This window comes from Archocentrus centrarchus, chromosome 9, assembly GCF_007364275.1.
Source record: "Archocentrus centrarchus isolate MPI-CPG fArcCen1 chromosome 9, fArcCen1, whole genome shotgun sequence".
NCBI lineage: Eukaryota > Metazoa > Chordata > Actinopteri > Cichliformes > Cichlidae > Archocentrus > Archocentrus centrarchus.
This window is the reverse complement of record NC_044354.1, coordinates 15386264-15458352: the sequence shown is the minus strand read 5'-3', so window position 1 is coordinate 15458352 and position 72089 is coordinate 15386264. Positions and strand designations below refer to the sequence as shown.

The window sequence follows — 72089 nt, the reverse complement described above, 5'->3', positions numbered from 1 at the left end:
GCAGCTGTATACACACAGCAAAAATGTATCACTGCTCTGTTTCCTGTACACAAAGAGAGGTATTTGCTCTCCCTCTCTTGGCAAATATAGCCCCCTAGCTACAACCAACAGAGAGAAACTTTAGTTCAGTTGAGAGAAAAGAGAAAAAACTAACTAAAGGCAAAACTGAGGTACAGTGAAGAGCCAAAAGCAGAGGGCTGAAATGAAACAAACCTTGGCAGGCCAAGGTGTTTGTCACAAAACAAGCAAAGGAAACTGCCAACAGGAAGACGGTCAAGATACAAGGCAGCATCACATCAAACGGTACAAGTAGTTGTGTTTACACAGGAAGCAGTTTCACTTCTCAGCATCTACTGTTCCAAAAAAAAAAGGAGATGTGAAAAGGGGAAAAGGCAGAGGAAGGCATTATCTGTGGCTTATGGCAATTCGGTCGGAGAAAAATGGAATGAAGGGCTGCCAGAGATGTCCCAGTTGGGGGGAAAATATCCCCGCTGCTTGCTGCTGCTGACCACAGCAAAATTCCTGAGGGGAAGCTGAAAACAACGGGCATGTGTGATGTGCACACAGTTGGAGAGTAATTCTAATCATATGAGAGAACCAAAAATGTATTTTGTCAAGAGGAGTGTTCAGAATGTTTACAGGCAGCATTCACTTCAGCTAGTTTTACAAGTCAAGTTTCACAGGTAATCACCTGCCCCCACCGCTGCATCACAGCTACTGTCTCGTGACCCCGGCCGTCTGATGAGGTCGGCTCTGTTCACGTGAGTGGTGCTGGGTCACTACACGCCACTTCCTTCTTACCAGACTCTTATTTTTCACCACCCGAATGAAGGCAAGATAGTGAAGGTTTCTTTATCAGTGAGGATGCTTGCATCAAGTCACGCTCTATCCCTTTGACTCATGTACTCTGGCAAAGGTGCCTGTTCCATAACTGTGCTGCATACAGACACCAACATGGTTTCAGTCCTGCTCCTGCACTCACAGCCAACACTTACTTGTGGCATTCTGGACTGCACTCAACACTGAGCTACAGGCTTCAACCTGCCCTCCCCCTCATCACAACATGGCATACATCCCCGATCCCACAGAGAAATTACAAGTGAGCTGCTCCCATGCCGTGCTTCCTCCTGCCTTCAAATCTATCCCAAACAGCAGTCACCCTTTCCTTCAAGCCAAGGAGGAAATTAACAGACCACACACCAATTTGGGCCACTCTAAAGCTCAAGTGTGGCAAATATATTCACACACACAAAGTTAATTACAAGCACACACATAAATAGAGATGGTAAGTAAACGGGGTGTCTGTGACAGGGATTAGCACACCACCAGCACAGCAACACAAAACCGATCTTATTCTTTGCCCTTCATTTCCTCTTAATCCTACTCTGTTTCCATCCGTCCCATCCGTCTGTGAAAAGAGCAGGAAATAGAAGTCACCTCCTTTAGTTTAGGGATGTGCATATGTAATTAAATTCCTAGCCAGATCAGCTCAGCAATGGTGACCCACTGGTCAAAACGCAATCTGGTAGCTGGAGAAAACACGCTCGGCATGAAAGGAAACCCTCTCTAACTTACATGTGAACCACCACCCTGTCTTTTGAAAGTAATTCTGCAACGTCACTGTCTTCACACCTCTCATAAAAGCCACACAAACATACACAATTATTTTATTACCAATTTTTTAAAGAAGTGTCAACATGCAAAAGCCCACGTTTACATCTGTTCTAACCAATCAATAGTCCAATAGTCACTCTGCTATCACACAACACAAACAACACAAACTAACACCAACAAATACGTGGCTTTCCCACGTTCCCTAAAACAGGGAACAGTAATCAGAACTATTGTTTAGCTTTCAATCCACACAATATACAATCCAAAAGTAACAGTTTAGTCTGGAAATTCAAAACTGCACTTTATTTACAAAATATTACAAAATAAGCTACGTGTTCTTTAAAAGCAATTCAGCACATTTAAATCTGACCTGAAACGGAAGAGAAAACAAAACAAAAACAGACATTGTTTTTGTAGAGGGTGTACATCTATCTCTTTATTTTTCAGCTGAGCCCTTACAAGTTATAACAACTCACAATTGACTGGTGGAAGAAATTGCCTCATCATCAGACCCTCTATCTTTTTTTTTTTGTTTTGTTTTGTTTTCTTGGAGCTGAGGAGTAAGATGTGATTTAAAAAAAAAAAAACTGTGACTGTCCACTACTGAAAAACAAAGCGCTCATTTAATCACAGCCATGGCGCGTCTGGTAGTCTGCTGTCAGCCCCACAGTGTTTTACTGTCCCCATTAATAAATGTTTCTGAAGACATTTCAGTTCTAGGTCATGTGGCTTTGCCTCGCCTCGCTTTGTCTTCCAACGGCTTTACAGTGAAGTTATCCAATCTGCTCAATGAGCCGGGGGGTTATAATTCATTATTTCGCGCTGTTACCATATTATAAGGTAGCCAAGGGAAAAGGCTGACGGAAATGACCGAGGCACTCGGGACAGCAGCTGACGGTAAAGGAAAGGAAAACCGTCAACAAAAACGGAAAACGTTAAGGACGTCTCATTGTTGCGCTCCGTCACAGCGTTTCTAACCGACGAAGAGCAACAAAACACACAGCAGTAAAAGGCAGAGTCGTCTATTGTTCCTCACCTGCGAGATACAACATGGAGTGCACATTATGAGGGGACTCGATGAATAAAATCCGTCTGAGAGTGAGGCGAGCTCGGGGATTTCTTAGCCGCTTTCTTCTTCTTCCACATGAAATCAGCGACACACGGGAAACCAAAGCGCGTCCTCTCCTCCGTCCACCCAGCCCTCCAGCCTGCCTTCCTGCCGCTCTATTCCTCCCCCTTTTTCTCTCCTCCCACTGACTGCACATCATCGCCACCACCAACAAAAAGCTTAGCGCAAAGGTGCACTGGCTGTGCCACGGAGAGCATCAGGGAGCTGACTAAATAGGTTATATCAGTCTTTGATAAAAACGTGACATTTTCAAATTACAGCCTAGCTTTAACACAAAGCCACATGTCATACAAGTTAGACCCCTAGACTGCGTGTTTGATGATAAATGATATTATAAGAATTGACACTGAAAGATAAAAATACTAGGGGGTGGGTGCAGGATTAAAAGAGCCACAGACGGTACAGGATACAGGTTAATAACTGGTGGTATATTGCTTATAGTCACATTTAATTATTCAAATAAGGAGGAACCATGAAAGATAATTTGGTAGAGTCTGACATACACACAAAGGCTGAATCCCAACATAAAATACCACTTGAGATTTTTTAAAAATAATAGTTTATACAAAATAACTTAATATGAATACAATACACTTTAATATCAGACAATATAATACCTTATTTATCCTAGAATACAGTGAGAATATGCTCAGAAAGCAGTTTATAAAATAATAATAAAAGTAAAGAGCAGATGCCACACTGATGTACTGTACTATAATGAGCTACATTTTGTTGCATTTTATTTAAACAACAACAAAAAATCATCATAAAGTGAGCTATAACACAACACAAAGAGGATTTTATCTTGTCTTCATCATCCCACTGTACTTGTTCACATGGTTGCATCTTACTGACTCAGATTCATGGAACAGGAACTTAGTAAGTAAACCCTGTTCATGGTTTCTAACAGCATGTGGGCAACCGTGTGTCAAGCCCAGCTGTGGAGTCGGAGTTGTTTCACTGGCCAGTGAAGGGGCCTTGATAAGGCTGAGGTGATAAGGCTGCTACTGTAGCTCCCTTTGGCTTGTGTTGCTCTTTGCCAACGCTGTCATATGACCAGTTGACTCACACTTTTGTCAGTCACCGCTACCATCACAAGTCATTGTGTGCCTTCTCAGCACTGAATTGTGGGGCCTTTACAAATGGGCATGAATCACACAGGACTGCCTCTTTACGAAGAACACAAATCCACAGCTCTTCTCTTCAGAGGGAGGAAAAAGCACTTAGCATTAAGCAGAAAATCTGCAGCGGCCCTTGTAACAGAATAAGACATAGATTTGACTGAATATGAAGAGAATATCCATACTGGCCTACTCACATCTCTTCCTCCGTCTTCACTCTGATCTGATCGTGTTTGACAGAAAACCAAAAGGGCAGCAGAGCGCCTGCCAGAGCATCAGGGCCCTGACGTGTCAGACTGTACTGGACCAGCATAATATCAAAAAGAAAAGACGGGGGAGAAAATATACATTGTCAGGCATACATACGAGCACCTGGGGGCCTTACAAACTACTGAGTACCATTTTGAGTTGCTGCAATATTTAAAGTTCTATAAAATGGACTAGCCTGCCGCATCATTTTTTTCACTTTCTCAGGGTGCCTTTGAATTCAGCCCTCTGCAGGCTGAGTTTAATTTACATCAAACAATGTGGTGTCACCGTGTGTGCCCTAAAGCCGGTGTTCTTGTTTCAGGCCACCAGTCTCTCACTGAAACACTGAGCACAAGTAAAGTGAAATCAGTCTGTATTGTGCAGACTGCATGGGTATTACCAAGTGAACTCACAACCCTTGGGAAGATTTTGGTTGTCACTTTTTTGCCTTATGAATAGAACAGAATACCTTGATTGTCATTATACAGAATGTGCAATAAGCACACCTCAAAGCACAACAGGAAACTTCAACATGTGCATATGCACCTTTTATTGCTTTGACATACAAAATAATAATAAAAAATAACTTTACATGAAATAAATCATTACATGTTGGTTTGTTTTTCTTTTCAGCCACATAAACAGACGTATTCCTGCAGGCTGCCAGAGTCTAAGTATCAGTGAAGGACGACCAGAGCCAACAGACCTCTGCAGCAGATCAATCGCTGGCCATCTGGACACAGCAGCATCTTCAATATTTTAGAGATAACGATTCCCATACGCTGGCTACAACTTCTAAAATATCCTAAAGTCAACCACACATGAGACGGCCTCTGTTGGTTTTGGACTTTTATTCCAGTGGACAATCCTGAGAAACACAGGAAGCTGAGCCACGCAGTGGTGACCATCTGATTCACCCGGTCCCATCTGGTCAGAAGATGAGCTTCTTCTTCATTGCAGCTGAAAATGATAGAAAGAGTTTTACTGTAAACATCATTTAAACAAGGGTAAAAAGAATTTTTTTTTAAAGGGAACACTAGATTTACACAGATTTGTATGCTCTGTGCAGCCACACTGTGTATGTACATCACATGTGCAAAGCAAGCCTGTAATGAGCAACGTGCTACCGACAAGCAAATTTTCTGCTCTAAACATTTCAAAAGTCAAACCCAGATATTTTCCAAACCACAGACGAGCTGGAAAAGCTTTGAACCTCCCAGTAAAACTAAAAGGCTCTACTTCAGTAAAACATACCCTCCCCACTAGCCACTAAACTGTGGGCGCATGTTCGAATTCGAATTGTAACTGCAGCTAAATGTGCAGCCACCACCCACTGAATTGCTAGGTTAGATTTCTAACTGCAGTGAGAAGCAGACAAAAACTCACAGTATGCTATATAAAACTCAGGTCAGAGTGGGATGTTCTAAACCATTCAGCCCCTTTCAAATTTCGCCTCAGACGTGCGCTGCAGACACCTCCCATCTTTGCTGCTCAAACCACAATATAAACAGCTTTACTGAGAAAATATTGACCGGCTTTATTTGTCTGAGGCCAAACCAGCAAATCAGAGACAGGGTGGTCTTTTGTGAATTAAGGATAGACACAGTGGATTTGGGGCATATAGTGCAAATAGGTGCTAATATGTGGTCATTACTTGTCTCCAGGCCTTCTATTTTTCTCTTGTGCCCGACTGTCTCCTTCTCCCTCAAAGCCTCAGCTGAGCAGTTCGGCCGGGGGAGTTGGGGACCAGGAGTGGGGCCAGGCCGATTGCTGAAGTACCTCATCTTTAGAGCCTGGAGAATAAAGAAAAACACCAGAAACAGAGTTCATTTGATACATCTGTCATCAAACATCAGATCTGTGACAGAGCTGATATTATCAAAGATGCAAAAAAGCTGTAGGAAACAACTTTTTCCAAGCAGCCCTTTGTTTTCTTACTACTTAGAACAATAAAAAGAGAAAATGTAAGAAGAGTAATTAAAATAAACACATATAAGCAAAATCCATACTTATTTAAATTTGACTCATTACACCTTAAGGTTTTCTTCTTGCGCAGCCATGCCCCTCTATTATAAGTTATACATGTGTTTTGGGGACTTGGAGAAGGCATTTGACCGCTTTGTGGTCTCAGTCTCATCTCTGCTTTTTGCAGATGATGTGGTTCTGTTAGCTTCATCAGGTGGTGGCCTCCAGCTCACACTGAAGTGGTTCGCAGCTTAGTGTTAGGTGGCAGGTAAGAGAATTAGCACCTCTGAGTCTGAAGCCATGGTCCTCAGCTGGAAAAGGGTGGAGTTCCCACTCCTGGTCAGGGACGAGTTCCTGCCCCAAGTGGAGGAGTTTAAGTATTTCTGGGTCGTGTTCACGAGTGAGGGGAAAGGGGAACGGGAGATTGACAGATGGATTGGGGCAGCAGCTGCAGTGATGCGGACGCTGCACTGGTCCGTTGTGGTAGAGAGAGTTGAGCATAAAAGCAAAGTTGTTGATTTACTGGTCGATCTACATCCCTACCCTCACATATGGTCATGAGCTTTGCGTAGTAACCAAAAGAATGAGATTGTGGATACAAGTGGCAGAAATGAGCTCCCTCCAAAGGGTGGGTGGCCTCTCCCTTAGAGACAGGGTGAAGAGTGCAGTCATTCAGAAGCAGCTCAGAGTAAACCCACTACATTGAAAGGAGCCAGTTGAGGTGGCTCAGGTATCTAAGTGTTCCAGGGCAGACCCAGGACACCCTGGAGAGATTATATCTCTCAGCTGGCCTGGAAACGCCTTGATGTTCCCGTCAGACAAACTGGAGAAGGTGGCTGGGGAAAGGGAGGTCTGGGCACCTCTGCTTAGGCTGCTGCTCCCACGATGCAGCCCCAGATAAGTGGATGGATTGATTTTAAGTTATTAAGTGCCTTGAGGTGATTTGTGAATTGGTGCTATGTAAATAAAACCACAGATGTCAAACAGAGCACAAACATCAATTCCTGTGTAAAACTGACCATGTTTTCATTACCAGTGTCACAGGTGATGAAAACTGGGTCTCTCCTGGGATCAGAGAATAAACCAGTTTCCACTGGGAGAGCCCAGCTGTGCACAGTGTTCACTGCTCTGGATCAGAAAACAGTGAATTCTACGAGCGTACTGAGACTCCTGGGAGAGAACAAACAACCTCAACAGTGTGCCTTCACATCCCTGCTTACATGTACTGAAAACATTTTTTTTTTTTTTAACCAACACTAATGCAATTGCTGCTCATCAACACTTCTATCTGCTGGAGTTAAATCTATGACTTTTTTCCCCAAAATAATATTCAAGTTGCAAGTGCTAAATACACAACTTCAAAGGAGAAATTCCAACTACTGGGAGCACTGGGAGTTGGTGGAGGTGCACAAGAAGATGGCACTGAAGAGGGTAACCGCTACATTTAACTCGGGTATGGTTTTTGCCTTTTATAGGTGCAGTCACAGAACTTTGATCACAACTCTTTTTTTTTCACTCATTTTAATGACTTCATGATTTACGTGAAGAAGAAAGGGCTACTTTTTGTTTTGCAAGTCTTGTAAAGTGAAGTTTTACAAGTCTACTAGTGGTTTCTCTTTGCATTACATTCTTGGCAAAGGAGAATCTTCACCAGCTGATCGTGTAATTCTCGGGGAGCTACAGAGGAAACAACAGGGTTTCAGTGATGGAGCTGTTCCAGCAATCGTCATGGGGAATGGGGGGTGTTTGGACAATAATATGGATGGTGAGCTGATAAAGATCAGAGAACACAGTGGTACGCTTCATGGAGTGTTGGAGGGGAAACACATACATCTGGTTTACTCAAAAGGAAATATCAAATGATATAAATATTTATTTGTGGTTTAAAAGTTAAAAAAAAAAATTCATAGACAGAATTACTTCAATAATATAAAACTGGGAACTGCTACCATGCTTTAGCTTATTACCTGTGTAGCTGTGGTCCTCGTTGAAGGATTAAAGGTAAAGAGACCTTGTAGTAGCTCAAGTAAATCATCTCCAGCTGCACTAAATATATGTTCCAGCGGTGTGCCGGGAAATATTTTGAAGGACACAAAGTCTGGTAGACTACTCAAGCCCTACAGAGAGAGGTGACAATAAATGTAAGCAAGGATCCCCACATCTCATCAAAATGAGGACAAACTGTTAAAACAAACAAACAAACAGATACCAACAGGCCATGTTTCTTCTGTGGGTGTTCCCAGAGCCTCAAAGATCTTAGTCAGCTGGTCAAGATCTGAATCTCCCGCAAGAAATGGGACCTACAATACAGAGAGCGACATTAACACAAATATGAAAATAGCAGCATCCCCTGCGACTGCGTGATCATCTCTCTGAAGTAAGGTTTACATACCCGAAGTAGTAACTCTGCCAAGATGCATCCCACTGCCCACATGTCAACACCCACACCGTACATCCTGGCACCAAACAGGAGCTCAGGTGAGCGGTACCACCTAGGAAAGATCAATGAACAACAAACAGAGGCAGATTTTACAGACTGTGCAACCTTCGCTCTGCTTTACTGTAAGTACTGCAATTTTGTTGCATTTAACCAATCCTAAAGTCATCTCCTCATGAGAGACACTTAGTTTCACAACAACGAAAACATGACAATTGTGTTAACCAAATTATTTAAGCTTAGCTGCTCTGAAGAATTTCTAATAGAGTAACCCTGCAGAATGCAATGAAAGAGACTGATCTGACCTGGTAACGACCTGATGTGTGTAGACTCTGCTAGGGCTGCCAAAAGATTTGGCCAAGCCAAAATCAGCCAACTTCAACACCCCATTGCCATCTAACAACAGATTATTGGGCTTCAGATCCTGGAAAAAAAGGAAAGACCCAAAATATGCATTACAAATTAGGCATGCACATATTTATGTGAGTGCTGTGCGCAGGTTCTCTTACCCTGTGCAGGACCCAGTGCTGATGCATATACTCTAATCCCTGTAGAGTCATGAGGATGTAAGCTTTGATGTTGGCTGGAGTTAAGACTAGGCTAGTATCTTTGATGATAACCTTAAAACAATGAAACAGAGACCAAGAGTCAGAAGTAACACCAGATACTTCATTAGTAATAATATCCATACATTACTTCATGTTTTTATATAGCTCTAGGCCAAACACTCAAAATTAAATTACACTTTTTCTGAATGAATAAGAGAATCAAAAACATCTGGAATAGATCTGTCTGAAGAAATGGGCTACCAGATCCAAGATAGAGCAGTTCAACCTTCTTAACAAGAACCTTCATGGTTTATCATCCTTGAAAAGGGTACCCTGAGTACCTTGCCATGTAAAGTGATGGAGCAACAAAATAAATAAATAAATTTGAAAAAGATTCCAACAACTGTACCCGACAAACCATTATGACTGAAATCTAACCTTGCGGTCTAAAATTAGGCTTTTAGCACCGATAATAAGATAAGCATCCAGTTTCACCCTCATGTACATCCTGTTTGTTTCCTGTGTGCCGCTAATGGATTCAATTCACTGAGCAGCCAAAAGCAAAGTGATATTGATTATTTTTAAGTGCATTTATCTTATTTTGCATCACTCCATTAGTGTCTGAAATATTACTGTCGGGCGCCTATTTGGAGCCTTGTATGCTTAAATAATCCAGGGAGAACTATACCCCCCCAAACAACATAGAAATAAAAGCCTCAGTGACTTTGTAACACCTAGTTTAGCTGAGAACACTTGTGTTGCTTTGTCTGCCCTCTTGCTCTTGTTTTCGTGGATTCTCCGTTTTTTTTTTTTTTTTGGTGATTGGTACAAAATAAATCATTAAATTAAATAAATAATTAAAATACAATACTGCACCCTCTAGGCAACATTGTGCTGCAATATGTTTCTATAAATAAAACAAGTCAATTATTTGGAAATATAAGTACATGATCAAGTCTGTTAGTCACCTTAAGAGCTCCAAAAGTTATATTATTAATGTCTACAATATAATGCCACAGTTTGTCCACTATTCTGCAACTTCCCTGTTGGCAACACGTTTTTGGTATGCATTAAAAGTGCAAACACTGTGTATGAAATCCCTTCATATTCGTATTTACTCCTGACCATAGGGTCTCGACTCACCTCCAGGTCCGTTTCCATGAAATCAAACACCAGGCTTATGTTTGATTTATGCCCGAAAGCATCCAACAGCTGCAACACACAATAAACAGAAATGTTTAAGTAAAAATAAAAGATTCCTCACAATATATACAGATTATCATTTTCCCCTTTACGGTCAATGTACCAGTAACATAAGATTATGAAGATACGTGGTGAATGTTTAACTACCCCGATGATGTTTGGATGATGCAGCTCCTGCAGCAGTTTTATCTCTCTGAGAGCGGTCCGATTTATACCTATTTAGAAGAAATTATATTAGAAAGTGGATAAACATGAGCTGCAGTGCGTTGATTAAAATGTTACTGGTGGTAAGCCAGCACTTACCATCTTTAGCTTCAGTCCTGTGGCCAACCTTAATCTGACAAGATGATACGTGTTTATTGCGGAACATCAACATACCGTTTAAACAGTTTAAATAATCGGAAAATTGCTCCTTTCTTTTACCTTTTTAATGGCAACGATGGTGTCGGTCAGTTTGTCCCTGGCTTTGTACACTGTGGCAAACTGTAGAGAAGAAACAGCAATTAAAACACACACACACACACACACACACACACACACACACACACACACACACAAAGCTGCAAATATATTTTATTTATTATTTTATTGAACTCAGTGGCACAGGGAGCACAGCAGCATGGACCAGCGAGGCTTTGTTGACATTAGCAACCAGCTAACGCTTTGTTAGTTTGCCAACTTGCTTTCTACGCAATGCACAAAGCAGTCTAAGGCCGTGCGGAGACAGAAGCAAAGGCACAATTCTCTTAAATATTGCTCCACCTACCTGACCCTCTCCAAGGAAATCCAGTTTCTCGTATCGTTTGGCTCTACTTTTAACATCAAGCGCCATGATAGTTAATTGTCAGTGTCGTGCCGAGGCGCTTCCGGCTCTGTTAAAGGTCCGTGTGTACTCTTTCCGGGTGAGAAGAGACAGTAAATTGAACAACAGTGACACCTATCGATTTTATTTATCCAACACCACCGAGAACACAGCAAATGGACCTATTTTGGAGCCAAATAAATAACCAGGCTTTTTTTAAAATAACCTAGTCTGTATTATTTGTTTTAGTTTCGTTTCACTGCATTTTAAAGGTTTGTTAAATGATAATAATATCAATAAACCACTGCTTAACCACTACTAATACTTCTAATTCTAATAATAAATGAAGCAAAAAACCAAAACAAAAATCAGTTCCAATCTGATTTGCCTCTATCTTATCTAACATTTTGCAGTTATGATGCAACATGCAATATTGTTATGTTCCTTACAGTTTGTCTTTTTTTTCCCTTTATTTTTCTTTCACCAGTTAGGAGTTTGACACTGGTCTCCTGGGAGTCTCTTCTGTCAGTTAGGAAGGTTTTGTGATCCATGCACCACTGAGCACATCTCTACATCTCATCTCCATACACACTGAGATACCCTCACATCCCACAGGATTAGGCATGGCTCTTCTCCTTTGACCCTCCTTGTCTGCTGACGCACACACACACATACACACACACACACACACACACACACACACACACACACACACACACACACACTCGCCACTGACTTTCATTTTTATGTTAAGTTTGACAAGAGGGGTGTGAAGGATCAGCAGGCCTAATACACCCCTCATTCTCCTCTCAGATGTGTGCACATTCATCTGACAGCTCACAGATGTGAGTGACAGGACTGTATGTGCCCATGCAACCATGCAGAGACGAGAAGAGACGAGAAGAGAAGAGAAGAGAAGTCTTTACTGGCATCATATAAACATCAAACTTTAGGGACTCACGGTCGAGGCTTAATGTGGGACATTACTGTCCACTGGCAGATATAACTCAGATCCACTTACATCACTTGCTCTAAAAAAAATATGACATATTGATACCTACTAATTCTGCCATGATTTAAAGGCATTGTTGTGCTCATTCCCCTCAGTGTCTCAATGAGGCTGCAAATGAAGAGAGATATAAGTGATTCTGGTAGCGTTTGTATAGTTTGTCACAGTAAATCACATGACACCATGGGTAACATTATGCACAACAATAACTCACTCTGGTTATGTGTCACATTAGCAGATGGTGATGCTGTTGAGCGGCTGCGTGCGTGCATACATGTGTGTGTGTGTGTGTGTGTGTGTGTGTGTGTATACCTCTTGTTTGACGGGCAGGAGGAGAGTGAAACCACAAAGCTGTTTATCAAACTCATAGGAAGTGGGTGTTGTTAAGCGAGGACGTGTCGCGCCACCACATCCTGCTGCTGGAAAGCAGCTTCAGATGGGACAGTGTTCACACAATGTACAGTAAACAACAAATGGAGACCAAATGTCGTTTTTGTGTGTGTGTGCACGCGTGGGTATGTGTGGTATGTGGCCACCTAATTCTTCCTCAGAAACATTGTACACTGATTACACAGCTATGATGGTCTGATCAGTTGTCTATAAAAGAGTATGAAGAGGATGCAATTTGGGTGACCTGTGCAGAGATTTCTTCTTAAACATTTATGCCCCTTATTTAAAATTTGCATCTAACACACATGCTGTTACATACACTCACAAATGACTACAGATTTCTTTTAAGTCACCACCACCACCACCAGCAGCCATGCATGTCTCTTCAAAATGCAGAATACAAGCTCTATTGATGAAGTGAAATCTGAAGTGGAAAAGCAATTTGTCAGTAGGAGAGCACTGTCAAAAGCTCAAGTTTACCTCAAGAATATGCCCCAAAAATCAATTAGATCTTCTTTTTGTCTTTTTTTGTTGGTCATTGCTCCATTTCACATTTTAGTGATTTATGTGCACAGTATTGGGTCAATACTTCAGAAATTAAAGGTTAAAAAATACCCTTGATGGTGTCACTGAGTTGAATAGGGGATGAATGATTCAGCGCTATCGTAGCCAGTGCTGTATCACACACCTGCTGTAGGTTTCTGTCCTCATTTTGCTCATATAGTCTCTGGGGAAGTGGCTGCATTCTGTCACCTAGGGAGTTTTCCTTTTTCTTTCTTTCTTTATGTTTCTGACTCTTTCTCACAGGCACACACACACCCACATGCGCGTGCATACACGCACACGCACGCACGCACGCGCGCACACACACACAAGCACACACACATACACAAACGCAGCTGTATCTGACCACATGCACAGTTATAACACAACAGGATGTTGTAGGGTGGATGTTTGAGGTGTGAAGGTTCACACAAGCCGTGACAAACAATATCTGTTTCTCAGAACAAATTATTCATTATTTATGCATCTAATAGATCCTGACCTTCTTTTCACCTTTTTTTCTTTTTTCTTTTTTAGTGTGGCACATAAGCCAGCTTTTGGGCCATCTATTTTTTTTTTTTTAAACTACTGATTTAGTGCAAAGACATCAACTGCACACAGTCCACAAACATGCTTCACTTTGCCCCTTTCATTCTTTGCAGATGTCTGTAGTGACAAGACAATAAGAAAGCAGAAGGACAAACAGAAGGACAATCATTATCTTCCGTGCTGCCGTGTGTTTACAACCAACGCAGAGATTTGTCAAATTGGTGCTGTCAGTCCTGGGCTGCATTGTTAGATGCCTGAGCTGTCAGTCTGAATTAATATTAGGGCAGAAATGTTTTTGTTCACCACTGTCTTCCTCAGGCATCTGAAGCATCAGTGTACACTGGGGCTTGTGGACGACTTCAAGATGAGCCCACTTGATAGCTCAGCTCGTACAGAGCCAACATTATGATAATGTCCTTATAAGTAGCAGGGGGATGGGCGCAGTGTCACCTCTTCACATAGACAGAGCCAGCAGGGAGTCCGCAGTCAACTGCATTTAGGGCGTCTTTGTTGTTGTTGTAGCGCCCATCTGTATTGTTGTTTTGTTCCAGTCTGTGTCTTTTCTCAGACATCATTATCGCTCTCATTAGAAGAATCTCTATCTCAGCCTCAAATAGGGAACAAAGTCTTGCAGTGTTTCTTTTTCTTCCTTTGTTTGTGTGTGCGTATCTTGCCTTGAATATGTAAGTCTGGCTGTATTTGCAAACTACATGTGGCCACTTAAATCCTTCAAGGAGGCTGAACACTGTGTGCCGAGCTCCTCTGTCTTAATGCTGTACATACAGAAAATATTCCATTGTTTGCCTTACTCCTTATATAGGCTTATTTGTCTTCTAGTTTGCAGGAGGGCATTGTAATAGAACTTAGAAATGAAAAATATGTGAAATGCATCCTGGGATTAATTTTAAAACCCATGATGCCCATGAGCACAGCGAGGGCAGTCATAGTTGGGAGGCAAAGGAAGAAAAGGCCATTGCGATTTGTTTGTGCATATCAGGAGCTGGAGAGATGGCCCCAGTGGTGTGTTATCCAAGGAGCCATTTACTTCATTAACCCAGTCAGATCACTGAGGCCTCAGTAATCAACCTTGTCACACATCCCATTAACTTCTCGTTCTATCAGCACGGCCCTCGCATCTTCCGAGACACACAAACACGCTCATGTGTGCACAGATGCAGTTTAGTTATGCACGTCGGTATCTGTATCACACTCGACTGGGGTTTTCTCAGTGACTTGAACTCACACACACACACACACGCGTTTATATACACTCCTTCTCCCACTATCTCAGCTCACCCCATTACCTCTGTCGGTCCCAGGGGTCTCTGAGCTCTGATGAGCCCTCTACTGCCCTGCGAGATTAGTGGACTCCCTGAGAGAAGCCCCTCACTGATTGACTGTGAGTCTCGCCTGCTCACAATGTCAGCTCAAGGTTAGTTCACTCGCTTTCCTCAGCGCAGTCAAGCTGTGTAGCTTTGTTATGAATGTGTGAATGAATGCGTTATTAGTATTTTATCTCCGCAGACACTAGTGATTATTATATTTATAAAGATGCCAAATCAATTACTGCCATTCACTTTTGCTTTCCCTCTCAGCTTTTCTCTCTAGTGGCCCCACTTGAAACATTTGCCAAAGCATTTATTAATGAACTCCTTTTCTTCCTCCTTCTTCACGTCTTCATCTCAATCTTTCAATCTCCTCTTTCCCCATTGATCAAACCACAGAGGAGCCGAGCATTTGGTTAGAGTGGTTTGAATTCACTTTTATGCACTGCACATCAAGCACAGGGAAGCATTTACTTTGCATCCCACTTGAGGGAATGAAGATCTTCCACACAAAATGGCAGGGAGAGATGAAGGAATGAGGGCAGCTCTCGGTCTGTAATAGAGTGTCAGATAAGTGGCTGGATCGGTAAGACAGATTGATCTTTTTATGTTGAACTTGATGAGCATGAATGATGCACCAGATTTCCTGTAGTGGTGAATAGAGATGAAAGGATGATCCAGATATTTAGATCATTCAGGCAGGAACGCTGCCCTGCACTGCTGTCTCTTTTCTCCCCATCATAATTCAATATTTACAGTTTAAGCTGGAAAACTGCTCCCTCTTGGCCGCCTGTATCTGGTATCCATGGAAACAGATTTGAGAAGAGAGTGCTGTCTTTATGTGTCCGTGTATGTGTGTGTGTGTGTGTGTGTGTGTGTGTGTGTGTGTGAGAGAGAGAGAGAGAGAGACAGAGGGAGAGAGGGAGGGAGGGAGAGAGTGTAATGTTTACTGATACACTGCAATTGATTGGTTGTTGGGGAGCAGCTGTTGACCCCTCTCTCTCAGGGGTCTCTTTGTGTTCTTGCACACAACCCAAATCAATAGACACACATGAATGTGGCCACATCCACACACAGATTTTGCTATTTTAAATTTATTCTAGAGTCAATTTCTGTTTCTGTCTACCAAAGCCATAAAAACACCCCCCCCCCCCCCCCTCCAGATTAATGCAAATTTAAAGGTAGCCTTGACTCACACCCATAAACCTGAGCCTGATTTTAATGAAAATATAGAGCACATCATGCCAAATATCTTTATAAACCCCAGGACTGTTTTCAGTGTCATAACATTTGGCCTTCATAAAGATAAAGAGACACAGAAATACACACATGCTATAAATTAATACCAGCTGCATGCCCTTATATGGACAGGTGATCAAAGCGGTTGGTATGAAAGCACTCTCAATATAATACACACACACACACACACGCACACGCACAGTTGTGAAACTAGTCAATGTGGCACAGCAGGCAAAGTGCAAAGCAATAGCATCCACACTGCTGATGGCATTGCAGATTTTTAACTACGAGTTCGAAACTGTGCTGAGTGTTTACATGCTACTGAGCATACCACCCTGGCTAATGAAACATCTCCCAGCGGGTGCTCTACACATGGACACATGGGCATGCATGCCCTCACACACACACACACACACACACACACATATAAACACACACATACCAGGGATGAGTAACAGCTAGTAACTGTGGGGCACCAAGAGAGAAAGGTCATCTGGCATCATTTGCATTGCTTGTTAATGTTAAAGAATGTTTTCCATACAGGGAAGGTCAAGTTTTGCATGGAGACCCAATATAAACATAACTTCTGACAAAGATGAATTAATGGAACAACTCTGGCTTGTTCATGCCCGGTTGATGAGGGTTTTCCATTCTCCTCTAATTTGACATATTAAGGGGAAAGCACCAGCATGGCACTTACACACACACACCCCACTTTAATCTGCCTTTTTTCACCCACTCAGCCCCCACCCACACACCCACCTTGTCTTACTCTGAATAAAATATGTCAGCAGCGCAGTGCGAAGTGGCAGCGTTTTGTCTCGCTGAACACACATGTTGAATTAAAATAAATTAGTACGTGCGCCAAATAGCATCATCACGAGTCATTCCAACAGTAGTGGTTTTTACACAAGCCATTTCCTACGAAGACAAAGGTGACAAACTTTATTTATAGTCTAGCCCACATTCTTTCAAAATGTTTCATGTCAAAGCACCCCCCAGAAGATATGCATTAGAACCACTGCTGATAAGATTTATGTTATGACTCAGCAGAGGCAGCCTATTCTAAATGAGAAGAGTGGAACCACTGATCATATCTTCTCTTATATTTTGAATCCGCTTATTTAGATTATATGGAAAATGACAGCTTTTAATGTAATTATTTGCACAAATATTAGCCTATTGTGCATTTGTTATATCATCAAAGCTGTTATTTTTGCTATCGTATTCAATCTTTGTGCTTTGTTGCCTACAAGTCTCATCTAATTGTAATTTTCACGCTGTGTTTGTGGGTCTCATTACATAGATGTTTTCTGATGACAGACCTTTTTAATCTCATGTTAAGTGATGCCCCTTCCTGATTAAATAGGCACCTGATTGTTCATGGAGGTGCCCAGTTCATGTTCAAATATGAAGCCTGGTGCTTTCTGATATTAGACTATCATCTGGTCACAGTAGCTTAGAAACTGATTCAAACTGGACTGACCAGATGTTGAGCTGAATTATCATCTGTTGTCTGGTATAATTGCTCTTAGGCAGTGATTCTCAAACTTCTTCTGGCTTGCCCCGCTTCAGAAGTCAAAGAAGTTCACCCCCACCCCAATTAATAACAAAATTTTTTTTAAAGTTTAATTTTAGGGAATTAAAGACTCTTACTAGTTTATTTCCCTCCAAAATTATATTCATTCAAACTTAGCTGTAGTCCATATTTTACCCCTGGTTATCCATGCCCCACCAATTAAGCAAGTCCCACAGCTCTAAATCCATCAAATATTTATTTATGATTATTATTTCAGGCATTTTAAGACCAAGCTCAACAGAATATAATTCTCATAATCAGATGCATATTTCCCTTAAAATATTTATTTCGGCCACAATCTATCCTGCTCTTTATGCAGGTATGTATTTGAACTTGTTGGAAACCAGTGCCAAACATGTTTCTCCCTACAGCAGTGACTCAGTCAAAACAACAAGCCTTTTGCCAGATGTTGCTTTCCCTATTTGCATTACATTAAAATAACACCATGCCAGTATGAGAGAAGTCCCACGGGAGAAAGCCCTGGGAATTAGGGGGAGGTTGAGAAGGAAAAAGAAAAAAAAAAAGAAAAAGAAAAAAAAAAGGAGACGCACTGAGGTTGTGTGCTGCCAGGGGGAGGCGATGTCGCTCCTCCTCTTCTCATCGCTCCCCTCCGCTCTGCTTTGCTCTGCCAGAGCTTTGAGTCTGCTGGGTGAGATCATTACCAGACGCCAGGCTCCGGGACCTGACATTCACCGATCGGAAAAGCAGAGAGAGAGACCGAGAGAGAGAGGCACACAGAGAGAGGGAGAGAAAAGCCTGACCCAGTGCAACGGGCGACGAGCAACCTCCACCACCACCACCTCCTTCCTCTTGTGCAGCCTACTGACGACTGAAAGCGCGGTCTTGTCGCTGAAATTTCCCCGCTGGATTTTGGGCTTGTAGTCGGATGCGGGCTTGTTTTGACTGCAGTAACAGTCCTGCTCACCCCCCCACCCCCCCTCCTCCACCTCCTCCTCCTCCTCCTCCTCCCATACCAGCCGAGTAGCGGATTTGCGAGGGATCTCGGTGCTGTGCAAGCTCCCCGAGTGACCAACGATCACGCAAGGCATCGGAGACTCAGTGCGCACGGCGGCGGCGGCTCTCCACAACGCGAGGCAACCCGCAAGAGCCTCTAAAGATATTATTTCTACCAGGAATTGGACCCAAGCGCCAAGTTTCCGATTGGATTCCCCCCACCCCTCCTCCTGTGCGGCTACCTTGATTCTGTCATCAGATCGACTGCAAATCCTATTTTCTCTCTCTCTCTTTTTTCCCTTTCCAAAGCAACGTTGACGCCATTTTCCTCGGGATTTTCTGTCAAAAAACATATACATCTATTCCGGCACCGTTTGACAGCTCCGCGGGAGGCTGTCACCTCATCCGTCGCTTGCGTAAAATGTGTCTAAATGGATTGTAAATGATCTTGATAAAATATTTACACGTTAGAGCCGAGTGTGAGACAACATTAGACATGGGTAAGTGACTGACCACATTCCACACCTGAATGCACCTCTCCGGTAACTGTGTTCATGTTTGTAATGCCACTGGCTGCCGTGTCTGCCTTCCATGTGTGCCGTTTAAGCTGCATGTCACCACCTACAGCCTTCCACATTCTACCCGTGCGACCGTAATTCCGTAAATGTGAAATTGCTTGCAGTCACATGCCAGCAAAATTACCTAAACACACCACCGCCACGCGCACACGTTCACGCAGGGAGACACACACCAGCCCAAACAACTGTGATACTACTCAGTGTCCATCTGTTATTACTGTGTAATACCTTGGTAATTAGCTGGGTTTTAAGATTAAAAAAAAAAAAAAAAAGCTAATTAAGGTCAACGGGATAAAGTGTCCACTGCTCAGATCGAGGTTTAACTCAACCACCGCTCAGCCTCTTAGTTTAAATCTGTTTCTGCTGTAGTGGACCACCTGCGCCTTCACTGACATGGATAGTCCATCACATAGCATCACAATGTGTGGCACGCAGCAAGCAGATGATTGTCACTCTTTCGCCCTGTCAGTTATTTCTGTATCTGAAGTTAAGCTATGGTTATTAATATTATTATCATATGTGTTCAGTGTTTTTGTTGTGGCGTAGCTGCAGAATCTGGAGACTGTCAAATGTGACACAAATGATGCTTAATCCAGAGGTGCCATGCTTTTTCTTCAATATGATTTATTATATCTTTTTAATTGTGGCACAGTGGGCTACAGATCCCACTGTGGCATCATCACAGATGCCAGTGTGCGCAAATGTGGCTTCCACATCAAATGTAGTCGCTTGGTAAAACACCTCTGCCCACTGTGGTTGCATTTATCAGTAGGTGATCAATTTCACGTGGGTGTCAGAAACTGCAAGTCCTAATGCCATGGCCCCGTGGAGGAAGGTGAGGACTTGGAGTCGGTGGCTATCATTAGCACTCAGAAACCTCTGTCACAACCAGACCACCAGTAGATAAACAGATAAGCCTGATTGAGTCATATTGAGTGCTGAGATGTGATCAGGTCTCTTGGATATATTGGAATGAAGCTTTTGAAATGAGTGCTTAATGGGAAAAAAAAAGAAGAAGAAGAAGCACAAGGGTTAAAGAAGAGGGACAACTGTAAGAGAAGTGTGTGAGTAGGTGGAAGGAAAGGAGGTTGAGGAACGGATAATAGAGGTGATTCAGACTCAGATGGAACCATCGATCTTGTCTTGTTAACAGTTTCAGCTCCCCCAGACCTGGCGGCATTTTTGTGGCGCAAAAGTACGAAGCAGGCTATTAAACTCCCTATTAGGTAATGAGATGCCTGCATGCCACCTTTAAATTAAAGTATGAGAAATCGATTAGGTGTATCCCCTTCTGTGCTGGATACCTTGGGTCGAAACAGGATCGCAGAGAAGGAGGGGAGAGGAGGGAATGTGAATGGGATCCAAGGACAAATCTAACTGTTGGCAGCCTCTCTTAACAGAATATCAGCACTGGAGCACCTTTTGGCAGAGCACACAGAAAGAGGGAGGGAGGGATAGGAGGTGGAGGGGGGGAAGGAAGAGGTAGCACAGAGAAGAGGGGAGAGAACAGAGGTTGAGGGGGAGTGAGGTGAGGGGAAGGAGGAAGACAGTTGGGGAGTAGGGGAGGTGTTTTTGCTGACAGCCATTTTGTGGCTTCTGCTGCAGTTAAAATGGTTTAACATTCATCTGCTTCTGCCGAGTAGTTACGTGAGGATGGTTTTAGTGCTACCTGGCATATGGCTCATCCAGAGGATGTGTGTGCGTGACTGCGTGAAGCAGCTTTAAGGCCATCTTTTTCAATTATTGCTGTCCTACACGTGATATTTTATGATTGTCCTTCTCGCTGCCCTACAGCTGAACAGATGCACATGAACTGGGGAGAGAGAGGGTTTTATTTTGTTTTTCATATACAAATATGCATTCACCATGCTCACTTAGAAAAAAACAAACAAACAGAATAGGCACTTTTGATGACTTCCATCACCTTGCTCTGCTCTGAGGCACTAACAAGACATCAAACTTGAAATCTCTTCTTGTGCCCGTTGGACTTGTGAATACTAGAAATCTGGAGCCATTCCTTTTGGTTTGCCTCTAAGCAAAGACTGCATCCTTCTAGAAACATTGGTTTATGTGGCTACCCCTCATTTGAGAGCTGGGGGGGTAATCTCACATCATCTCACACTAAGATACTCATCTACATGATGCAAGCGTGCTTCTACTACGCTTGCATAAAATTTTTTTTTTAAAAAACAGGAAAAAAAAAAAAAAAGAATTGTCACCTTGTGCAATCACACAGGCGTTTGGTGCATGTGTGTGTGCATCTGTCTGCATTTGTGTATGAGCTATTTGTGAGTGCACCCCAGGCACTGGGCTGCTGGGTATGCAGCCTTAAAAGGTTGTGTTTCTGCTGCCATCCCTCTCTCTCTCTCTCTCTGTCTCTCTCTCCCACTCGGACTTCCCTACCTCTGTTTTGTCTGCTGTCTGTATCGCTCACCACCTCTGTTCTGTCCATCTGTATTCCATTATCGATGCTTTATCATAATTGTCGGTAAAAGTACAAGGCAAAATGTTGGAGGACTGTCTCATTCACAGCCTTTCACATCCAGCACAGGCAATGACCTTATGCTATTTGAGAGGGAAGCTGGTTAGCGCTGGCAGTTTTGAGAACATAATAAAGCTATTTATGCAGTGAGTCTGGCCTCTTACAATCACCCTGCTGTCTGAGGCTGGTCGAGGTGTGTATGTGTGTGTATCACTGTGTTTGTGTGTATAAAAGAGAGAGTGAGAGCGGAGAGAGGAGACAGTGAGGCTCAGGCTAAGTAAGTGAGGGAGGCCCGAGGAGGGGTCAGTCTTACATAAACTCTCAGCCTGTCTGCCAGTAACACAACTAACACCGCTTAGGGCAGCGAGCAGGGAGGGAGAAGTAATAGTCATGACCCAGCTAAGTAGTTTATGCAGTAATGGCCCAGAATGACCAGAATTGCACTAATGCATGATGCCATTTTGCTGTCATACTGAGCGATAGCTGTGAAGTGGTACTAACTCTTGAGCACAGAATGGATATGCTTCTTTTTGATGTGTGTGTGTGTGTGTGTGTGTGTGTGTGTGTGTGTGTGTGTGTGTGTGTGTGTGTGTGTGTGTGTGTGTGTGTGTGTGTGTGTGTGTGTGTAAGTGATGTTGTGGTTGGCAGCTGTCTTTTTTTCCTGTCATTGTCCAACAGTCACATGACATCCAGGGCAGCTTTAACACATGCCATTAGGGCGAGTCACCGAGCTGACATTAGGAATTGGGAGGCTCCTGAAGGACCAGAGAGGGTCATGTGGGCACTGTAAGAACAGGCTGGGACTATGCCTGGACTGCACTGCCTTTTTGTTTATATCTGTAAAACTTTGTATGCTTAAAAGTGATTGAAAAACCATGGTGGTGGTTGTGGAGTTTGTAGAATGAGTTTCTAACTTCCAGGCAGTCAGCAGTTTTCATTAATGCTAGTGGGGTATGAAAATCACTCTTGAAACAGGTAATCCATCAAACTGAGCATTATTTATGTCTCAGTGTTACGGATTGATGTAACACTTGCTATTGTGTGGTTGCGCACTGAGCGCGGTCTCTTTTGAAGACTCTTGTTAGTCAAAGAATTAAATGAAGGAGATCGAAAGTTTTACCCTGCCGAAAAGCTTTTTACTTAAAATCTTTGTCAAACCTCCCAAAATGTGAATTTTTGGTATGTTTTTCCATTAAACGGGCTGCCATCAGGGAGTGAAGTTTAAAACCCAGTCAGTGAGTGAAAATCTGTGATTTCTAATGTAGGAAATCAATCTGAAAATGTATTAATGTGCTTTGGGAAATGTTTGGCAGTACAACCATGTGAGCAGTTTGGGCTTCGTAAGCTTGAACATGCAAAACCACTGTTACGCTCCTTTAAGTTTTTTGATCCTTGACCGCTACTGGGCTACCAGAACCTACATCAATAACCCTCGTAAGTGGTTTCAGATTGGCAAACTTTACGGTTAAAAAGAGGGTTAGTTGAAACAAGTCTTTTTGATTTTTATTTATTTTAGGACATGCAGAAGAAAAAGGACCAACCGCTGATTTTGAGGGCTGGACGCCGTGTGCAGTCTCACGCTGACAAGTTTTGTTGGAGAAACTGCTGTGGATTAAGACTATTCAGTCACACTGCAAACATGTGCTGAGAGGCCCCTTGGATATTATGATGGGATCAGCTGTTTGTACAGTAGCGTGGGCTGGTACAGTACCGCACGCTGAGAAAACACATACAGCTAAAGGAAAAAGACTGCAGTAGCCATGCCAGGGAGTGTATTAGGTTAATAGGTATGTAAATCTTGGTACATGGTCTAAGCCAGCTGTGCTCTCTCAGGTCTTTGTAAGTTTGCAGGAAGCAAGATGCTTTTACTTAAGTCATGTCTACAGGTAGTGGTCTGGTCTGGGTTCACATCAGTCTAAATGGTGTCAGACTAAGCTCAGCGTGTGAGACAGCATTCCCCACTTCCAGCTCAGTCATGCCTCATGTCATATTGACTGATGGGATTCCCTCGAGCTGTAGTGAGAAGTGTAGTCCACTGTTTGTTTTGGTTGCTTTCTGTTTATACGCCTGTGTGTAAGTATGCCTGTGTAAGTGCACGTGTGTATGTATGTTGGCGTGAGCTTCTAATATAGATCTGCATCTGCACGTGCAATGATCCAAAACAGAAATCCCGAATCCTCTCGACAAGTGGCGACCACAGCGTTTTCTCTGGAGAGCAGGAATAGCAGCAGGGGTGCCGCAGAGTATGGCAACTTTGTCATTCGGATGCGTGTCTGTGTGCATACGCGCGCTGGGTTTTTCGTGCATGTGTGTAGCAATGCGGCTGCATGCGTGTGTAAAACAGTTCAGACGCTAGTTTTTCCAGACCAGCTCGTAAACCACATCTGGGGAAAGAATTTAGATTCCTTCCCTCCGTCTTTCTCTGCTGCTTTTCCTTTTCCCCTTGTGTGTTCCCCTCCCTCCTTCACTCCTCTGAAGAAGAAGAAGAAGAAGAAGAAGAAGGGGAAAAAAATGGAGCCAGCTTCGTTCATTTTTTTCTGTCTTGTGTCCTCAGGCTAACTTCAGCCTGGTTTTAGAGCAGAGAAGAGGAATGTCTTATTTTGCACTGATCACTCTAGTGTCTGCGCAGCTCCGCTTCAGATCTGTCATAAGGATAGAATAAGTAATGAAGGGTGAGAGAGAGGATTTAGCAAAGAGGGAGCAAAGAGGAGAGCAGCGAGAGAGGGAGGCAAGTGGGTGACAGAAATGAGTTTGTTTATGCGAGGTACAAAATGCAAATGAGAGCCAGGCAGCATGCCTCTGCAGCTCTGTGATGAGTGTGTGTTTGTCTTCATACTTAACAGGCAGGCAATGATAGTGATGACAGAGAACAGGCCTGTGCTGAGAGGTAGCAGTGGAATGGCCATGGGGATGACAGGACAGGTTTCATACGCCCTTTTTTCCTAATCATGTCATTCACCTGCTCTTTCCACAGACTGTCCCTGGCTTCGCTGTGTTCCTGTGGGACAATCAACACAACCCCAGTAGCTGATTGACAACAACCAACCAGCCCAACAGACTACTGCTTTCTATTTTCCCATTGGCTGGCTGCCACAGCTTCCCCCATCCTGACTGGCTCTGGCGGGAGCGTGGATGGAGCAAAGGGATCTGGTTGGCTCAGCCCGACCCAAAGAGGCTGACCTTCAGGGAGGTAGGGTGGGGCCAAATGAAGGGGACCAAGAAGGAGCAGGGGGCATCGGGTTGGTGCGCGGTGATGATGTGATTAACGGTGCCATCAGTGAAGGGGAGGGGTTAGAGGAGCAGGGAGAAGGGCTAATGGAGGAGCAGGAGTTCTCCATCAAGGAAGCAAGTTTCCAGGAAGGAAGTCTAAAGCTGAAGATACAGACCACCAAGCGCACCAAAAAGCCCCCAAAGAGCCTTGAGAACTACATTTGCCCACCGGAGATCAGGACGACCATCAGACCTCCAGTTGGAGAGGGCAAAGGGGGGCGGCAGGGGCGAACAGGCGGTGGAGGAGGGGCGGGGCGGGGCCCGAAGGAAGAAGAACGAGGACCGCCCAGGAAAAGGGTAAGTCAAGATACTGTGATGCAAGTTTGAGCTTTATTGAGTGAAGAAAAAAAAAAAAAAGCCTTCTCTCATTGTTGACATTTCTGAGTTGACCGCTCCCTCTCTCACACACCTTTCTCAGTAGCGACCCTCCCGGCTTAGTTTCACGGGGTCAAAGTTTGCCCCGTAATTGAAACCAGTCTAACTGAGATCACACAACGACACACATACAAGCGCTCAACACACACTCACGTAAGAGCTGAGAATAGGGCTGACATAAGCAAGTGACAGCTGGCGTCTGCTCTCTCCATTTGTGGTCATATACACAGAGACCTTTACTGTCTCCTCTCCTCTCCTTTCCTCTCCTTTCCTCTCCTCTCCTCTCCTTTCCTTTCCTTCCCTTTAATGAAATCAGCTTTTGTGGGTCAGTGCCTTCACCTCCCCTCCCTTTTCCTCCATTTCACCCTCTACACACTATACTGGTGTAGTACAGGTCCTTAGGGGAATCTGGTGTTTGCAGTGTGTGTTGACCTACACAGTGGTGTGTGTGTCCAAACCTGACAGCCATCTCGATGTCACTGAGCTCGATAGGCCAAGCACGAGTAAAGGCGTCATGTTGTCAACATGATGTTGCGTTGTGTTCTCCTCTTCTGTGCCTCACTTTTGTGGCTTGGGCTCTAATTGGCTCATGAGAGGCTCCAAGGATTGGTGTTTTTTCATCACTGCCAATAATAGTCTTGCCTAGTCTTCTTTCAGTTCACGCTTTGGGTCAATGTTCAAGAGAGGTCTGATATAAGATAAAAAAAATTATATTATGACCTGTTGAGATGTTTTTCTCATTTTCTCAAGGAGATGGAGTTTAAAATCAGGTAATGAAAACAAGTATAGTATTCAGCTATTCGAGGCTTTCATTCTACTTGAAAGGGTTAGTGAAGTCAGGCCAGTTGCCATCTAATTATCTGCCACCCTGCTAGCTACGGTGGTATTGTTGGGCTTTTAAAGAAGTTTTTATTGAAATTGTCTTCAATAAAAGTTCAAGTTTATGGCAGTCAAGCAGTGAGGTACAGCACCTGCGAGGGCCCGAGTGGCAGAAATAAGTGCGATTATATGGCAGGAAGAAGACAGCAAAAATAGAAAAAACAAAACAAAAATGCAGACTTGAGTGCATCTGAGGTTAGTTTTTAATATGGAGCAGGGTTGTTTAAAATATTCTTACTTAAAAAAAAAAAAAGAAAGACATCTTAGCTGGCTAGACTTCAGCTTTTCTGAAGTGTTAAAATGTCGTATTGTAGCAAACACCATGAGGTTTTAAGTGTTTAGCTTGCAAATGGGCTACACATGAGAAGTGATAACAGATAGAATGAAAACTGAGTTGTTTTTTTTTTTGTTTTGTTTTGTTTTTGGACTCCTGCCTATTGACAGTAGGGTTTTCACAATACTATTCAATTTCAAACTTGATACTGTTACCCAGGAAAATACTTGATACTCAATAGCATTTCGATAACACGGGGGGGAAAGGACAATATTAAGAGGCATAATTTAAAAAAAATAAAGACTAGAACAACAATGGTTCATGCAGATGTAGTCAGCTACAGCTCTGTTTATTTCCTGTGCTTTTGATGACTTGGCACCATTACTGTTGTTGAAGGAGGAGCTCGTGACACTCTTCACAATGATTGGGGGTGTCGGTCTTTAAGATGCTTCGCCAAGTTTGTTGCTACTGGTCACGTGTTCAGCTGCTAGTGAGGCCAGCGGCTGCATGCCTGTCTGTCTGCAGGTCGGCTCTGTCAGCTGGAGGAGGTGAAGGCTGCACTGTATCGATACTGTTGCAAATGAGTTTCTAACCTGATTGTCATTTTTAGTATCAATTTGCATCCAAGTATCAGTTTTATTTCTGACACCACTACTCAGGACACATGCTGCCTGTGGTACAGTACTAAAAAAAAACCTGTCACCTTTTGAGTATTTTGGCATTGAAAGGTACCATAGGTTTCAGTTTTGGTGACATCCCTAATTGACAGTGCCCTGCCCCGTGTCTTACGGATGTGGCACAAAATGAAACCCTGCAGCATGTCAACTCAATGGGAGCCTCAGTCAATACAGCAGAGCCAGTAAAAAAAAAAAAAAAAAGTATTATTGGGAAGTTGATAAGTCATAACTTAACAAGTAGATTCTTCTCTAAAAAAAACAGCGAGTGAGTGGGTGTCGAGTCGCCTCCTGCATGAGCTAACCAAGCAGCATCGCTCAAGCAAAGTATTTCCAGTAGTGAGAGCGCATCTGAAGCGCTCTGTCTCCTGTTGTGTGAAGAAAAAAGAAACTTTGCGATTTTCCTCTCATTGTCCAGAATTCATGTGTGAAAATGACTTTGGAAAGTTGCACATTGATTAAAAAAAAAAAATTCTGCTGGTTTTTTCCAATGAATTGCCGGATCACTCTGGTTCTCTGTAAGTTTTTGGTGTCTGTAGATGCTTGCAACTGGTGACAGCAGTTTACAGAAAGATTGCTCGCCAACATACTCGTGTTTTTCAAACAACTGGAACATTGGCTTGGAAAGGAAATACACGGTCGTTTCTTTGTCGCTGGCAGATTTCAGTGTGATTTACAACCACAGTTTCCAATAGCTGTCTGCAGGATGTGTATTCTTGTCTGAGCTTTCTATAAATAAAGTATGAAAAGGCCCCCAAAAAATTTCAGTGTTTACATCCATTAGTAAGCTGAATGAGCTGAGCTGAGCTCGGCGCTATGATGTTTTTAGCAGCCATTCCTAATCTAGCGCCATCGGCCCCCACTGGGAAGCCCACTGCTACAGTATGATTGACAGGGGTTGTCATAGTGACAGGGGCAGCAAGCTGGTCTCTATTGAGGTTTGAGGTTTGGGGAGGGGAAGGTTGTGGAGGATGTATTGGTGTTGATTCAGATCAGTTTCAATCCTTCGTCCCCTACACTCTGTCCCTCAATCACCCCCATCCCTTTCCCCCCTTCTTCCCCCTTACATCCTTTCCCTCCATCTACCCATCACCTGCCACCCCAAGGGTGTAATACAGGCAAGCTCGGTGGAGAGGAACGGGTTAAAGAGAGAGGCTGGGCTTCTTTTTCTGTCTCTCTCCCTTTCTGTATGTGTGTGTTGAGGTTAAATACTCTCTTTGTGGTGTACGTGAGGCTGTGAGTCAGGAGGGGACGGGAGGTGAGGGGGAGCAGATGGACAGCCTCTCTACTCTCTGTTGTATTGTGTTCACATATATTCTTTCCCCCTCTATTCTTTTAATCAATCTCGCTTTCCACACTTTTCCCCCTCCAGCTTTTCTTCCCCTATGTCTTCCTCTTTCCAAGCTCTGTCTTTCATCATGCTTTTCTCCCTCTTCTTCCCTCTTTCACCCTGTTGTCTTGTAGCAGATGGCAACGTGGGGCAGCAGCAGCAGCAGCAACAGAGCAGAAGCCAGAGTGTGAGCAAGAGAGGGGTAGAGGGGAAGGGGGTTGTGGAACGAGGAGGAGGAGGAGAAAGGAGGTGGGGGTCAGGCATATGGAGAGCCTGGTTAAGGGGCCTCCTCAGAGGGAGTGTGTATATGCGTGTGGTAGTGTGGTGAATAGAGGAGGGGGGAGAAGCAGGATACAATAGAAGCCCATTAAGACAGAGATTTGACTCTAATAGACAGAGAGGGAAAGAGACAGACAGACAGATAAGAAGGCAAACATGTAGAATGGCGCAAAGAAACAGATGGAAATTGTGTTTTTTTTTTAGCCATTCTTTCTTTTGTAGCAGCCTAAAAATCTGCCGTCAGAACAGCCCCTTCTCCTGTCTTCTCTCTGCTGACTTGTAGTAACATTAAAATTTAAGTTACTCGTGTGGGAAAAACTGTCATTTTGCAAACACAAAAACACGAGTGTAAAAAGACAAATTGGGGTTATGCAAATTGTCATTTTGCACTAGAGACGGGGCAGAATAAACAAAAGGCTGTGTTTGCGATCCCTCTGTATTTGGATTTACCCCTGACCATTTTATCTGAGTGTTCATATTCACAGTATAAAATTTAATACTGCACATGTCCATCACTGGCATTGATTATACCACAGTGCACAGTGCAGTGCATCACATTTTACAGGCTTAAAAGTTATATTCATATGGCTCTACATCTGTCAGTGATGACCTATAATGGCCTGGATTTATTTACCGCTATCTATAAACTGCTATTTATTATGTAGTGAACATGGGAGCGAATACGAGAGAAAAGAGAGGAGTTTGCCTGTCTTAAAGGGAAGGCAAAGGGGAGTTTCATCCACCTATCATCTTCATAGTGAGCATCTATAACCAAGAAAGTCAATGAGGAAGCGTAGTGTGTCAGAGGACAGACCCAAACACACATTAACGGGATATGATGGGCTCCCCTTCTCTGTCTCCAGCTGACATCACACACATGCTGAACGTCCTCTCACACACAGCTCTTTGTCTGGGCGCGCTGTGTGTGTTTGGAAGATGAATGTGTGTGTTTTAATGGATTGGGTCCTGGGTCAACCACTGCATCACTCCTCCAGACACACACACACAAACACACACAGACATGCAGTTAGCGGTCCGATGCCTTCACATGGGGGAGCGTGTACTAGTTCAAATGCATCCACTCTTTTTCTATCTCCCCTACACTCACACACACACACACACACACAAATCATGTTGAACAGCGATTGCAGTTAGAGAGAGTGTTTTCCTGGTTATCTGTCCAGTTCCCTGGACGTGCCAAATGTGGCTCTTAATCCATTTCACTATCTGTGGGGAGAGATAAGCCAGAGCTTTTCCAGGAGTCCAGGCCAGGCCTTGTGTTGTTGTTGTTGTGTGTCTATGTGTGTGTGCATGTGCGTGTGTATATGTGTGTGTGTGTGTATTAGTGAGTGCATGCGAAAGCTCGACGCTAAGACACACACTTATCTTGTCTTGACAGCCCCTCTGCTTGGTGGTCCTCCTGGCTATGTGTGTGTATGTCGCTGCTTGGTGGTCTCCCAGCAGTGTTTGGGATTATTATGTGTTAGTCAAGTGCATTCACAAGGAAATTAATGCTGCCACAGTTGCCATGCCAAATGTGTGCATGCAGTACGTGCACATGCATGTGTGTTAAATGGTTTGCCTTTTGATGTGAGCTTTTTTATCCCTGGCTGAAATGGCGGTTGGTGACCTGAGGGACTTGATGAGCTCATAAAATAGGAGTGTGTACGGGTGTGTGTGTTTGTCATTATGAGTGTGTTGCATCGTGCTTACCCACAAAGAGCACCCCCTGACTGATTTATGAATATGTATGAACATGAAATGATCACCTATAATATGGCCTGACCCACCTGTCATATTGGATGCTTTTTTTCTGGTCACTGTCACTGTGGTCAAAAGACCCAGGCTTTTATTTTGGTGTGTGTGTGTGTGTGTGTGTGTGTGTGTGTGTGTGTGTGTGTGTGTGTGTGTGTGTGTGTGTGTGTGTGTGTGTGTGTGTGTGTGTGTGTGTATGCCCTCAGTGTGCTGTCTTTGAGAGTACGGACCGGGAATGCTTTAAGGGGCGTTTCTCTGTAGTGGATGGGGGGATGGGACATGTGAATGTGTTTGTGTGCATGTGTGCTTGCATGCTGGGGAGGGGTGAGTGATTTAGCACCGCTGAAACACCAGCTGTCCATCTGTGTCTGACCCCCATACACACCCTGTGCACACTTGAAACACACACCGACACCCACATTGACACACAAGCACGCCTCTCTGCATCTGAAGTCTGATCTGCTCTTGAGTATCTCTCAAATCTGAAGAAAATCCAGATACAACACAATCTGTTCATTGGCCTTTCTCCCTCCAAACACAGGCACACCAACACATGTAGACAGTCGCATATTCATCATAACACTGACTTACATTCATTTCCTTGGATATAACTACTGCTTGCTTAACCCTAACCCTTTAGGCAAGTCTTTCTGCTAAAATGTAACCATTTTCCTTATCGTCAGAAATGAGATGAATCTCCACAAAGTGATGGTCTGTTCCTACAACACGAGTAATAATAAGTGCGCACGCACGCACGCACGCATGCACACACACACACACACACACACACACACACAAACACACACTCACACACTAAGGAAGACTGCTCCCTAATAAGCTCTGCGGTAGTGCTGGTGCTGCAGTGTATCCACAATGAATGACTCTGCAAGGTCACTCCCAGTGAGCACATGTAAATGCTACACACATGCATGTACGTATGCACGCACGTAAACACCCAGACACACACACACACACACACAGCCGCACAAAGGAGCGTTGAAGGCTGGCAGCAGAAGAGATGAACTTTGACCCCGCTGGACATTCAAAAGTCGAGGTGATATCTGAACTCCATAGCTGTATAAGCCTCAGTGTGTGTGTGTGTGTGTGTGTGTGTGCTGTATTGTTTGTTTGTGAGAGTGGGTCAGGGTTGAGACAACTGGAGTCTGGCCTTTGCTTTCTTACCCTCGGGGCTGGATTTGGGGGTCTGTGTACGTGCGTGTTTGTGTGTGTGTGTGTGTGTGTGCATGTTTGTGTTGACCATTTGGTTGGAACTGTAGCTAATTTCTCAATCAGACACACACATACCATCTTCTCAATCTGTCCTAAAGGTCAAGCCCTATTCATTCACTATTGTATCCACTCCCAGTGGGTTGCTGTTCCTCTTAAGGCTGATGCAGGCTTGCTATAATAGGCAGTCTAACTGAAGGTGGATTTTAATAAAGACCTGAGGCAGCTACATTTAAAGAAATGCCAGGGGGTCAGTGAGGGAGCAGCTGCCACTGAACATGAAGGTATTTTTTGTTGCCTTTTTTTTTGCATCTATTAAAAACATACATCAAGCTTTGTCTTTTAAAGATACAGTTGATAATGAAGTGCTCAAAAAATACAAGTCATCATCATCACCATCATCATCCTTATTTTGGACAGGGCAGTACAGAGGAAAGGGGAATGAGGGGAATGAGAATGGCACACCTGGGCCTCTGTGTTAGCTTTTTGCATTTGGTTAACACAGAGGCCTGTGAGCTATACCAGTGCCCATGTGCCAGATGTCTGACTGCACAGTTTTGAGCAGATCATCTACCAGTTAGAACGTTGGTGGTTCAATCCACAACTCCATCAGCACGTCCTCGCCTCGGGCAAGATACCGAACCCCAAATTGCCTTGACAGACCCTAGAGCTCACTGTCTGATGACATCATTTACGTCACTCGGGCCCAAGTGGATCCTAGCAGACTCCCAGACATAGGAAGCATACTCATGGCCTTAGAAAGCGCTTAAAGGGATAGCTTAAAGTGCAGTATGAAAGTGTGTGGGTGTAAAAAAAGTGTTGCGAGTCCTGTATTAGAGGAGAAAGTGCTATATAAGTACCAGACTCTTTACCATTTAATAATCTGGTAAATTCACAGTGAGCGACTGGTTGTCCTGCCTTTCGAACCCTCTAAATCAGGCAGCACCCTCACCTAAACCAGAGCATTTCTAGTAGTGAGAATATGGACAATGTCTAAATCATTTTTCATGGTTTTCATGAATTCATTTTTGTATCATAGAAAGAACAAGAGTCAGACATCTGGGAACATCAGTCCTGAAATTAAAATCAGGTAAAATAAGCTTATATTTACCTTAAATTTGCTGTAGATATTCATTTTTCTGGTGGTGTGTTTCAGACTGTTAGAAAACATCATGCTTAGTGATGAATGGTCCATTTTATAATTTTATGAAAAGCATCAAATACTTATTGCATTGTTGAATAGTTGTAAACCCAACTGGCAGTTATGACTTGTTTATAAAAACTCAATTATAATACATCATTTTGACATTGTTTGGCTTTTTTTTATTCACTTGGGTCTTAAAAAGAACTGATTGCAATAAACATCAAGAGCAAACTGTATAGAAAACACACAGGCCTGAATTTGATTTGTGGGACAGCACAGTGGTTGATTGTGACTCACTTGACTGTGGGATGATCTGGAGGGCAGCCATGTTTGATGTCCTCTGCAGGCATGGATGATGTTGAGTCACAGCATCATGTGTTCCCCGTGGCTGCTTTGTTAGTGTGGCTCCATCATGCCTCTGCCTCTGTGGTTAGTCAGTGTGTCTGTGTGTGTGTGTATGTGTGTCTGTCTGTCTGTGTGAGGAGGAGTGTATTCTGTGGTTTTGAGAGGAGGTCCGACAGGAATAGATGCGGATGTTTGGTGAGGGGGGGTGAAGGAGACGGGGAGTCAAAGGAAGAGAAGGGAAGAAGGTGCAGAGTATTGACTTTCACTGTGTCTCACTTTAAGTGCAAGTGTGTTTGTCAGTGAAATCTGATGGCCCCATCAGCTGTCAGGGATGCGCCTGTCAGAAGGACTGGGGGTGTGTGCGGCCCTGAAAAAGAGGTTACACTGTAATAACTTGGACAGAGATATTTGGGCACATTTACAAATGCTTTCATCACATATTTCAGTGGATTTAACTGCTTTTATTCATTTTCTTTTACATTGGATAGATGAATTTTATAGCATGGATTCCCTAATCCAGCTTTTTCCAGATCCGATCCAATAGCAATACCTTGGCTTAAGATATCTACTGATACAGAGCCCCAGTCCAATACCGGTGTTGAATTAACAAGCTGTTATCCTCACTACGACGAACCGAATGCAATGACAACAAAAGTATATACATTTAAAAGTGAATAACGTAATTGTGTTAGTCACCCAATTTATTATGCACTAGTTGCTGTTATTTGCAATTATGCTTAAGCTTAATTTATGGTACAGCGATTGTGTCTGTTTGGAGAGGTATTTGCCTACACAGAGAGGGGTTTTCAACCTACGCAAACGTGCTCGCATGCAGTCTTCCAAAAACCCACATGGATGAGGCTGTGTCATAGGCTAATTTGGTGAGAAGTGGGCTGAAACAGGGAAGGGAGCAACTGTGACGTTCACCACAAACAGGTGAAAAAACATCAAAGAAATGAAAAAAAAAAAAATACTAATATGGTGGCTGGCAAGAACCAACAACAGTTAACAGCTACAACGTGTAGACAACAGGCTACAAAGCTGTCTGTAGAACCTCTACAGAAGTATGTTTGAGCACACCACTTTTTACTGCTCCTCACATGTTGTGTGTGGACTGGAGCCAATGAGAGATGGGGGGAAAAGTGGAAAACCACAGGTTATGTTACCGTAACTTTAGTAAAAACCTTCCAAACAAGTGTTGTACCAAACATAATGACAGTGAGAGAGAGAGCTGCTGCTGATGAGTAGTGTAGCAAACAACATAAAGCAAAATAAATGGATTAGCTGTAGATTGTAACTGATTTCCAATCAGTTACCTGAGTCAGGAACAGACTGAGATCCAATCCAAATATCAGCTCAGTGCATCCCTAAAAACTGATATTGGCACCAGCTCCAAAAATCAACTACTGGCTGAGCTCTCAAACTGTTATAATTTTTTTTAATTACTTGGTATGAAAACATGCAGAATGCTATATAAAGACATCAGTGTGCTGCATAAAAAAATGTCACACTGAAAACATGCAGTCATATGAATCAATCAAAAGCACCAAAGCCGGCACCTTTTTTACAAGCTTTTTCTTTCTGCCTGTTTTTATGTCTTTGCAGCAGGCTTTGTAAAATAATCACGCTGCACGTCTGCTGTTTGTTTATGCTCGTTGTCTCTTAAGTATGGATACAGACATGAATAAATGATATAAATGTGTCTGTCTATCCCTGTGTCTGTGTGTCTGTCCCTTGGGGCAGCTCAGACTAAACAAACAGCTGTGTTTATGAAGCAAAGAAGAGCCACAAGGGTCCTCTGTTTACTGGTCCATTTCAGCACACAGGCATACAAAATGTTCACATGCACGTACAGAAATACACACTCACGAATGCCCCATGCTCCTCATCTTTTACCTGCCCTGCTCTGTTGCTTATATGACCCCTGGTGTTTTCTACGTGCTCTCTCTCTCTGCCCCCTCTGCTCAGTGCTTGCTCGCTCTCAGACCGAGAGGAATGCCACTTTGTGTGACCTCTCACCCACACCAAGGAGGGGTGCTGCTTTAGATGAGGGAGAGAGGGGGCAGCTGCAGTCATGTGCCTGGGCTTGAAGGGAAATGCGCACACACACACACACACACACACACACATGCACGCACACGCATACACACACACACACATAGCGCCAGGTTGCTAGCTAGCTAAAAGACACACTAATTCTAGGAGTTTTGTACTGCTCTCCTTCACCCACCTCTCTTTGTGTGTGTCTGAGAAAGTGCAGGATGCTGTGTGTGTGTGTGTGTGTGTGTATGTGTGTGTGTGTGTGCACGCGAACACACGAGTGGAGTGCAGCCTCACACAAAGGCGTTATTGTTGGTGAGAGGGGGCCTGAGGGGAGGCAGGCAGTCTGATTGGTTAAGACTATTGTGTCTCACTTTGCCCGTTCTCCCTGTCACTGAGGATGTCATTACGGTGGCTCTCTAACTTGTTCTCCGTCTCCCTCCCACCCCCACACCCTTACAAGCTGGAGATCATCTGAGGACTCGAGATATTCATGGAAACATGTAGACCGAGCAATGAAAATGTTACTTCACAAGCTTTAAACTTGGCGCGCAGACACTAGAGTCATTCTACACATTAAGACATATTAAGTCATCCATTAACAATCATTTGCGAGCATTTTACAGCGCGACACGTGTTATGTGGCATGATAGGCTAAGGTGTCTTTAGACCAGACTCCATGACAGGGGAAAAGCAAAAAGTTGCATGCGAAATTATCACTGAAACCGAGCATGCTTTTCATGTGCCATTTTCTGATACCAGGCTGCTAGTAGTTTTGCAACTAATGATTATTTTCATTATTGATCAGTTGATTTATTATAATGAATCTGAATTTACCTTTTCAGTCTACAAAATGCCAGAAAACTAGAAAAAAATTTTTTCCATCTTATAGATTATTCTGTATTCGTTTATCAGAACTTTTGAGGTTGTTTGTGTTGCTGATGGAGTTTACATTGATGGGGGGGGCCTAGGCCTTTTACCATCAGCTCTCTGCTGTAGATGATCAAATACAAGGAGGAAAAACATGCATAAAATACACACCAATGCATGAAATACATACATTTTATTCAACCTCATTTCAACTTTTCCTGTGTGCATTTCATTTACTTTTCTTTATCAAACTAAAAACAAAACAGGTCATTTTGACATTGTAGTTTGCAGTCTAATATATTCTATGTGGTAAAGAAGCCAAAAAAGCTTGCAGGTGATGTCTGGGCATATCGATTCACTACCCAGTCAAAAATACCTTGCAATGAATTGTTTTTAAGTAGCTAATCAGTTAGTCGGGCTTTGCCATTACGGACTGCTGTTTGCCAGAGAGGAAGTGTTTAATCTCAGTGCAGCTTCTGTCTTGAATTACCCATCATTCCACACAGGAAGTCATCCCTTAGGATTTTGAGCAGCTCATTGGAGCTTAATTGTTTCCTGTTGTACAGAAGTGCTATGATTGGGTCATATGGCGCACAGAGTAAAGTGACCAACACATTGCGTTGGTTTTATACTATGTGCAGCACACGTGTCTCTGTTGTTGTATAATTTACTTACACCAAAAGATGAGATGCACTTTTTTAACACCTTTCTTTAGTCATACAGTTGCATGTTGTTATATTGTTGTGTTTGTATGTGTGTATATTTTCTATAGAAGTTTGGGCACATCCATAAAAGGTACAGTTTGTACATAATCGCTGTAATAATCATTAAAAAAAAACCCTCAGATGTGGTTCTTAGCACTATTTGCAAGCAGGGCACACATATGCCTGCGCACACACCATTAATGCTAATAGCGGGGATTAGATGTACACTATGTGTAGCATGTAAATGTGCTTGTCATTACTGAGGGGGTGAAAACCTCCAATTGCACCGTAATAGCATGCTTCGGTTCAGCCAATCATGGGCTTTGTTCAGATTGAGTCATCTACTTCTGAGCGTGTCTGAAGAGAATGTGACAAGGAGACTCTTTGGTGTTTCGGTGCTATCTTTAGGAGCACTCCAATCTGAAGGATTACTGCTGTGGACGTAGGAGGAAACATTTTACTTGAGACCTACTGCTGTGCCTTGAATCTGGCTTGTGCTTTAGAGCTATCTAAAGGAAGAATACACAGTGCATCGAACGCTTGATCATGCTCAGCGGGAAGGGTACATAACAGCACGTAGGAAAGAAAATGCTGAAAAAAAAAAAAAAAAAAAGTTAGTCTGAGCCCTTTTTTTTTTTCCTACTGTGGCTGTAGGCTGAACACATAGTTTTGGAATTGCAGCATTAAGCGGAGAGGGGAACTTTTGAATGGAGCCCAGTTTCCAAACTTTCCCACCCAAGTTTCCCAGAAGATGCTTTGTCTGGCACAGATGCCACCAGATCTGAGATAGTAAAGCACTGGCTGAGGGGAGAATATGCTGAGTGAAAACAGACATGCAGACACACATACACAATTTTAGGCAGCCGGCCTGATCCCAGTGATCCACAAACTGTCCCACCTTGACAACCCCTCCTTTTTCTTCCCATTTCTCCTCCCTCTTTTCTCTCCCCTGCTGTGGGTTGCCTCAGGCGTATGAATGGAAGTCTTTATTCCCGGGAGAACTGGTGGGAAGAACGAGAGAACGAGAAACAAGGATAAGGGGGTTGGCAAGGAGGGAGGGGGGGGGAGGTCTGTGAGAGTGGCCACAAGATCAACACAGTACCACAGCTCCTCTTTTCTCCTCCATCGCTTTTCCCTCCTTTTCTCCGCCCCCCCCCTTCCCCACCCGCGCCTTTCTATCCCGTTTTAAGTGCTGTGGATACAAAGCCCTGTTAGTATTCATGGTGTTTGTTTGCAGAGGAACTCTATGTGTGTGTGTGTGTGTGTGTGTGTGTGTGTGTGTGTGTGTGTGTGTGTGTGTGTGTGTGTGTGTGTGTGTGTGTGTGTGTGTGTGTGCAGAGAGCTGTCAGAAACACAGATCACAGAGAAGCAGCGCTGTGAATGGAGCTGGAGAGACGCGGGTGGGGTGGTGGGGTGGTAGTTCCCACAGGAGGAAAATGGTCAGCTCCAAAAAAGAGAAAAAGAAGAAGAAAAGGACGAGGGGATGAGGAGGGGGGAGCTAGTGCACGAGGCCACGGGGGCAAAGGGAGACAGCGTGGTGTCAAAACCAAGAGAGGGTGTGTGACAAGGTGTTACAGAGAGGAAAAGAGAGGATCATATCAATCATAAGGTTTCGGAGGGAACCAGTAGCAAACGAGTCTAGGCACCTCTCTTCTTGTTTTTCTGCTGGTCCTCTTCTTCCCTCCCTTTCTGCTGCTCTCATTCTTTTAGTTGCACCCCATTCCTCCCTCCCACTCTCTCCCTTCTCTCTGTGTGCCTCTCTCTCTCTCTCTCTCTCTCCCTCTCTCTCTTTTTCTCTTTGTGTGTCTGTCTGGACAGCTGCCCAGTTCCATACACAGGGAAAAATGAAACACTCTAACCGCTGGGCGTGCAGCCAAATAAAAGGCTGCGAAAAACTATTTGAAGGGCAGCGTGTTTGTGTGCGTCTGTGTGTGCGTGCATGGAGTTTGTGTATATGTTTGCCCCTGTATATGTGTGTGTGTATGTGCGGGGTTGGTTGTGAGATTTGGGTGTGCCTGTTTAGGGTGTTCTTTCCCAGTATAATGGTGCAGCCAGGGTGCTATGTGCATGCATGTGTGTGTGTGTGTGTGTGTGTGAGGGAGCAGTTCCACTGCTGAATTTCAGCTTGTTGGTGGAGAAATGAGAGGTTGCAGGAGAGGAAAGGACAGCAGGGACTGGCACATACCTCCCCTCACATCAAACTGGAGGATAGAAGAACACAGTGTTTTGCATCCAGATCATCATTTAAAAGAGGCTGCTCAACGTGATACATTTACACACATAAACACACACACACATATACACAGTTATTTGTCAGTAAATATATGCTGACTCATTTGCAAAGTGCCTTTCAGTTGGGTGATTGCAGCACTTAGTCACATATTATCCATGACCTCCTCCACTGTGCTCTGACCTTATCTGATGGTTACGTCACCACAGGAATACACAGCTCCATATCTGCCTGCACTCAGGTGTTGGACAGCCAGTGTTAAATCCATGTCAGGGCCTCAGGGGAAGAAGACTGCATCGGATGGGTTGAGAAGTAAAGATGCTTTGGTTCTGCGTTGAGCTGCTGTTTGTCGGTATTTGATCAGTGGGGACTTGTAGAAGATGGCCTGTGTGGGAAAGGTTGAAGCTTCACAGTTCTTTTGCTTGTGAGCTGCAGGGGTCAGAGTCCATGCTTTTGCTGGTTTCCGGACCGCTGCCCCCTGCTGCAGGCCAGCAGTAGCACAGGGAGATAATGGCTTATTCACAGAGCGCAGGGCAAGAGCAGGCAGTGTATTAAAAACAAACAAACAAACATCTGAATCAATTTGTTTGCTTATGCAGGCACTGGAAACTTATGAATAGAAAGTTTTACAGTGGATGGTAATGACCACCAGTATGGTGATGAAAGGCCAATGCACAGCATGCAGTGCAAGCTAAAAGTGTGCCGCACACGCCAAAATTTTGAGTGATTATCAAATTTTAAGTGTAAATAAATAAGTGACTAAGTTGACCCCCATCAGGAAGAGGCAAGGAAGAAAAGTTTTCTTTGTGTTGACGACGACAACAACAACAACAACAACAACCTTGGGAGTGCCTCAGTTTTTATGGCCACTATTTATTTTTGCTTGTTTGAATATCAGACAGTGCGTGTATTTTCCCTGGAAAATGCTTTGTCGAGTATAAGAGGCATAAAGGAGGGGAGATGGAGGAGAGGGTGGTAGAAGGGAGGAAACTAAGAACAAAAAGCTGAACTGGTGCCAGCAACCCAGCCTCAACCGGAAAAAAAGGAGGAGGAGGGGGCTTTCTATTTCTAATTTTTTTTTCTTCTCTTTTGCTCTCCTGTCTCTGGTAGGAAAGGTGTCCATGTGCCCTCTCTTTATTATCTCTCTGTGGTTGCTTTGTGGTCAGTGGGGAAGATAAATTTTCTCTGTGTGCGTATGTGTATGTCTGCTGGTCGCACTCTAACCGCCCCCATCTCGCAGCCTGTCTTTTTTTTTTCTGTGCCCTCCTTTAACCTGAAACAGCAGGTATTCTAGGACAGGTTAAATGAGAAAGCAAGTATGTATCAGGTGTCTGTCATCTTATCCCTCTGTGGACTCCCAGCGTCTCTTCTCTAGTGTCACTGTGTATACACACACACACACACACACACATACACACACCTCACAACTGAGAGGATACCATAGAAGTGTGTTCAGGAGATAAATTCGAGTGTGCATTTACATACCTGCATTTGCTGGCTCTGTTAATCATTTACAGCGCTCAGCTTTTGCGCACGTGCCCAGTAAACGTTTTCACCCATGTGGCTGCGAGTGTTGTGCTTCTCAGCGCTTTTGTGTGTTTTTGTGCTTGTGAATTTGTGCAGATTGCTTCTGGCCAATAAACAGCTTCTGCAACAAGTGTGGAAACATAATGAGTGTCACTACTTGACTACTGACAGTAGTCGAGAGAGCAGAGAGAGTGATAGAGAAGGAACAGAGGAGATGAAGGCAGAGCAGGACATTAGCAGGGAAGAAAATGTGGCGATCTTGACCTCGCAAATATTTACACTGTCATAAAAGTACAGGATAGATTTCATTATTCTGCATCTGCACGACTGTGTATATCTCTCTGTAAAGAGTAGATACCTTATCACCCGACAAGGAGCTGTTCCATCTAGACTAGATTTGTGCTTTCAAACGCGTGTAGCCGGGATTTTGTAAAGTCTTTGAAATGTGTGCATCTACTGTATACAAGCGTGAGTGTGTGTGTGTGTGCACTTGCATGCCCATGTGTACATGCTGAGAGGCAGGCCTGTGGTTAGGTTACATCTCCCTGCAGCGTAGCAGAACAGTGTCTCGTTGCGTCATACTGAGTCTGTTAATAACAGGCTAAACCACAAAGGCCATCCGCTGCTCTATTTCTCATCTTCCAGCAGTACACTGATTATGCAGCAGTGATACCTTAAGCAGAGTTATGTGGGCTAATACAGTATATTACACTTTTGTATTTTCTCCTTTAAGTGGACTAGTCTAACTGAGCCAAGGCTTACTTCAGATTTGTGGCGTTTCAGTGAAAGAAATATAGATAAATTGTATCATAGTTTCAGGACATATGTTGTGCACAGCGCGTTCTTGACAGTATGACATTGCAGTTATAGTTGTGAACAGTGTATGAGAGCTGTCACACACATAAATATGATATGCAGTAAATAATGATGCATCTAGGGCAGGGACACAGCTTCGCTAAGCTCCTGTGTTTAGTACTCAGACACCCCCAGCTCTATTCCCCTAGCTCTCACAGCATGCAACATCCTTGCCACAGGAATTTAATTACTCTGTAAACAAGCCTTTTGTTCTGTTGCACACTGTTTTCTCATGCACACAAGATGCATTGAAATCTTCAGATCTACAGCAAAAACTGTCATATTAGAGAAAATCAGTGATTTGATAAGTGCTGACAAAATATAAACTATATGCTGAACTGAATGTTGCGCTATGTATGTTTTATGTCTGTGGAGATAGGCTGATGTTAAGAAGACAGGAAATAGAGTAGTCATAGTTTTATGATCACATTATCATTATCATATCATTTGTCTATCCCTGCAGCTATATAAAGCTGTCTCATGATTGCAGTTTAAATGTAGTCACTAGTCTTTGTGTCTCTTTTCTGTCATCCCCAGACATATGAGCGCCAGTTCAGAATGCCAGAGCAGAGAGAGGGAGGCCTGCTGCAACTACTGGGAGATAACCCTCCTCTCAAGCACCAGCTTCGCAGCTCCCTCCATCCTGCACACTCACTCTCACAGACACAGCAAACGCAGCACTCCCTCACGCAGAAATTCCAACACCCTCAAGCACCCCAGCACCAAATCAGTCCAGACTGGATCCCATCTACAGCACCCTCTGTATCTCCAGCCCATCCTGCAGATTCTGAGCCAGCCCGAGATTTGGCAGCAGTCAGCAGAATCTCTTTGCTAGATCCAACCCAAGCTTTCTCACGAACAGCAACACAAAGTCCCTCACCTCAGAGGTCTCTGACTCCAGACCTGCAGCTGCCAGTGGTCACAGATGCCAGCATTCTCAACCTGACCTCCCTCAGCAGGTATAATTTATTTTTGCACGTGGTGGATGCTATCGTGAACTGTATACTGTAAAAGGGAAGGGGAAAAGCTGAAACAGTTAAAGTTACAGTTGCAACATTTGAAAGGAAGGTCTTTTAATGAACTAGATACAGTTATTCAAATTAGATTGTAAATATTCTGTACAGTTTTGGTGAAATATAAAATATCCTTTCAGTCTCATTTTATTCCACTCATCCTAATTATTTCCCTGTGTAAATCTCTCCAGGGGAAAGGGTTTGCAAGAGGTCAGTGAGCAACTCTTTGGGAACATCAAGAGGAAGTACGGCAGGAAGGACTCCCAGAGGATGCTCTGTAATCCCCACAGTGCTGATTCACATTGGGGACAGCCAGAGAAAGGATCAGAGAGCCCAAATAATTCAGAGGAGAGGCAGAAGTACAGGCAAGAGGAGACAGCTGAGCGGTTCCATGAAGAAAGAGAGGAAAGGAGAAAAGAGGAACGAGAGCGAACAATTGCTGGGAGGAAAGGAGATGAAGAAGACCGAGGGATGCCCATGCTGGCAGAGGAAGCAAAAGGAAGAAAGAGGCGGAGAAGGCCTTCTTTTGACGAGTCATTTTCTGTAGAGGAGCAATCACAGCAGCGGACTCTGGACTCTGATGCAACAGAGAAGCAGCAGCCTGGGTCCTTAGAACCCAGAGTAGCACATAAGATAGAGACTCACAAAAATGATTCTCGACTCACGAGTCAGGCTGATGTCAGTGCAGAAAGGCTGGATAAAGGTGACAAAAGAGAAAAGGGAGAGAGGGTGGACAGGGCAGAAATGGGAGAGACAGTTACAAGTGGGCCTGACCAAGAGTCAAATTTGAGTGCAAACAGGATAAAAAAGAACCCCTTGGGTCGTCCTAGGATCAGCGTAGACACCCTTAAACCCAGAGAGCCAACTCACAATCACATCAGCAAGCCCAGTCTCAACGTGAATCCCAGATTCCCTAGCCCAAACCCTAGCCCCAGCCCCCGGAGTAACATCAGCCCTATCCCCAGCCCCAAACCCAGGGCAAATATCAGCCCCAGTCCAAGCCCCAGATCAAGAGCCGACCTGAGTCCTAGCTCTAGTCACAGCACCAGCTCTACAGTCAGTTCCAGACCGACCAAGGCCAATGACAGATGGTCCTACCTGAAATCAAAAAACCATGCCAGCATTACATCACCCCAGAGAGAAAATCTGGGTAGCCTCGTGACCTTAGCTGACCCACCCTCTGCTTTCCCCATTACCCCTTCTAGCCCACTGTACACCAACACTGACAGCCTGACAGTCCACACTCCAATTAAGAGGAAACGAGGACGCCCCAAGAAACAGCCACTCTTAACAGTGGAGACGATTCATGAGGCCACTTCCACCTCACCTCCAAGCCCATTGGCCCAGGAAACCACTGCAGGGCTAAATCGTAGGAGAAAGACACACACACTAAACACTTTAGTGCAAATGGCCTCCACGATGACCAACGCCAGCACGCTCAAAGTAAAGCGTGGAAGGGGCCATTCCAGGCCAATGAATAAGATGAAGCTTGGGAAAATGCAGAGCATCCTGAATGAGATCTTTTCAGGATCATGTCAAAATGGCACTCTGGCTCTGAAGTCATCTTCTGCCCCTGTTACCTCAGCTATGAGTGCCATGGCATCCACCATTGAAGCTCGATTGGGGAAACAAATAAATGTCAGCAAGAGAGGAACCATCTACATTGGTAAGAAGAGAGGGCGGAAACCTAGAGCAGAAACCCAAGGCTCCACCCCTCCCAAAACCACTAGGGACAAGCCAGTATTGTCTGTCTCCACATCGAGTCTCTATGAGAGCCCTGTAGTGCCTTCCACCACCTCATCTCCCAGCTCTAGTGCTCCATCTATAAGAACGAGCCACTCTGATTCCGCTATGCCCAGTTTGCAGCCCATCTCAGCCTTGCCCTCTAAACCAGCAGGCAGGAGCTTTCTCACTGGGGGATGGAAATTGTCTCCGCCACGACTTCTGGCTAATTCACCATCCCACTTGTCAGAGGGGGCATCAGTGAAGGAGGTGACTCTGTCCCCCATCAGCGAGTCCCACAGTGAGGAGACTATTCCCAGTGACAGTGGGATTGGGACAGACAACAACAGTACCTCAGATCAAACTGAGAAGGGTCATGCCTCTCGACGAAGGTGCAGTACACTGCTGTTGCACATCTTTACTTGCTTTATAGACATCTAACAGACTGACATGTATTCATTTACCTGCTAGTTTTAATGTGATTTTATGTTTTATGTTGTGTTTATGCAGGTACTCATTTGATCTGTGTGGGTTTGAGGCTGCGGAGGCAGCAGCTTTGGAAGCATCCAACAGAGGTGGCAGAACACGCTGCGAGCGCCAAGTAACGGCTGTTGATAACTTTCTGTCACAGCAGGAAAAGAAGCAAAAGCATCATCGACGGAAGAGGAAGTGCCTACAGAGCCGGGATCATCTTCACTTTCTCTCTGAACTGGACGAGGTTAGAAACACTGTAATAAATCTTGAGTGTGAGCGTTAAACAACCACTGTAACATACAACCACATACTAAAAGGTGTGTTTTTTCTAAATGTTTCCTCTTTTACTCCTCCCTGTAGGTTGTGTTAAAGCTCCAGCAGTTACGAGTATCTCACAGACGATACACCTGCTACCCCCAGCATCCCTATCCTTCCATTTTCCGCCTCAACTTCCACCATTACTACCCTATTACCTACGACTCCTACCCCTGTGACTCCAGTTCATACCTCCGCAGGAGTGCTGATCTGAAGGCTAAGAGGAGACGCGGTCGTCCAGCCAAAGCCAGCGAGCCAATCACATCGAAGCTGCCTTTTGTTCAAGGATATGGTTATCCGCTGGCAGGGGGAAATTACTATGCAGCACCGTATGCGATGCCTTACGCACCTCCTCTGAGTCTGGGCTACTTTCCCCCTACTCCCCCATTTTATCTGCCCCACCACTCGCTAGGACCGGCGCCTCCATCTCCCTTCATGAGGCCTGCTGTGCCCCCTCCCAAAGCTTTCCACTCCAGCGGACACTCAAAAATCCAGCCAGGCGCCAAGCTTTGCAGCACTAGTGGGCCACTTCAGGGGCCATCTGTAAGGGGAGAGGGTTTGGGCTCCCTGGGCGGCAGCAGCGCAGGTGGTCTTGCAGGGGTTCGTCTCCACAAGAGGAAGCACAAGCATAAACATAAGCACAAGGATGAACCTCTTCTTTCACCACGAGACCGGCAAGAGCTGGGAGGACTTTTCAGTGGCGCTAAGACCAATGCACGTCTCAGCATGCTGAGTGAGAGGAGAGACTTGGCCAGTCAGGGTTCTTCAAAGCTTCTGGACAAGCAGAGGGGCAATGGCAGAGGCTCTTCAAACCTGGGATCCAGCTTAGGGATTTTTGAGTCTGACCAGCTGTCCTCACACTCTCTTGCTGACAGTCAGTTCCATTCCCTTCAGACTGGACAGCCTAAAAAGAGCTTCATGGGCAGCTACAATAGCCAGTCACAGCGGTCAGAGTCAGCGTCTGACCTATTTCTGGGGTCACAAGAGGACGAGTGTGGTGGAAGAAGCAGGAGGACGAGGCTCACTGTGTTTGGAGATCAGGGCTTAATGTCATTCCAAACTGTGAGGCAGGAGCCAGGACAGATGAACAAGTGTTCCAGTCCATCCCTCACCGGTAAGAACACTACATATTTACAAGAACGCACACTGCATTGTGTGCCGGACTTATAAATAAAAACAGCAGGAATTGTTTTCTACTCGCTGGGACAGCATGATATAGCACGTTGCTTACTTTGATGATGTGTTGGAGGTTTGAGGTTTGGCTAAAATGCAATAACTCCTGTTGTTTGCTTGTCTTTACGTTTCCAAGCTGTTCATTCATAGTTAGACAAAGGCTCGCCCATTGTTCAAAATCTCAACTGTAAATATCATCCACTCTACAGGGCACAACAAAATCACCACGTGACTCACCTAAAAGAAGTGTACAGAAGCTGCATTTCAGATTTGAGTTGAATTCTAAACTATAAATATGCTCGCTTATGAAGTACTTGCATTCCAGCTATAACATCAACACGGCTGCTGCTTCTAAAAAAATGGTTATGTTAATGTATTTGACTGCTCTGCATGTGTGATGTTCATTTGCAATTAATATACTGAAGATTAGAGTGCAATCGCACAGTTACAGCTCCAGTCCCCATCGTGCTCGTAGAGGGGGATAACGTTCAGCCGAAGCATGTTTTATATAAAGTTGTCTGTGCACAGATTTGCGTTTTAGATTTTCGCTTCAGTGTGGCGGGAGTGATATGTCCATCACAAAATAATAGCAACTGTGTTGTGCCCGTTATCTTAAATGTGGTGCGCATATTCTGTTGTGTGTTTATGCGACTAGACCGCGCCAAATCATGTCAGTGGTGTGTCCAAGTAATGTCCAAAATTTATGAGCAGTAGTTTGCACTTGTTCCTTAGTGATTCACCAGTGTTTATGTACACTATATAACAGCTGAGTGAGCGAACAATCCAGACAGAGCCTTACTTCACCTCTAAATAAACGCATGCATGGCTCACATGTGGAAAGCTTCTGATCTGAAGCATTAGCAGGACGTGGACAGCTTATATAAAACAGCAAGATTCCAATCTGTTATAGAGAAGTAAGAACAGCAGTGTATTAATGAAACAAAAAATAACTATACTGATGATACTTTCCAACAAGCAATAACTGAAAACTTAAGATTTTCACCCGTGTGACCACATATGTAGGTGATGCTCTCACCGTGTCGACATGACTTAGTGGCAGTACAATAAAGCACCATATATATATATATATAAGGGTAATGTGGCCAGATAGAGAGCACGTCTGCAAAAATAATAGGTTATACATTAATATTTAACTCTGTTCCTGAGTGTTAATTGACTTCTGTTATTTGCTGGCTTTATCACATTTAGTCAATTAACTGGGTTTTCCCATTTTAAATGTAGATTCTGTAATACTTGTCAAGGTGATTCCTATTATAAATACACTATGCACATCATTATCAAGGCTTAAAGCAGACAAAGAGACTGGGTAGCACCAAATTCTCACTACCAAATGAATGTGTATTTTGGTACATTCTGTATTCTGCTGTCTTTGAGCACATCTGGCTGGGGATAAAGAGAACGTAATGCATGGATGGAGACGACTATAATTCACCAATCTCTCCTTCCTCCCCACCCTGCCTCCCTTCCCTCTCTCCTGCCAATGCTTTTGCCAGAGATATATTATTCACACAGTATGATTTATTTTCTACAGACACGCCGTAAAAGGCCCTTGCCTGTGTTAAAAGAGCTGGCTGGTAGCCAGGGGTTTAATGACTGGGGCCTAGTCCAGTGGCGGGGAGGAGAAGCCAGGGGCTCAGTTAGAATACACCCCCCCACCCCAGGGGATCCAGGACGGATGACTCATATACACCCCCCAAACCCCCCCTCCATAATGACTCCTCCTCCCCCCAACCCATCCATATTATCCCTCCAGTGTTGTTATACCTCTTCTACCCTCTGTGTCCTTCCCTTCCCTTTTGCTGCTTCTGCAGTTCTTGCCCTTGCTTTCCTCCCCTGCCTCTCTCCCGTAGTTCTCACATCCATACGCAGATTTCCTCTTGTTCCTCTCTCTCTCTTCTAGCTCTCTCTCCTTCCCTTTCACTTTTTGCTTTTCCCTTGTCTCCCCTCCCCCGCATTCCCCCTTTACCCTCTTTACCCCCCACATCCCCACACTCCTCCTCTAGCATGACTTACTGCTTCACTTCACAGCTTTAGTCCAATTAAAACACAGACACATGTGCATGAGAATGCTCGCTGCACATGCAGGCACAGGCCCCTACATGCACGCGGATAGACAGATAGATGGATCCCCCATCCATGAGCTGATACAGATATAAAATTCATATTATTATCTGAGCATGCAACAAGGAGATTGTAAGTCCTAGACAAATCATTAAGCATATGTGTGTCTCTCCATGTGTTAGGTTGTGTGTTTGCTTCTTGGCTAATCAGCAGAGCTCACTGCATCAGACTCAAGTTTCTTACGTGAACATCTGAATGAAAGTATTTATTGAATAAATGAGACCAAATTTCTTTGTGGGAGGTCAAGCCAAATTGTATTTATGTAGCCCAGTGTAACAAATCACAAATTTGCCGCAAGGGGCTTTGTAGCCTGTACAGCATATGACACACGCTGTGTACTGACCCTCAAACCAGATAAGATAAGACATGTGATAGATGTTGTGTGTACACCATAAAACAACATAGTAAATTCCCAGTATAAACAGTCAGGATGACAGAAATAATAGATTGCAACATATACTGTGTGACGCACAGGTTTGGGAGGACATCAAGCAACTTTCAGTTAGGGGGTCAGGAGTGCAAGAGGAGAAACTAAGGATGCAGATTAAGACCCAAAACATCTGGAAGAAGGCACCCACTGCCAGCATAGGGAAGTGACAGGACCTGCGATAGTTCAGCACAGAGGACGAGAGACGTAGCTTCTTTAAACACATGCATGTACCTTCATCCAGAAAAAAAAAATCACTAAATAATATACATAAAGGATTACTTTATTCTGTCTCCGAACCTTGGTCTCAGCTACGGCACAGGCAGCAGATAAGTGAGCATAGCTGTGACTTCCTATTTCACAGAGAAACAGGTTCTCAGTGCTATACAGCCTCTCACACTGCTGAAGGTCACCGGTTTTATGTTCCGTGTATGGAGCTCATAAATTTCTGCTACTTTGTAGTGTGCGTGCATGTGTGTGCGTGCGTGTGTGCGTGCGTGTGTGTGTGTGTGCGTGCGTGTGTGCGTGCATGTGTGCGTGCATGTGTGTGCGCGCGCGCGTGTGTGTGTGTGTGTGTGTGTGTGTGTGTGTGTGCGTGCCTGCCTGTGTGTGTGTATGTGCCTGTGCATGCATGTGCTCACTTCTCATAAACTACTGCTACTTAGTGCTGTGAATTAACTAATTTCACTGTCTGCCCTGAATCTTTGACCAACAACAGTGTGATATTCTTCTGAGGTTTATATGGGAGGCAGTCAAGCCTCTCTTTATCTTTTCCAGCCCTTAATTCATTAGCAAACAGCTCAGCATGGTGCTTTGCAATTTCCATCTCTTATTTTTTTCACATCATTACCATTTGGTCTCTTTAGGGTGAAAAAAATATTGTATCCTACTAGTTGTGGCAGTTCACTAATGCTGTGTAAATCTTGAAAAAAAAATCTGTTAAATACCCCCCCCCCCTCCCCCCAATGTTTTATGAAATAGACATATTCTGAGTGTCTTGAGAATCATTTTCACACATTTTGCTGTAATACAGCCAAACAATATTTAAAGTATAAAACTGAAAACATCTTTGGTTTAATGTGCCCATCAAATGTTAGCACACTGAAGAAACCTGCTACACCATATCAGCAGGAGTCTGAAAGAAAGGAAGGAAGGTTATAGCTGAGGAATCCAGCAATAGGAGAAAAAGCTCAAGGAAAAGAGACGAAGCATGTTGTGTGCACACTGCTTGGGGACTGGTGGTTGATTGTGCTTTTCCTCCATTTTGGCTGTGGCTCAGTCCGAGCCCCGGGAACAGTGCCCAGACAGGGAGGAGGGGGGAAGCAAAGAAATGGGACATAGATGGGAAACAAAAAGAATGACAGAGGCAGACCAAGATCAGGAAGCGGTTTCTGAAATAAAGATGGAAATGAAATGGTGAAGTGTTACCAGTTTAATTGAAAATTAGAGAGTAGTATATTGCCGCCCATGAAGTGACGAGTGGAAAAGAGAATGTGAGTGATGGGGAAAAGGGGAAAGAGTAAGGATAGAGCAGAGTGTAAAGGGCATACTGCCCAGTTCACCCGTGTGAAGGAAACAATATGGCTCCAGTTTCTTCTGCTCAGCCATTCTGAACTGCTGAATTCATTTTTGTGCATGTGCATGTATGCATATGTGTGTTTTTGTATGTGTCTGTATGCGAACGTGCATGTGGACAAGAGTGTTGATGTGTATGTGTGTGTGTATGCGTGTGCGTGTGCGTGTGCATGCGTGCGTGTTTGGCTTTTTGGCAGTCTGTGCTCCAGATGCACAGGGTTGTTATTGTGTAGCGACATATTAAATGGTTGAAGGAGACATTTCCTGCTAGCAGAATAGGATCTCCTCCTCTCCCCTCTTCTCTCTGCTCTCTAGTAGACAATTACAGGATAGGATCTGCTCTCCTGGCTCAGCTGGGCTTTGAAAAGCTTACATGAATATCTCAAAATTAGCAGGAAGCTCTTAAAGCAAGAAAAGACTTTCTCTTCATGAGCTAAATTGGCGTGATGTCTTTCCTAGTCTTTCCAAGACTGCTCTTTTTAACTGACATGCAAACACAAAAGCGCCTTTCTTTTTATATACCTTACTTTGCTATTTATTTTCCCTTGACACGTCTCACCTCACTCATTCTCCCTCTCTCCTTTTCCAGGTGTTCCCAGTAAACGGAGGTATAAACGTCGTGAAGTGGAACAGATCCAGAAGGACGTTAGGAGGATGCATTCTTTGAACTTTGAGCATGTGCAGAAGATCCTTCGTGCCAAACGCCTGCAGCGACAAGCCAAAACAGGAAACAATGTCATCAAAAGAAGGCCCGGACGACCCAGAAAGCAACCTCTGGAGGAACCAGAGCCAGCCAAGATGAGGGAAGAAGATTGGGCTGAGGGTCGAGGCTTGGACATGCTGGCCAGTAGGAGAGGTGATGAGAGGACTCTGGGGATGCCTGTTCTGGAGAGGTGTGATAACCTGCCAGGTAGGCAGAGCCTCAGGCCGAGCCTGACCCCCGAGCCTCTGGAGTACTCCAGTCACGATTCCATCTCAGCAACTATTGAGACCGTGGTGCATCAAGCGCGGTCTGTGCCTCCACTGGCAAAGGGGGGGAAACGCAAAGGCAGAGGCTTCAGCAGGGACGAATCGTGGGCTCCATCCAGTCAGTAGACCTGCAGGAGAAAGCACCTCCAGAGCTGGAGAGCGGAGCCAGTGTTTCAAGCCTATCAGATGCAGTGCCCTTAATTTTGGGACTCCTCGGTGCACTTTGACTTGTTTCTCCTTTCTCATTTGTCGTGAGGAATACAGTGGGTTAGTGGTGGAGCAGGAGGAGGGAACACTTCTGGTGCCTCCCTCAGTTTGCTACACCAAACCAGACATGGGCCTTTCAAAGATTCATTGGACCTTCATTTACAATGGCACTATATGGTACTATTTGATACTGAATCTGATGCTATAAAACTGTGTGGTACTTATGATAGTGTAGGATATTATGTGATTCTTTATGTATCTGATACAGTGATGTGTATGGTACTTTATGATACTGTATCTGAATGTGGCTTCAGCCATATATTTACCAGCAAGGGGAGGGGGGAATGGTTAATATAAAACTGTGCAGCTCTGCTTATTTTTGCCTTTCTGAGGAAGCTTGTCAAAAACATGGAATAATAACTTCAGTAATTAAGCCACCTTACCCTATTACTTACCCTGTTTTGCTAGTGTCCTTGCTCCCTTTGAGAAGTAACTGATACTTCCTGGCAGCTCCTCACTCGTGGTCCCTCTCCCTGCTTGACACTCACCCCAATTCTTTAGCCCTCCCTGGTGCCTGCCGCTTAAATCCATCCCCCTTTGTCCTCTCACCTATTCCCACTAATGTTTTACATCTCCATTACTTGAGCTCCCTCAATCTACCCGCTGTGTCATTTTTTTTCCTCTCTCCCTGCTCAGGCCTCTCCTGGGCAGTGACATAAAGGCAATATGGTGGGTTAGACTGTCCCAGACTGTACATAGAAACAAAGTCCACTGTTGCCTGCCTTGTACAATGGGAAACCAGCTCATAGATGTGTACTGGCATACAGAATATTAAATAGAATTGTTGTACCATAGACAATGAAAGTGTGTATTGTTTTATAACCAAAAAAAAAAAAAAACGGACATGGGTGTGACTCAAGACAAGCTTGTTTTCAGACAAAAAGAACACATGTATTCATTCATACACTCATTATTGTGTTTATAACCAGGGGGCATTGCATACAGGAGGAATATCAGGTGTATTTTTGGTAAACCTTAAAATTGGTTAAATGCACTATTTAAAAAAAAAAAAAAAAACATACACTTGCATCAATCAAATGCAGCACTTACATGCTTGTTCCAGCCTTATGTTTCGGCATTCGATGGTGTGGTTATCCACCCCAGAGACCATGCATTATTTTAATCAAATTGTATATGCAGGCTGCGCAGCCAAAAGCGTCAAAACGAAGCCCGAGTCTGAATTGGACAGTTCAGCAGAAGAGGGCTCACAGTCAGTGTTTTGAAAAGCTAATCCCAGTCTTTCTACTTAACATAATTTTCAATCCATATCTTTGGAAATATTTTTGGAAAGTAAATCCAGTATTTAGATTTAGAAACCAAAGTCTCAGTATTCAGTGTATAATTTAAAAGTATCTAAATCAGAGTTTGACAAACTCTCCACCATGTTGGCACCAATGTAAAGCATTCCTATGTGCACTGTAGAATGTAGCCATCTTGGATTTTTTTTGTGTGTGTCAATATGTTAAGCCTTTGTTAAACTCTATCTACAGTATTTGTGGCTTTGGGTAGTGGTTGGTATTTTCTCGATTAGGTATTTCTGAATAATAAGCAATGGATCAGTGTTTCTTTGGCAACCTTGTTGACGTTTTAGTTTCAGGAGATTCTGTTTTCTTTGGGCGGGGTGGGATTCTCAGTTGCAGCAGTTCGACTTGTGCCTTATGTTTCTTTCTCTCACCAATTACCATTTGACCTGAGGAATATGAAGTGGCAAAGAGTGCCCCAGACAATGACCCAAAATGTTCATGATTGTGCAAATGACGTGTGTCTTAGTCATGAGAACCCTGAAACTGCCAGTGTCCCTTCACAGCTTCCATAGTCAGCATCCTCTGTCACTGGGCACTGGTGTCTGGTGTCTCCCAGCTTCCTCCTAGTTTTTTCTGACTCACATCATCATAACAGAGGTAGAAGGGCTGGACTGAAGGAGCTATTATATTACTGTTTTAAATACACATCATTTACTGACCTACATACTGCTGTAGCAGCAGCGGTGGAGAGTGTATCAGATGTGTCTCTATCCAGTGATATTGATTGTACCCAGAGTCTTAGATATATAATTAAAGATCACTTACTCTGCCCAGTAAATAATCAGGGATATAACTGATTATATACTTGGCAAAGGAAGAACAGAGGAGGTTTTTATGGAAATCACGTTCTCGTACATTGTTGTTTGCTATGCATCAGGCCATGCCTGGCAATGACCTTAAAAGGAATTTCTGTTCTGGGTCCACCCTTCAACAAAGAGAAATAAGTGGTCTTATTTACTCAATAAATTGAATTCATGTATCAAGAATTGTGAATAATACCAGTAATAATTTGTAATAAGTTGTGCAGAAAGTGACTATCATCTCATGAAAACTATAGTTACTGCAGCTCTATGCAGTGCAGCCTTAACCAGATGTAAAACTACAGTATTAATGTGTCTGTTGTAAATAGTGTTAGTATGTCCATCCTGCATGGATGCCAGTTAGGCTCAGCTATGCTGGGACTGTCTCCTCAAACCACAGTAGACCTTATCTCTCTATCAAGGCTGCTCAAGACCCAAGGAACTATAAGTGATTTTAATATTTGACAAATTCCACTGCATATTGACAGTCACTGCTCCAGCCAGTTAAATTACACAGAATGCTAAAACGATTTGCCTTACCACACTTTTGAAAGTTGAGGATACAAGCCCCAACGTCGTGCACTCGACCAAAAATAGGAAATCCCGGCTGACTTGTAGCTACTTTGCCTGCGGCCAGCTTGGGCAGCGCCGTAGCAGTGAGTAAGTAAGAGGGTTGTTTTGTTCGGGGAGTTCTCAGAGGAAATAGCCAAAAATACACTCGCCCTAACGTTAGTGTGCTTAACCTTGCTTTGCTAGATGATTTTCAGTGGGTCTGCAGTCTGTTGTGGTAAAGATGAGGTCTAGAAATGTGGGGCCGTGAGGTGTAGAGGCTACACACTTGGCAGCTTACTCCTTCATACTGTGGTCAGTCAGCGGTCTCTGATGCTAGAGTTAAAGACCCCAGGTGTTGTCTGTCCTGTCTGTCTCTCCTACCAGCCAATGCTTCGGTGCCTTCTAACACTGACAAGTATTGTCCTAATCCAGAGCTTTCACTCTACGCAGAGAGTGCAGAGGGGATGTGGTTATGTATAGGGTTCAAGGTCACTGTTGTTGTGATGTACTTAGCAGCCAATCTGGACCAATGGCTACAGGAGGCCCCTAAACACTGATGGAAGGATCTTTTACCTTGTCTTTGGTTATAGCACCAAGGGCAGTGCAGCAGTGTTTGACCTTGCATTAGTGGTTGGGGTGTATTTACTGTCGTCCGCATTTACCACTTCAACACAGCAACTACGATGAGAGATAATGGCACCTAAGTTTTGATCAGCCCTCATTCCCTATATAGCATGCCGCAATGTGCATCCTACACATGGAGCGAGGGGTCACGTGGAACAGAGCCTCATAAATGTACATGTAGTCATCCTCACAGCATACATTACATTTCTAAGCTATAATGTTGTTCGAAGCTGAAAGTGCAGATGAAGCATTGAGAAAACCAATAAATGTACTTCTTTAGAGCACAAAGTGAGCTCTTCTAACAGTGTGGGCATATTTTAGTTTGTATACATAGTGTATTTGAGCCTTTTTCTAGAGTGGGTTTCCTTTATTTGCATGCTCAACTTGATTGTATGCATAAATATTTTAGACAAGCCGAAAGTTGAATTTGAAGGAAGACTTGTACATTGTTTGATATGTTTCTTTTTGTAATGAATTTTTTAATTCATGAAACATTTTTGTACATTGTATGAATATTAAAAACTGCAAATATTTGACATATAGAGTAAATACTAGAGGCGCATGCATATGCATATATCCTTCACAGTATGTATGTGTAAATGTACACATATATTTTGTATTTGCGTTTGCTGGCATACAGATATGTGTCTTAAGCACATATATACCTGTAATATATATGTATATCCATGTCTGCTGGCATGCTTTTGGTCATGTTTATCTTTCATGATCTTGTAGGTTCCTTTTTTTTTTTTTTTTTTTTTTTTTTAAATTTCTCTTTCCTCAAGAAGAAAGGCTCATTCTTTTGCTACCCTTCTGTTGGCTGGCAGCGTTGAGCACTTATTAAGAAGAACTACAGTTCAAGTTGTTCATGTTATCCATTGTGTGAAATAATAAATGACTTTATTGACAACTGATGGGGGCATGTGCTTCTTTCTGGTTAAGACTGTATTACATTTGAGATTCAGATCTATATTATTCTGTGATCAGAGACAGGTGCTCAGTGTGTGCGCGTGTGTGCAGCATGCATGTGCACGTAACGTGCGAGGGGAGCGTGATGACAGGGGACTTGCAGCACTGTTGGTGCTGAATGTCAGATGGTCTCAGTGAACGAGTACTACTCTACAATGTGTCGAGGTTAAACGAGAGGGAATCCTCTCATCAGATTATAGTACAGCCTCATTCAGTCACACTCACTCACCCCCCCCCCCCCCCCACACACACACACACACACATACCTACACACTCTTACTCTTGTACTTGTTCATTAACCAAGCCTACATCTCTAAATCCTCCCTGCACTAGCCCATCAGTGTTAGTTCTAGGTGGGCTGGGCTGCAGGCTGCTCTGTTATTGGACAGCGCTGAGTGGGAAGTGCCCCACTATTGGCTGCTGCCAACTAGTAAAATTCTTCTGTTACCATGGTTGCAGGGTGATCTGCCCAAATGTGTCTCAGTGTATCTTGTAGTGCTGATTGAACCGTTGGCACCACTGGTGTTGTGCTAACAAAAAAAAAAAAAAAAAAAATCCCCCACCACCACCACCACCACCACACACACACATTTGATGGAAGTCAGGGCTGCAGTGGTGCTGCACTCAAATCACTCACTACTGATGCCTGTAAATGAGCCCACATGGCCCCACTCCACCCTCTGCACAGGAGGATGAGATAGATCACGGTGAAAAAAAGAGCACAGCAAAACACATCCTGCATGATGGATGTACTCTTGAGCCAGAGCTACAATTAAAGGGGGAAAAGAGAATCATCAATCTGACGCATGATACGTGGATTTTCTCACGGGGTTTGGTGTCAAACGCGGTTTACTCCAAGACACTGTGGTTGACTACATAAAACATATGGAATATTATCAATCACTGGATGAATGCTGGTGATAATTAAAAGTCATCTGGCTGAAATGGGTAGACAATAACTCCAGTTATATTGTTTAATTCAAAAAAAGGGGGGGGGGCTGGAGCTTTCAAAGGGCACCAGCTTTCTCCAGTGTATCCATGCAGTGAAGCACTTGAGTGATAGCAAGAGCTCTGCCGATCAAGAAATTAATGAACTTCAGATGTATGTATTAAAAAGGATCCCTGAAATGATTACTTGACACTTTTGTAATCGTGTTATAAATAGATTCTAAATGGTCAGAAGATGGAGCCACCGTCCTGGACAAAAGAAAGAAAATCACTAGAAATTAATGCCACAGGTACTCTTTTGGTATTTCTTTCTTGTTTCTCCACAAGTATGAACAATCTTTCTTAAAATTTTCAGCTTTATGACAATTCTGTGAAGGCTTATAAATATATGATCTGTCTATGCAGAATGATATCTGTGAAACTACTCTGACTGGTGCTATTATGGCTCCACCGGGCTGAGCAGTAGACCTTTAAGTCACTTCTGCAGGGGCCTGGGTTTGAGTCAATCCCAGACCATTTCCTGTGTGTTATTCACACCAACTCTTCAACTCTCCTGTCCAGTAAAGGCTAAAATGCTCCAAAGTAAATCTTAAAAACAAAAACTATAACAACCAACATTTTTGGAGACTTGCATCAGTGCCATGCTGAAGGTATTTGGAGATATAGACTGTCCTGGAAATGTAGGGATAGATGCTTGAAGAGTAGGAGGAGGACGGGTTTTATAAATTATGGTGCTTAGCTGGGGCCTGAAGGTTTACTATTCTCAAACTTAAACAAAGGTCTCAAAAATTTGGGAGGATCTTCCTCCCAACCCTGTCTGGGCCCACCCTTTTGTGGAATGTAGATTTGGAGCTGATGGAACCTTAAAATATATGCATCCTAAAATATGACTCAAGATGACCAACAGTTTTAAACTTTTAGGCTTATCTAGTTCTTTTGACTTTAGACTGGCTGTTTGCAGGCTGTACGTTTCCCTGTAGATAAAGAATACTTAATTGTTGGTTTGAACTTTTATTTGTTACAATTATCATTTGTAATAAAAGTTTTATTCTTTTGTTGATCTTGTGACCCAACAGCCAACTGTGTCCCAGCATTAGCTGTCAGTCTTGAGTATGAGCTTGCTTTGGTGATGGTGGCTTTGGGTGATGGCATGATTATGATCTCAACTTGTTGACTGTTCTCCCAAATTTTCACCAACTCTTCAAATCAGTGTTTTAACCACACATTTGTCCTTGCAGCAAATTCTGGAAGCCAAGGAAACAAGTTTGTGGGGAAAACAATACAAAACCTGTTTTGTATTTTTTTTTTTATAGCAACATCTGCAGCACAATCATCTCAACTAACTGTAAACTAAAACATCTGTTTGTGTTGTCTTCTAGCTATTCACCTCCATATTTATACAAACCAAAGGAGCCTTTCTACATTTTGAACTTTTACTTTCATGTTTTAAGCCTAACATTATTTAAAACATATTTTCATATATGGGTGACACTGTGCTGTAGCGGTTAGCACTGCTGTCTGATAGCAATAAGGTTGGGCTGGGGCATTTTTGTGTGAGGTTTAAATGTTCTCTATCTGCTTATGTGGGTTTCCTCCATGTGCTCACAGCCCAAAACCGTGCACGTTAGGTTTATTGGTAATTCTAAATTGACTGTAGGTTTGGATTTGTGGGAGTGTGGTCGTCTGTATCTCTGTGTTAGCCCTGTGATGGACTGGCCACCTGTCCGAGGTCACCAGCCACTTATCGATTCTGCTTGAGTTGATTGGATGAGTGTTTAAGAAAATGAATGGGTGGATATATAGCCTTGAGATATTGTTCATGTGCTCTACTATGTAGGGATCCAGGTGACATCAGCTGCTTCAGGAAAGCAAGAAAAAAAAAAGAAGTATTTGCTGCACTAAGTTTTCTATTTCTGGTGAATTTTCTTGCAACACATGCAGTATGCATACCATCTGTGGACTGTATATAAAAAGTAACCATAGGTACCAGGTCTAAAAGTACTGTAAAGCCAATGTGGAAATGCATCAAACCTTAATGCATTAATCCAACTTTAACTAGAAGGGCACTCAGCAGAGTACATACCTCACTCACAAGTTTTCTGTGTACGCTGCAATAGATACCTCCCAGTGTTGTCATGCTCCATCAGGTTCAGCTATATTTTGGTGTTAGTTACATGTCACTGGCTGTCTTTCTAACTCTACGGGAGTGAATTATTCTTTTGACCCTATAATTTTCAGCATTCTGGATCATTAGATCCGAAATCCTCCTTGGATCATGAACAAATGTTTCTATCTGACAGAACTTGTCTTCATGTTGCACCCTAATTCTTTTTAAAGTATTCTGACTTACCCTCATAAGGTTAGATGCAAATATGTGCATACTGTCCCTATCTCACAATGGTAAAGAATCATTAAAAAAATTCCTGGATCCAGATTGTGATCCGGATCAACACCAAAATTTAAACAATTGTTCCTTGTACCACCCCTAATAACTAATTTTCTGGGTTATCCTGATATCAGACAAACACAACCAAAAACTTAACCTCCCTTTGCCTATTGGTGGGCGGGGTAATAAAACCTGCATTTTTTCTAATGGCTAGCAGGGGCTGTCTTATCTAGCTACAAAAAATATCCAAATGTGCAGAAATCTATGCGACTGCTTACTTATTCTTTGACCTCAATAAATTAAAAAAAAGAGTTTATTGTCTCAGTGATTAGTTTCAAATATATTGAATTTAACATGAAGGTAACTTTGTAAAATATTAATTATAGTCTAAAAGAACAAAAGAAGTAGGGTGTGCCTTAACCCGGGGCTGACTGACAAGGTGCTATCATATGATTGTGCAATATCTCTTGGTTTCACAGTCAGATCCATCTCTTAATCATCCCGTTGAGTTATAAAAGATGATGTAATTTACATAGTGCTATTTTCAGTGCCTGAAAACTGAGGATAGCATACTTGGTGAGGGAATTTGCTGCTGTTTAAATCCATGTTGTATCTCTTTGGATTCCTCCATCAGCTGACACAGTCAGATAACTGACTATAACCTGGCCAACCCTATGCACCACATACTGGACAGACAGCACCTGAATTAATATGTTTACATTTTGATTTATCAAACTCTTCATTTTTCTGCTTTCTGTTTAACTCGGCTCATTCTTTTGCATATTTTTTCTTATGATCTGTGATAGTCAAAACACTGAGCTTCAGGTTTCAAGACTGCATCTTGGAAACCTCTGAGTGATGTCATGGTGGCTGCATCCATCTTTTTAGCTGATACAGTCTGGTATCAGCTCAGCATCTATTTCTGTACAAAATATGTTTAACCCTGTTTGTAGTCTTTATGCCACACATGAGCACAATGTGGCCAAAGAGCTGGAACCAGCCAGCAGACCATACCAATCCTAAAGGAAATACAAGACAGTCCCACTGAAAAAATTAATAAGAGGCTGTATTATGCTAAGGAATCTCAAGGCAATGAGGCCACACTGCCATTTAATTAGATTTCTGTGCAGTGTGTTTCATCAGTAACCCATGTATTAGTATATATCAGACAACTGGAAGTTTTTTTTAATGTTAGGAATATCTTTATTATCACTCTTAATCATGTTTTGATTCAGTTATTCAGTTATGTTGCCCTTTGCTTACTTTATAAAAGTCTCTATGACTCTTGCTAATCCTTGCTTTATGCTACAATAACCTCCAGACAAACATGAGTAATGATTCTATCATCATTTGGCAAGAAAGAGAATATGTGCATTTCCCAAAATGTTGTTCTGCTTCCAAAATATGTCTAATAAGCATCAAAGCCTTAATGCTGCAGGGTGTGAAATAGTGCAAAATACAAAAATCTTCTTAGCGAGACTCAAACTGCAGAGGCAGATTTGTTGAAAATCAGCTTTGGTGACCTGAGTCAAGATGCACGAGTGATTGCCAATGAATATCAGTGTCTGTTTGAAGCACATCCAAAGCCGCACAGACCACCAACAACAGACAGAGTCATAAATTTACAACAGATAGCCCTGCAGTCCAGGCCAACTAACTAGGAAGCCTGCCGTAACCAAGCATCCTCTCAATTTATCTCTGTTGGTGTTTTCAGAGGATGACTATTGCTTGTGTTTATGAAGATGGATAGAGCAGCCAACATCTAAAGCACCTCCTCCCTCCCTCCTTCCCTCCTCTGCTCTTCTCCTCTGCACAGTGATGGGAGACACCATCTGGTGGTGAAACTTATCAGTGCGACTACAGCCCCCTCAAAGCCTTCATGTCACATCCACAGGACAGAGAGTAACACCTATCTCACTGCGGTTAGAGCAGAAAATGTGACAGCTACACAAATGCACTTTGTGTAGCTGAGAAGAGGGAAGATGAAATGCTATTTTTAAGGATTTAAAGGATAAAAATCTGCCCTATGACCTGAAGGACTCACACCTGCAGTGCTTTACTCAGTGATCCACTTGAGAGATCAGTGCAGGAATTACTGCAGCTGAATGCTGGTTCGGTGTGTGCATATGTGTGTGTGTGTGTGTGTGTGTGTGGGGGGGGGGGGGGGGGGGTGCCAACAGAAAATAACACCAGACATGACAAAGTGCGTTCTGCACAGAGCCGGCCACTGTTGCCACGGTGACAGTGTGACTCAGAGCAGTTTGATTTAGGTGCCCTGTTTTTTTTTTTGTTTTTTTTGTGTGTGTGTGTGTGTGTGTGTGTGTGTGTGTGTGTGTGTGTGTGTGTGTGTGTATGTGTGTGTGTGTGTGTGCGTGTGTGTGTGTGTGTGTGTGCGTGTGTGTGTGTGTGTAAGCATTTGCCTGCATATATGTAAATGTTTTTATATACAGGTGCTGTTTGTGTGTTATTGTGAAAGAGGGGAAAAAACAGACAAAATTTCCTCTGTGCTGAGAGTAATTTCCACCTCTCTCATGTCTCCTTGGTCACAGTTAGAGTCTTTGTTAGCAGATTGGCTCTGCCTGAGTCTTATTAATGATGCCAACACTTAGGTAATGTGCCTTTTTGATGAGAGTAGGCCACTTAATCTCCCTATTTAGTCTCCATCTCTCTCTCTCACACACACACACGCCTCCCTCTCAATCCTCCTAATAAGCCGCCTCTTGTCTCCTGTAATTTGGCAGATGAGTCTATTATATGATACAGTCATATTTTATTAATGGACCCCCATAGTGAACACATACACCCCTTAGTGGATGAGATTATGTGACGCACGGGGAGCGTGTCTCTGTTTTAAAAAATGATTCCAGCTTCTCTGTTAGTTTTCATCTGCGTCGCCCGTCTGCCGTGTTGTTAGTGTTGGGCTAGAAGGCAGAACCACAGGCATTTCTGCTGAAGTTGGCACTGTTCCTCCACACCTCATTACACTTCCATCAGCCCCGTGATAGCATGGAACAGTGCAAGCTTCAAAAGGCCGAAAACAGCAAAATAAAAGACAACATTCAATTATTGAATTTAACATTTCGTGGAATTTTTTTTTTTCCGTGTCTCTGTCTCTCATTGTCTCTCCCACTTCTGCAGAGCTGCGCAGATAATTCATGCCATATGTTTCATCAGTGCCAGGCAATTCAAGCAATAGTGGTGAAGTACGCTCATCCAAGACTAATTTTCTCAAATGCTATATTGCTTCAATGAAATATTGTCTTACAAATTCAGGACTGCATTTACTTTCCCTCTATGCGGCTGAAATTCATGCACAATCTGACTGATTTAGAGATTTAGAGTCTATGGCCATACACGAGGCTCTATGTACTGGTACTTTGAACCAAGTAGTAATACCAGAATGCTAACATGCTTGCAGGGATGGTGATGTTGTTTTGGTGTTTACCTTAGTGTGCAACACTTTCTACTTTGCACCTAAAACTTATAAAAAGAGTGTCATAGACCAAAGTGCTGAGAAAATATAGTTGTTTTTTTTTTTTTTTTTACCTAATTGTGTGTTGGGGTGAAAAGGTTACTGTCTGAGAATCACTAAACTATTGAGGATTAATCTTCTGGAGATACTTGAATTATTCCAGGTGATATTCCAGGCTGGTCTGACACATCTAACCAGTCCTGGAGCCATAAATGTGGGTAAAAAAGAAGGAATGAGAAAATTTTATGTAGATGCTATTTGTGCAGATTATTGTTGATAGATTCAGTTGGTCACATCAGTAATTAAACATCTCAAGTTAAGAGTTTTTAGCATTCAGAACTTCGCTCTAATGCTGCCAAATGTTGAATAAACACACAAATTTGCATACTCATGGTTGATAGATTGTTGCTTTTACAGTGAGGACAAAGTAGTGGAAATGTGTTTAGTAGTTTATTATACACATTTGCTAGAAATTCAATGCTAGAGCAAATGAATTATCATTCAGCATTAATAAACCATCATTATTCGGTACAATGCAATATTTCAAAAGGCTTCAAATACACTTGGAGTGGTGCTCTAATAAACTGAATCTGAGAGCATTACCCCATGGATGCAATCTGCACGTTCTGAATATTTCCTCCTCCTTTTTTTTTGTTGTCTAGTCCTGTTGGAAGTTATGAATAGATTAAGGTTTTTATCAGGCACTCATTCCCATCTTATGAGATAAAGACAGGCCTGCAGTGGCTTGTCTTCTGCAAGCCAATGACAAGGATAAGCTATGTGACTGCTAATTTCCCAGGAAACAGTACACCACGCCTTGGCAGCAATATCTGTTTGTATGTTTGTGCGTGTAACGTTATCTGACTAAATCACATCTGTGAAGACAATCGCACAGATGTGCATGCCTGCACGTGTGCATCTGACATGGGAGTGTCCTCATAATGAAGAAGAGTGAAGCTCTGAGGTGTCAGGAGTAGCGTGCTGAGAACAGACATATGATTAAAGTCACTGGACTGGAACTGAGTGGCTGCTCATTAAATGCATGTGACAATGTTTGGTTATGTACCGACATATAGAAACATTTTCAGGCAGTCATTAGATAAAAACACCTGTGCAGACACTTCAGTGTGTCAACAGAAGTGTGTCTGTGACAGAGAAGGAAAAAACAAAGCAGTCTCGTACCCCCAAACAGGCCCGAACCATTTTAGTGCTCTAGGTGGGATTTGGATTTTGTGTCCCTCTAACATTTGGATTTATAGTTCATAGGCTATCAATATTACAACCTTGGGAAATCCTCATTATAGTCAGGCTACTGACGCACTAACGCACACAAATTTAAACATGCACATATCAATATTATCCATGTTATAAGTTATTACAGTGTGGATTATATTATGCTAATGCTAGTGGAGAGCATCAGAAATCTGGTTACTCATATGTTAATCCTCCTACAGTGTTAGCACATGAATCCCAGTAAAAGCTTTAAATTATAATGTCAGGATATTTAAGAATCAGTTCCCTGCAGAGAGTTTTCCTTCAGTCTGTCTGCATCAGCTGGTTACTGCAGTGTAACAGTGTGTTGGATGATTTTTAAATGTATTTTAGGATAGATGACAAAATACCTTTCCTTGCTATTTGCCACAGATAAATGCTAATTGGTGAAAGGTAAAATAAAAGACACAATTTCAGAAATAAAATAAAACAACTTCACTCACCAAAACTGGAGCACAAACTTCCTGGATAGGCTGCTCCAATCAAAGAACTTCTAAATATTCAACAACTCAGACTCTCTGGTCTTCTGGTTTCATAAGGTGTGCTCACCAGGTAGTCCAGAATCAGTGAGGCCCTATGGAGCTCGAGTGGGCAGCTATGAGTCAGAGGATTGAGTGGTTTGTCTACCAATGAGAAGGTCAGTGGTTCTATCCTCAGTTTCCCTAATCTGCATGTAAAAATGTCCTTGGGCAAGATAATGAACCCCAAGTTTCCCCCAATGCAATCATCTGAGTGTGACTGCATCACAGTTAGAAAATGATGAAAGGCATAGCATATGTGTTTGGAGTGGTGAATGTGACTCGTGGTAAAACAAACAAACAAAAAATCTGCTGTATAAGTATCAGTCCACTTACCGTTCAGCCCAAAAATCTAAATGTCATGGTGTAAACACATTTTTGAAACAAAAGGTGTTCCATTTTTTTTTCACTCTTTTTGATTGTAGCAAAATACTTTTCTGTAAGTATTAGGGATGTCACAGCACATTAAGCCACTTTATGGCATGTAGCAGTTTCATTTTGGGCATGAAGCCATCACCTGATAGCAGTCACCTCTGACCACCACAGCCAGCTGCTTCTTATACACACATGTGTTTCTGCTGTGGTTGCCTACATTTCAAGCATCCAGTTATTGTTTGGAAATTGGTGCTGTCAGTGGAGTGTGTTCTGGCATAAATCCTTAACGGACCAATGAGGGCCAATAGGGCAGTTTCATTGACAGTGTTGGTTTTCCTGTAAGGAAAACTGAAATAAAACCAAATGCTAAAAGCAGGTGAAACGTTATTGTTCACGCCCATTCACTGACGACTCTCAGAAAGCCCTCTGCTGCACACCCAGATGAATTGCAGCCAATTTTGCAGCAGCGTTATTAATGAAAAGTGTAATGTCTCCTCTAGACTGGCTGTGGTGCAGTTCACTGACTTCACTTAGTGGAGGTGAAAGTTAGTGACAACACCTACCTGTCAGTCAAGCACATGACAATGTATAACATTAACTAAACTAAATTTAAATTAGAGAAACTTTTACACCTCATGCAGATGTTTTAAAGGGGAAAATTAGTAGTAGATACCCGTTTTTTTTATGGTTTTCTGCTGTAAACTTTAACACTGGAATCTTTGGGGATGGACTCACCTTTGGAGCCATCCTCAAGTGGCCACTCAGGAAACTGCAATTTTGTGTTGTCTTCGTTTTTCAGCTCTGGAGATTGCTTAAAAAACGAAAGTAAAAAAATTAGCATGTGGGGTTAAGTGGGACAAAATTAGCTCACATTGATTTTTGTTTGTTTGTTGGGGTGGGTGGGGGGGGGTGGTATGAGTGCCACTGCTATAGAAAACTGTAGCTACAATATGACCTTTGCTGCCCCGCTCCATGGAACCAGAGTTTTTTTGTTTTGTTTTTTCCCTTTGCCTGTTTCAGTTCCAGCCCTTCAAGGCACATTACATAACAACACTATTATTTTTCCATCTCCTGCCTCACTCTGTCTGACTGACATAGCAGGGGGAATACAGATCCAAACAAGGCAATGATAATGACTCGCTCCATTCTTTTGATCACACTATTTGTCACACACTCTGTTTTCTGCCTTTCTCTGCTCTCTGCTATAGCAGACTTTCCTTGTCTTGTTCTCATCTCTCTCATCTGTCCCACCACAACGCGGTATGCCTTTGCACCCAGTGCGGTGCGCTTGCTTTCCATTAGTTCATTTCCCTTGCTTTGAGAATGCACTTGCATGCTATGTGTATGTATGTGCATGGCCTCTTTGTGCATGTATGTGCACATGTGCGTGTGTCTCCTGAGTCTCAGAAAAGTATTATTGTAAACATATCATTTGATGGGGAGAGTGGTTCAGGTTGTTGGCTGGCTGCCCTGCTTTCATTTGGAACAGAGCTGCCAACATCTGGACTGTGTCAACACTCACTGACAGTGTTTGTGCACACTCGTGTGTGTGTGTGTGTGTGTGTGTGCGTGTGTGTCTCTGTGTGTGTACTGGGGTCCTTGCCTCAGCCCCAGAGCTGTCAGGCATTGGATGGGGAACAGATTTGCTGAGATTAATCAAAGGTGTAGCATTAATAAAAGGAGCCCTGTCTCCGTGCCTCAAAGCAGCCATTTTAAGAGCCTGGGAGAGTAGCCTTGCATCCTCCAGGATGAGCAGCAGTCACAGGCAGGCACAGACAGTCTGCACAGCCTATGCTTTTTTTTTTTTTTTTAGCCGAAATAGGCACAATATGACATATAAATGTGAGCACTTGTGAGGTGAAAATGTTCTTTTGTTTATTTGTGGTTATTCTTTGGTTCATGCACTGACACAGTATAGTGCAGTGCTCCCTTTGGACAAGCTGCTGAATTTCCTTTGGTGCTGAATGTGAAAGAAACCCAAAGGAGAGTATGCAGCCTCCATGAATGAAAAACCCACAAATGCATCAGAGACACATGTGTTGCATATTATTTGTTACTTATATGGTAAAAATGTGCACGGCCTCCTTCGCTGATTTACTTAAATGTAGTTCAGGATGTGCAGCAGGACCTTAAGATGCACATAAAATAATTTCTCCTCAGTAAAATTTATCTCTGGCACTATTTTTTTATGTTTTCATGGTTATGTTCATACATGTATTGCACGTGCATCTATATGTGTTCTCTGAATATGTGTGAATATAGACTGTGAGAAAAGCTGCTAATCTCCTCCACAGCTGAGGCTGAAAATCTCTGTCCAGCCTTCAGTCTGGGCTGTTGGCTCTGGCTGGCCATCTGATCTGTTCTCACTGGGCTGAAGATATTTGGGTGCAGTGAGCACTGATGTTATTTCTGCGCTCTGGTTAGAGCTGGGCTAGGATGTATTTGGGTTGGCTGGCTGAGGGATGAAGCCTGTTTGCCTACCGGGGCCGAAGACTCTGCAGGGGGCCTGCCTAATCTGCCGCACCATCCGACAGCTTAATTAGTGTTTCACTGCTGCACTCACTTACAGTCTGCACACACACATTTCCTCCTTTCCACATGCACACATGCACACTAGGGCATAGCTCATTAGTCTAATAAAGAGCCATTAGAAGGTTAAATGTGGGTCTCATTAAAGATTAGTCATTTACTACCATGCATAATAAGACTCTCTTGTGTGATTGTGTGATTCTGATAACTGCTCGTATTGCTGTGAAAGTGAAGACCACAGTCAACTCATGCAATGTTAATTTACCATGCCATAGTCTGGGATTTGGCTCGTCTCCTGCTGAGAGTATAAACACCATGAGAAATGGATCCAGTCACTTCCAGTCAATGTCTGAAGGCTTAAATGTCATTACATGATGGTGTCTTTATGTTGCGGCTATGCTCTACACACTGTAAATTGTTTGAGATGATTTTGACGAGCAGTGATCCAAGGAGCTTAAAGAGGAAGACGCTTGAGAAGGATAAGCTGTATGAAGAGGGGTCTAGATTAGCTTGAATGGATTTGGAAGCCCTTGTGGTAGCTTGCACTAAAGGCTGTATTGAAATGTCAGAGATAATAATTTTAGTTCTCTTGTTTCTGAAGATCCAAGTCCTAATACCTCTGCCATCTGTTTGAGAGCAGAGAAGAGGACATCCATCAGCGCAGTGAGAAAGAGAAATGTGGAGAAAGCCAGAAAGACTTTCTCTTTCCAACCCTCATCAAGCTTATCTGATCCAAATGGTGCTTTTGTCTTAACTTGGACTCTAATGACATTATAGCCCTGGTCACGGCCACATAAAAAACAGATGAACATAAGGCATAAAGGGAACAAAATCAGTTTTCAAGAAGGAATTAAAATACTGGAGCTGCCAATGTTTAGACTTAGTGGATAAAGCCCCCAGGCAACTAGGGATGGAGGGGGAGAGAGCAAGAAGCTGTGAGAATGTCAAACAGCAGACGGCTTTACTGACTCAAGACTTGGATTAGCCATCCGAAGCCTTGTTTTAGGAGTTACAGTATTACTGAACAGCCCGTGACTAACCTTCAGTGTAAGACAAAGTGTTAGCTGCATATCAATCAGAGAGATTTTCTTTAGAGATCGACTGTAGAACTGAAAATGAGCTGTTAAACTGGCAGACAGATTTGCCTTTCCACCTTTTTTTTTTTTTTTTTTTTTTTTTTTTTTGCTATCCAAGCAAGAAAAAATGAGAGACATTTTCACACTTGTAATGCCTCCTGCTCTCTTATATCTGTCAAGTTGTTAAAGTCACTGGCAGGAACATCTGTGACACTGACTTTGAAAATGCTTATGTCATACAGTAGAAGTAAAGAAGAAGCTACTTTTGGTTGCTCCCTTATTCACAAGGGGTCACCACAGTGGGTAGCTCTGCATGTTTGATTTGGCAGAGTTTTTACACTGGATGCCCTTCCTGATGCAGCCCCAAAGGGATTTGTGTCTTTTCCCAGGACTGAACCAGGGATTCTTTGCTTGTTAGGCGAATATGTGAACCATTGCACTATTTTATTATTTTATGCTGTATTTCATTTATTGTGTGGTTTTATTAGTTGGTATAGTTTCATGATTTTATTTTGAAAATCATGTGCTTATTTTTCTTTTCTTTTTTTTAAATACTGCCTACCCACATCTTCCCAATCAACTAGTGGCTCACACCTGCCCAGTCCATCCCTTTACAAAGGACAGGAAGGGGCACACAGCAGAGGAGGACTTAGAACAAGGGGAAAGACAAAAGACGGGCAGGGATTGGATAGATGGATGGATGGATGGATGGCACTAAAAATTAACCCAGGACTCACAAGTCATGGAACGCTACTGATCTGGCTACTGGCATACCAGAGGGGTCAGATCCAGGGAAGCTTGCAACTTGCAGCAACCAGAGAGACAACCAAAGATCAAAGTTGCTGTTGCGACTGTTGAAAATATAATTTTATTGCTCCAAGAGGCTGTTGTTGCTATGTTTAAAAAAAAAAAAAAAAAATATATATATATATATATATATATATATATATATATATATATATATATATATATATATATATATATATATATATATATATATATGTATATGTGTGTGTGTGTGTGTGTGTGTGTAAATTTATTCTTTTTTGTTTATTCCTTGGTTACCATCCCTCTTTCTTGCTGCTTTTCACCCAATCAAAAAGGGACCATCTCCTCTTTTTCACACTTTAATGTTAAAAAAAAAGTTCTTTAATTGGACATGCCAAGCTGTGCTCCTGAGAGGCATAACAGGGAGCTGCTCATGGCTGTGATGTTCTGAGTAATACAATATGCAGTGATTTAATATTAGTTTCTTTTTGGCAACCCATCTGTCTGTGTGCCTGATAAGCTAATTTAACACTGTCATAACTGTTTGGAAACAAGCCCACATGCAAAGTGGGCTGATTTTCTGTTATTTTTAAATATGAATTTAAATACATGTGTGTCACCTCTTAATTAATTTTAATTGATTATTTGCAGCATTTTTGAGTGGTAACATTGTTAACACTGATGCTCTTTGATTATTCATCATATTTCGACTGTTTATTGTTTATGACAGCTTTTGTCTTCTTTATGTTGTGTATGCGCGCGGATAATTTATTTTGACTGACACGATTCACTCGCAGGCAAACTTGCTAATTTACTATCTCTCAAACAGATGTCACATTATGCCTCCAGCACTCAGATACTCACAAGCATATATCACATCTGCCCATATGTGCTTACATCGACTGTCAGAGAGTCTTTGTCGCCGGGAGTTTGACGTCTCCAGCTGAGTTTCAGCAATTCACAGGAGACTCATTACAACAGCATATAAAAAGTTTTAATCATCAGCTAAGTGTTTTCTGTCTCTATTAAACAGAGATCGTGTTTCTATTATAGAAGTGAGTTACTGGTCTAATATCATTCACTTCATAATGCAGACTCTGGTTATCTGCACCTTAGGGGGAGAAGTAATGCCTGAAAAGTCTCTGCTGCAAAGATACATCTCTAACAGAATTATTTTGGCCCCCTATTCCTGAAGGCGGTATGACTGCATTTTTATTTATGTTATACACCTTCGGCAAGCAGCACAGGAAGAAATCTGCTCGTTACTGAGAGGAACAGGTCATTACTGCAATCTCAAAAAGGATTTTTCACATTGAGCAACCGAACATGTCACAGTTGCTAACATATATTGTCACAAACTACCGAGATCTAATGTTTATGGTGCACAACTCACTCAAAAAGTGTGTGAATGTCTGTGTGTGTGTGTGCCTGAATAAATATGAAAAGTTGGTTTGGCCATGTGCCATGCAGCTGGAAGCCATCATAGAACCAATTACTTTCTGTCTTTTGCTCTCCTTTGCTTGGCCTCTTTCTTCTGTTTTCTTGCTTTGTCGTTCTCTTGATCTCTTCCTTCTGCTCTCATTTTCTCTGTCTGCTTTTAATTCTTCGGGCCGGTCCCTGTCTGAGCCATGGTTAACCCTTCCGCATGGTCTTCACTTACATCTTCCTCGCACTACCAAACGTACCTCCACTTGTGTTTTGAATCCTTTCTTCCATCCAGGCTACTTCACCTTCCTCACTGTCTGTTCAAATGCATTTTCTTTAGGTGTGAATTTCTTCTGAAATGTGAAATGGTTCGCAGGGTTGCATGCTCTGCCAACACGGCAGACAAATTTACAGTAACATGTCTGAGCTGCAGCTCATGCCATGATGAAGGGCAGCAAGAGTGTAAACACTGATTACAGATCGTGTACTAAATGAATGTGTCACTGGGGGGGGGGGCAGTGGAGGATGGAGGAAGTGAGAGACTTAACAATGTAAACAAATGAGGAGTGTAATGAGGATAAAGTGCCGCTGTGAACAAGTGAGCCTTTGTTTTCCCTTATACCTGCGGCTCTCCCTCACTCTCTGGCTGTCTCACACACACATGTACAAATGGCTGTATCATGTTTGGATTTCTGGGAAGTGCAGTTTATTAAATGTTAAAGAAAGAGGACAGTGTCCACCACAATGTTTTTTGTTTTAATAGAAACACCAAAGAGCAGATCAGAGATTTTTGGAACAGACGAATTCATCCAATCACTGTCCGTCCGGCTCTACAAAGTTTTTGATCTTACCATTTTCAGAACACGTATTGATTGAACAGTGATATATAATTTAGGCTGTTAAAAGGCTGCAGATACAGATATTCTGTGGCAGAACTCAGATTAGATTTTGAACACTCTTTTTTTTTTTTTTACTTTAAAACACTATTTTGTGTATATTAATCTCTTAAACAGTTTGAGTGCCCATTGTTTTGTTTTTTCTCATATTTAGTGACAGTGAAAAAATAGACAGTATATCCTTGTGCAGGCTTCCTTCTAACTGTTAACACTGTTTGGGTTTAAAGTACAGAAAATGATGATGCAAGTGTTTTTTTCAGTCTTTCCATCAGAAGATATTAGAGTTATTGAAGTGCCCCCCCCCCCCCCCCCCCCCCCCCCCCCCAAATAAAGTGTTTGCACAGAGTCTCAAAGCTTGTACATTGTGCAGTTGTACAAAACTGAAGTTGTGCTCTTGACAGAGATGGGCTGCAGGCTTTTTGGACTGGTTCTTTTCATGTTTATTCTGCTAGCTGCTTCATTTATTACTTGTTTTTGGTCAGGTATTGTATTCTTAGCCTCAAGGCATGTCTATGTATGATGCAACGCATCAACACTGCTAGCACAGAGTAGATGCATTGCAGTTCTAAATCGAAAATGGCAACACACTGTTCACATCATTTTA

General features: G+C 43.1%; 3 protein-coding genes across 3 annotated transcripts in view; 1 reads left to right on the top strand and 2 right to left on the bottom strand.

Annotated features, from left to right (window-relative positions):
* The window catches only part of serinc5 (serine incorporator 5), an 18732-nt gene extending 15911 nt beyond the window's left edge, over positions 1 to 2821 (bottom strand). Inside the window, exon 1 of the mRNA XM_030737218.1 lies at positions 2651 to 2821. Within this exon, the coding sequence (XP_030593078.1) occupies positions 2651 to 2677 (27 nt within the window). The 5' untranslated portion in view covers positions 2678 to 2821. The remainder of the gene's footprint in view (positions 1 to 2650) is intronic.
* A 1841-nt stretch (positions 2822 to 4662) lies between these two features.
* cdk7 (cyclin-dependent kinase 7) lies at positions 4663 to 11173 on the bottom strand. The gene is made up of 12 exons (XM_030737535.1): positions 11033 to 11173; positions 10690 to 10749; positions 10570 to 10603; positions 10414 to 10481; positions 10207 to 10275; positions 9025 to 9135; positions 8821 to 8939; positions 8471 to 8570; positions 8292 to 8378; positions 8046 to 8195; positions 5768 to 5906; positions 4663 to 5073 (listed from the first exon to the last, which is right to left on the bottom strand). The coding sequence occupies exons 1-12, from the start codon at positions 11096 to 11098 to the stop codon at positions 5045 to 5047; spliced, it is 1032 nt and encodes a 343-aa protein (XP_030593395.1). The 5' UTR covers positions 11099 to 11173; the 3' UTR covers positions 4663 to 5044.
* A 7481-nt stretch (positions 11174 to 18654) lies between these two features.
* setbp1 (SET binding protein 1) lies at positions 18655 to 55585 on the top strand. Its single transcript, XM_030737359.1, has 7 exons — positions 18655 to 19156; positions 24691 to 25283; positions 42032 to 42453; positions 42699 to 44621; positions 44740 to 44947; positions 45064 to 46132; positions 50925 to 55585. Exons 2-7 carry the CDS (start codon positions 24849 to 24851, stop codon positions 51428 to 51430), a joined length of 4563 nt encoding a protein of 1520 aa, XP_030593219.1. The 5' UTR covers positions 18655 to 19156; positions 24691 to 24848; the 3' UTR covers positions 51431 to 55585.
* Positions 55586 to 72089: the final 16504 nt, after the last annotated feature.

Bases quoted from the DNA above. Each gene is read 5' to 3' on its own strand.
- cdk7 (XM_030737535.1), bottom strand. From the start codon at position 11,098: ATGGCGCTTGATGTTAAAAGTAGAGCCAAACGATACGAGAAACTGGAT. The intron at 8,940-9,024 runs GTAAGAGAACCT...CTTTTTTTCCAG, and splicing joins AGCACTGGGTCCTGCACAGG to GATCTGAAGCCCAATAATCT. The intron at 5,074-5,767 runs GTAATGACCACA...TATCATTTTCAG, and splicing joins AATAGAAGGCCTGGAGACAA to CTGCAATGAAGAAGAAGCTC.
- setbp1 (XM_030737359.1), top strand. From the start codon at position 24,849: ATGGAGCAAAGGGATCTGGTTGGCTCAGCCCGACCCAAAGAGGCTGAC. The intron at 44,948-45,063 runs GTTAGAAACACT...TCCTCCCTGTAG, and splicing joins TTCTCTCTGAACTGGACGAG to GTTGTGTTAAAGCTCCAGCA. The intron at 46,133-50,924 runs GTAAGAACACTA...CTCCTTTTCCAG, and splicing joins TTCCAGTCCATCCCTCACCG to GTGTTCCCAGTAAACGGAGG.